General features: G+C 29.9%; 2 protein-coding genes across 3 annotated transcripts in view; both read left to right on the top strand.

Annotated features, from left to right (window-relative positions):
- The window catches only part of LOC112593601 (protein UXT homolog), a 67,980-nt gene extending 56,504 nt beyond the window's left edge, over positions 1 to 11,476 (top strand). For both annotated transcript variants that reach the window (XM_025338079.1, XM_025338078.1), the window contains one exon: positions 10,832 to 11,476. In XM_025338079.1, coding sequence (XP_025193864.1) covers positions 10,847 to 11,308 — 462 coding nt within the window. In that variant the 5' untranslated portion in view covers positions 10,832 to 10,846 and the 3' untranslated portion in view covers positions 11,309 to 11,476. The remainder of the gene's footprint in view (positions 1 to 10,831) is intronic.
- An 18,827-nt stretch (positions 11,477 to 30,303) lies between these two features.
- Positions 30,304 to 40,349, top strand: LOC112593809 (atrophin-1-like). The gene is made up of 2 exons (XM_025338365.1): positions 30,304 to 31,275; positions 38,848 to 40,349. The coding sequence occupies exons 1-2, from the start codon at positions 30,540 to 30,542 to the stop codon at positions 39,402 to 39,404; spliced, it is 1,293 nt and encodes a 430-aa protein (XP_025194150.1). The 5' UTR covers positions 30,304 to 30,539; the 3' UTR covers positions 39,405 to 40,349.
- Positions 40,350 to 72,089: the final 31,740 nt, after the last annotated feature.

Consider the following 72,089-nt stretch of genomic DNA (forward strand, 5'->3'; position numbering starts at 1 on the left):
AGGGTACGTCAATGCAATTTTCTGTATTTTGGCATACTTCACTTTGTTCTCGTTAAAAACCATTATGGCGCCAATGAATGTCGCCACCTAAATAAAATGTTGAGTTTTTGTATATATTTTTAAAGTATTAACAATGTAACTATTGTCTACAGGTGATTTGTTTTACCATTTTTTATGGCGTACTTATATAGCTTCGAGAAAAAAAAACAAACACATACCTTAAAAATAGTTATGACTTAAAAATTATAAAAGTATTCGTGTATTTAAAAGTAAAATAACTGGTTATTATACATGCAGTTTGAATATGTTATCATATAATGAATTTATAATAACAATATACTTATAAATATGAACAAAATAATTTATCTTATAAATTAGTATTATATACATTTTGAATAAATAAAAATAATAGCTTTGAGTAGGTAGTATTACACACTGTACTTTACTCATTTTGTATATATATATATGTATGTATATAAGTATTAAGAAGTAGGATAATTGATTATTCAATACTAAACACTACAAAAAAATGTTGAAATTAGATAAATATTTTTTTTTAATTTATTTTCTGTTTTTAATCATAAATATGTTTGAAAATTAATAACTCTTCTATTAAGTGATAAAATATTATCTTATTTTGATTTATGACTTATTTAATTTTTTTTTTTTTTTTTGTGAAATTGATTACATTAAATTGTTTTATAGAAAATCTTCAATTTAATGTACACATAATATACTTAAATACAAATACTCAGAATGTTTGTTAATTTAAAAACCTTTTCACTTGAATTAATCTTTAAACTTTTTGATAATATAAGCTCTATAAGTATTATTTCAAATATATGTAAATGTTAAACATATTCACAACCACGACATAGATAAAGAAATCAATTATTAATACTATTTAGTATTTAATATTAATGAATACAAATATCTTTTATCGTATTTATGTAGCGATAACGTGTTTAAACGAGGATTAAAAAAAAATAATAATAATTCCTTTACAATTTATTGAGATTTATATTTTGCTATAATAAATAAATCAAACATTTTACAAAAATTGAATATAATTTGCCCAATATAACGAAATATATAGCATAAAATATAGTAAATGTATTAAAATTTAATTTGAGATTTATCTACATCAAAAATATAAACATAACAATGTTCAAAATTGATCTTTTTTTTTTTTTTAATACATTATTAATTTTGATAACACGAGAGAATAATGTACAATAATATATACAAAAATGTCAGCAATAAAGAATAAGTTAGAAGTGCGACTTCGCATCATTTTCGCTATATAACTATAATAATTGATAATAACGCGCAATAATTAATAATTGTTAAATTTAGGAAGTATTATTTCGTCCAAAAACCATGACATGTATGTGTGTGTGTGTGTTTATATTATATACGTAATAATAATTGCATCACGCGTATTAACAAACGTGAGGACTCCTGGTCTTGGAAACATTTTAATGGGTCGCGACAGAAGTGAAGTTTTTGAAATTAGACATACGTGTGGTGGGCTCACGAAGAGAATCAAGACTTTTAGAAAACAGTGGACCTACTTCTCTTCGCCACCAGGATTGCTCACCATGGAACTACCTATTCAAAATGTTACTAAAATATTATAAATATATTTTATTAGTAGTCGTACATAACGATTTGTTTTTATTCGTTTGGCAAAAAAGGAAAACTTTGTTACGAGATCCTTTTCGATCCAGTGATAAGAGGAGACTTTTATTTGGGCCGAGTATAATACAAACCATTGAATTGACGAGTACGAATCGAGTTGTAATTAGAAAAAATATTTTTTATTGTTTGGTGCACGACATGCACTCTCTCCAACCAAATACTATGACTGTAAGTAATGTAAAATTGTTATTAACATCATTATCATCATCATGATTAGCTATATAATATGCAAAAGAATAGACTGGTTTTTTCACAATAGTTTTTCATTTTCAAGACACGAACCGCAAACCGAGTTATATTATACAATATACTATGTACATGCACGTGTGTAATAATATCATAAAATTTGTTTTGTAGATACCCCCACCCCTGAAAACTGGCAAATATTTTATAAAAGTCGAGTCCTTTGTTTTCATGCACGCACGTGGTCTCAGTTTGCAGGCACAATATATACCACACACACACCCAAATACAAATGCGATTCGTCGTATGTATAATTATTGATGATCCCCATTGTGCTTGCAATTATTATTACACGCGGGTATATTATAGTATAGGTTATTCGTTAGTGTTTAATATCAATAATACGTACGTGTTATAACTTATAACGAAAAACAGCTGTTGTCGAATAATTGTATGGGGCGTATATCCGTTGTGCGTATCATCGGTGGACCGCGTGATGGACTCGACTTACGTTTCTAACATACAGATATAATAATATTATATTATGTAGTATGTCCAATTTTTTTTTTTTTTAATATCCGATGGGAAAAAACCTCCCCTCTTGATTATAGAGTGCGTTTAGAGCGTAAAAACCGTTTGTATTTTGACGACGCTGTGTGTCGTATAATATATTTATATATTAATACCACTGTAGTGGCAATCAAATGACGCAATATAAAATGAACAGTTTTGAAAATTCGAAATTGTCTGCTAAGAAATTGAGTCGTGCGATGTGTATATAATAATGTATTACAGACGAGTTTTTTTAATTCTATTGTTTCCAAACGGATTTAAAAGCAATCGAATTTTTTTCGAACACGTATAGTATTAAAAATAATATTATTAGGTATATAGGTACTCATATTTCGGTAATAAAATTCACACTGGTCTAAATAAAGTATAAAACCTCTTAAAAGGTATCATACATTTGTTTTTACATTGAATAAACGTGATTTCCGGTTATTCCATCCATGGCATGGTGATATCCAAATCTATATACGATTTCATACGATACACGATACAGTTTTTTTTTATTATTATTTTGTAACTTAATTGATCTAGTCTAACAGTGTATTTCATCTTTTAGTTATTACACAAAATAATTTGTTATCGTCGAGAATTTAGATGATTAGATCGTTATCCTTATAAAAATATTATTACACATTGGAGACAAGCGCCGCGTTTAACGTGGTATGTGTGTAAAATATATACAGACAGTCATTTCCCGCCAATTATTTCTTTTAAGGACGGGTTATTTTATTTTATTTTCTCTAGTTGTTTACTCGTTATTGAATAATCTGATTAAATTGTTTTTTTTTTTTGTCATATTCTCCGAGTATAGATCTAAAAATAAGTCTAAGAATAAATATCATACTGTAAAAATCAATAATAGTAATATACGCGTTATTTCAACAGTTTAAGCGAACAAAACAAAAAGTCGTTCAAGATATTATGATTTATATTGCTATTTTCATTATAAATACATCTAGACATAGGTCATAGGATTAATATAAAAATAGTATAATATATAATTTTTTTTTTTTTGATTTCATGTTTTCTTTCTGTATACAGTAAAAACACATTATATTTATAATTTTATAATTAACAGAATATTGTACAATTGACAACGTGAAACATTCATATAACAACATGTTCATTATAGGTACAATTATAGCCTATAAAAGTATAGGACAATAAAATAAAATAACCGGAAAAAATATTTATATACTTAAACGATTTTTTGTACATACCGTTCTAAACACGGTGCTCGTCCTTTTAGATATGCAAGCAAGTACCGCGTTAGAAACGGCGCTCGTCTCAAACGCAATAACAAAATAAAAGTAGTTAGTCTCCAATGTGTTAACATTTAATTATAATCGTGTTAAGTTATCGAAATAAAAATACCGAACGAAACAAAATTGGGGAGTTATGATAGTGATGCAGCTCGTTTTCAAGTCTTATTTTATATATAATACATGTAATTTTCCCCTCAGCGACTAAACACCGTAATAATTTAATTATTTTTTAATTCTCAAAATATAAAATAGAATAGATTAAAATTGTAGTATATTACTATTAGTATTTACTTTATATTCTTTTACAAAATACAATGTCTTAATGGTAATAAAAAAAATCTATTAATTGGCTTGAAATATGTTGGAACCTTGGCGGAAAATTAATTATTTATTATTTGATACAAATATGACATTACACGACATAGATACAACATTATATAATAACTTATAACATTATTGGATTTTGTATTTAAAAAGAACAAAAACATAGCCTTAATTTATTTTATTCTTTTTAAAATAGCTTATAAGTTATAATGTCTAAAGTATTATTACTGAGTAATTATTTTAAAATATATATTTTTATGTCTAAATAACAATAGTTCTAATCGATGTACAGTGTATACCTATAAAAAAAAATAAAATACTTAATAATTAACTTTTTTCAAGCCTTATATTTTTAGACTTATTATTATTATTATTTTTTTTTTTTTGCTTGGACCTTTTTTGATGTCTACCATCCAGATTAGTGATTGCATTTGTAAGCTGCAAGAAACACCTTAATTAATTAATCAATTTTTCTAATAATTATATTGAGTGTGTAATATACTGCAAAATTAAAAAAATTCTACCTTTTTAATAAACTGTTATGTGTTTTATTGCAATAGCTACAAAATGTACACATGAAAGTGCTTAATCAAAGTAATTTAATATAAGTAATTGTTTTCTGACTCTTTAAATTGATTACTAATGTAAAAAAAAATTTAAAAAAAATGTTTTGAAGGATAATCTATATTTCTCAATGATTTAATAATTAAAAATAAAATTTTTATCTTTAAAAGCTTTATAAATCACGTTTAAAAAGTTATAATTATAACACTACAACGAACCTAAAAGTCGCATTTATTTTCTATTGATGATAATTAATAAATAATAATATTAAATTAGTATATTCTTATGTTACGTGATTTTTTATATCAAATAGTTAAACAAAATATGCAATATTTAACTTCCATATAATGTCATCGAATTTAAAACTAGCTAAATTTAAATATTGTAATAGTATAATAATATGTTTATGTTCATGTAAAAATAAAACCCTGAGAAGTTAGTTAACATAATCCTTCATATTCCTCTCATTGTATTGTTAATTCATTTAAAGCAACTTATTTATTTTCTTGGGTATTTGCACACGTGTTGTTTTTTGAATTTCCAACTTGATTACGATAAATTTAAAAAATCTTAATCATAAGTAATTACATATTATGTTTATGATGCATACGGCCTCCATATAGTATACATTATACTTTTGATCCGTATAGTATTGGATAGTACCTGCATATAGTTATAACTATTATGATGTATTGTTAATATGGTATTTTTTAAGTATATGTCTTCTTAATATATAAAGCAAAAAAAAAAATAGGTAATAAACAGAGATACATTATCTTTTTAGCTGGTTTTTATTTATCATTATTAAGACGTACAATTGTATTATATTGAATATAATCAATAATGCAATAGTCAACAAAATTTATATCGTACTTATGTGTTTGTTTTTAATTCAACTCAAACAATACAATTAACAAACACGAAATAATATCTTAAGTTCTTCGATAAAAATTATGATGCCATTTCTGGGGAATGACACTATGGACTTATATAGATTTAATAGCCAATAAGTAGTTAAAATTGTTTTTTATATAATCTTTCGAGAACTTCAAGTACGTTCATGAAATGTATTTCCATAGGTATAATAAAAAATTCTACCTTTAAGTTAATTGACGGCTATATTTAAAAACACTTATGAATTATAAGATAAAAATGTTTACTATTTTTGTAAATAATCTTAGTCATTTCGTCATTTATATACCTGTATTAGGTACATAATTTAATAAGAATTAACTAATATTTTATTAGTATATAATAATTAATATGTTATACTCATATATGTTGATTATATGAAATATATATAATAATATGCTACAAATATATATATATATAATTATTAATTACTCTTATGTTTATATGCCATATAATCTAAAATACGTGAAATAATGGTCTTAATACAATTTAAACACAAATCAATCTTACTAGTTACTTAACAAAATATCAAAATCGGAGTTAAATGATACGCTATAAGTAAATTAAACAAACTAAATACGGGTAATTTTTTATAGGAAAATTTATTTCTGTATTTTTTTGTAAGTGTTATTGCTAACAAATCAAATAAATCATCCATAAACAACAGTTTTTAGTTGTATTTATCTTATATAAATAGATAGATAAAAGCTTCTAACAAAATCCAATAAAATAATGTTTTTTCTATGAACAAACCAAAATGTTCGTTGAAATATATTTGAGTCTGCAAAAATTTCGTTTACTCTGTACATTTTTTATTCTTATTTATTTTTACGTTCAATTTATTAATTATCAATTCATAATGATTAATTAATATCCATATATATGTATACACGTGTAAAATTAAAGCTATGTTATTGTAATGTTTTTATTTTTTTATTTTTAATGTATCATACTTATATAAAAAAAAAACATATGTATATAGCTATATGCATTTTTATACCACGGGATTCGGGTGAGAGATCTGCCGTCGCTGAAACCGGCAATAATTGGACACGTTTTTCTCTCTGGTATACGTATTCTCTTTTTCATTTTTCCAATATTACTACCGTAGTCTTGAAACACGCACATATGCTTTATGCTTTTAGGGTACAAACGTTCTACTAAACTAACCTTATTAAGTGTGCTGCATGCGGTGTTGCGGTAGAGTATGATTGGGTGAGGTTAGTGGTACTAGGAAGTTTGTGAGACTTGCTTGAGGACAAAGTCATCGTCGTGGTTGTTTTTATCATTCAGTCTGTACTCTGTGTACAGTACACACGTCAACATGCACACGTACATATTACTTATGATGGTGAATGGTGTGATTGGCGATTGAAAAATGAAAATATCTGCACTCTATATTTTAGGGAAAAAAATTGATCTCAAGACAGTTCGCAATAAAACGATGCTGAAGTTAGTACTATTTTATAACAATACATACAATACATAGCATATTGTAAGTTCTGAAACAACGCATTTAAAAAGTTAAATATGTACGGAGGTACCTATTTCTATTCAGTATTATTTAAAATTTTATTGCAAAGGCGTTTCTGAGGATAAGTACTTAAATCTCATGCATATTGTTTAATGATATTATAAGTATTATAACTGTTGTTAAACCTATCTAACTTTCTTTCGATTTCTTTCGATATAATATACTAAGAGTCGTATAATTTATCGTTTTTCAGATTAGATTAACTTGAAAACTGTCTATAATTCTATAATTTTTCATAAAAATGTACTATTATAAAAATAAAATAAAAGCAATTTAATTCACCATCAAAAAACTTAATAATATATTGTTGGTAAATATAATATATTCTGTAAATGTCGTTGAGAAAACATATCATTAATACAATGCGCATATTTTATAAATTAATTATGATTTTAAGTGCGTATATGGCGTATATCCTAAAACAGACAATTTATTTAGTATAAATGCACATTTTTCATATCCATTTTTAAGAGCACATTACATATTAATCTATAATATTTTCAATGTAGTTTAAAAAAAATTTAAAATGCGTGTATTATGTTTAAATTTATCATACAAAAATATAATGTACTATATTTTAGTGATTTTGAAAAAAATGAAATTATCAACATTTTTTTTTTTTTTTTTTTGATAACTTTATAATAATGGTCATCTTCGAAATTATTTTTAAATAAAACCAGAAATGCTGTAAATTGCTTACAGTTATCTATTTTAAACAATGTAAATTTGTAATTATTTACAGTTGTAATCCGGTATTATAATTGCTGCTAATAATTGTTCGGGAATAACCAAAACTTTTCATTAAATTATTTCCATAACTTTAAGTATAAACTCGTTTTATACCATTTAGTGTAAATATATTATGTTGTCTAAAGTATAAAAAAAAAAAAAATGATACTTGGATATTTAAATATATTACTATAAAGTGTATATAAATCCCAATTTGCATGTTCGTGGAATTAATTGAATTGCCTTTGTCATATACTTAAGTCGACTTTTATTTACTTATTAAAAATATTGTATATTAGTACAATAGATTTTAAGTATTTGTTTTTATCTATATACCTATTTATAAAGTTTGTTAAAAATAAAAATGAGTTCTGAAAATTCGCTCAATATTTTTTAAACTCAACTATTATTCTTCATTAAATAATGTAATAGTATAATGGAATGGAATTTTTATTAATAATTATATTTGTATCTCAACGAAAATAATATTTCATTCTTTTTTAATGTAATATATTATATAGTATTTCTTTTGAAATTATTAAATGGTTTTTTTTTAACAGTTCTGGATTATTTTTCTTTTTAAGTTATTGCCATAATAATTTAAAATTATTATGTAAGTATAATGATGCATAGTGTTCATGAACCTTTATACTATAAGTATACTATTATCACGTACAGGCAATTAAAATTTTGTTATTGTATAAAACTATAAGCCATTGTTTTTTTTTTACTAATTACGGTAACGAACAATACCTGATTCAACGTCTGAATATCAGGATAAATATAAAAGTTGAATTTTCAAAGTAAAATAAAATCCTTATTTAATAATATTTAACGTATTTAAATTTTTAGCATCGCTTAATATCTTTAATACAAAGTAGGTATTAAATTACTATTATTCATTTCTGCCGTACTTAAAATTAAAATAAATGTGATAAGCAGTTGTACAGGTAAATATATCGAAATTACTAATAACATACTAATTATCAACCTAAGCCATAGAAAATGTACAATTTTCATATAAATGTCATCATATTTTACATAACGTGTACTATATTTGGAACTCATAATATAAAATATCAATACTACTTTTCATTATTCATTATGTATATGTATAATAACGAATAATGAGGTTATTAATATATATTAATATATTTATATATATTGTGACGTAGAAATAATAAAAGTAATAAGCATTAATAGTTTATAAAATAAATATATTTTTTATTTCTAAGAAAAAAGTAATGTAGATGGAAAATAATTTTTTTATATTCTTGAATTATTATTAATAACAGTTGTGTTGATTGGAAACTAAGCATTTTATTTATAAATTTGTATTAGTAATACTTAATTAATGAGTAAAAACTTGGTACATAGACACATATCGTGTTATTTAAATTAAAGCCCGAGGCTTTTTGGCTTTATAAAAAATATTTCGAAAGTTAACATTGAGATATTTTATTTTTATTATTGAATTCTTATCATGGTTTATACAATTAAATATTTAAACTTATTTTTTAAATTGTATGCTTCTTTTAAAGCTGTTTATTATTTGAATAAAAAACAAAATAATTTATATTTAAATTAAACTATATTATGATTTTTAGTTGGTTATTAACTACAAGTAGAAAGTTCCATTTAATGTTCGCTTAAATTATGAAAATGTTTATTACAAATATTAATTTGCATCAATATAGAAGAAAACATCTAAAATTAAAATATAATTTAATACATTTTTTGATTTACTGTTCATTTAACCCACATTTTTACTCATGTTTATTAAAATGATAATAATAATACTATCAGGTTGAATGTTGGATATTAATATTAAATTATGTATAATATTAATATTATAACATTAAATTTTTAATTTGAAAACATTTGAAAAAATTTAAACTATTTCATTAATAGAGCGATTTATTTGTATATTTATTTATTTATTTATTTATTGGTATTACACATATGAAGAATTTTTGGAAGGATTTATGTAAAAATATAAACACTTTTTTTTGTAATAAATTCACAGACTACATAAACATACTATAGTTGTCTATACCTACTTGTTTTTAATTTTTAATAAACAAATACATATAAACTTCTTGTTGTAACTTATTATTTTCTTTTTCACAAAAACCCGATTTAAGTAGCGAGCATAGAGAAACAAATGTTATTGAATAGTACTGTTAATGACTGATTAATTTTAATAACGCGCATAATATGCTTCCAAAAAAAATATAAAATGAAAAAAAAATGTTAAATTTATTAGTTGAACTTCAAAGGTTAGGAATTCAATGTGAATTTAAAGTTACGTGATTATAAACTATTTTTTCATAGTTCCAATAATATAATTATTGTATTAAAAACTCAACGCCCTTGAATAACTCGTGACCTCAAGTTAGTCTTATTTTTTATTATATTTTAGGAATAACACTTTAGGTAAAGAAAAAACATCGAAAACGCATTACGCAAACTTACTTTTCGCGTATACCTATAATCCATGTCCTAATCGGAATACACGTTCTCGATATAGAAATACGGGTTCAGGATGGGTATTACCGCCTAAATATATTTTCCTGATTAATTGGTTGTACTGCGTTGATTTCAAATCGTGAATATATGGGTTCAATGTATAAAAGTAAATTCATACAGGCCACAAGACAGCTGCGTGATAAAAGTTATTTTAAAGTAATTGACTGCAGACTCGATTTATTAATAGTTTATATTATATATTAGCAAACATTTTTATACTAATACTTTAAAAATTAAAAAAATCATATGTTATAAACGGCTAGCATAACCAATTACTAATATATTGGTTATCTTTGATTTGAAGAAGAAAAATTCATGAGGACTTCAATCTCCTGCATATTTATTTATTAAATAATATATTAACCTCTCTGCATTATTCTTTTTTTTCTGTAGGATGGGTTTTTTACAATCTTGAGGAATTTATAGTTGATTCCCTGGCTTTTAGTCGTTCAAAAATAAGTACAACAACATCATACATCTTTATCATATTAATTTAACTATTTAATTAAATGCGTTTTAGGTGAAAAATAAAAAGATGTCGTCGTCGTCGTCATCGTGTTCGAAAACGGAATCGGTTGAGGACAAGGTAGCCAAGTTCGAAATTTTCATCAATGATGTACTTAAAGACAGCCTAAAGCAGATTTCGACAGCTCTGGATGTGATCAATGAACAAATTTCGGAACTGGAAGAAGTGCGCAACACCGTGGAGACAATGAGCCGGCTAGAGTACGATCTCCCAGTCGGCAAGCCGTTGAAGACTCGTGTCAACGTGGGATGCGACTTCTTCATGCAAGCAAACGCAGACGTCCGGACGTTCTTGGTATGCGTGGGCCTGGGTTATTATGTTGAGTACACTAAAGACGAGACACTGGCGCATGTCCAGATTCGAACCAAGTTACTCAAGGAACGGGCGGATGAGCTCCGGGACAAAGGGGCCCGGGTCCGAGCTCAAATCACCCTTGCTCTGCATTGCATACAGAACGTGCAAGGCTTATAGTGATGCGTATGCTGGCAGCCATATCGTAAAAAACATTAGCGGTCGAATGATACATTTACATAAGCGACCACGACCATACTGAAAACGCATACGTTAACAAAACTATAATAATTGTCGCTCGTTATATTTTTAAAATGTCATTCAAATAAATTATTTAATATTAATATTGTAGGAATACTTTTTTTTAATATAGTATATTTTTTGAATACTGTTTCTTTGCATTTTTTTTATAATTACATTTTTGCCGGATATCCATATTTTTTGTGACCATGCGACAGCTGTGAAATCACCAAAAAATTAAACTCGTAACACGTAAGTTTCATATTTTATAGGGTGGCTCAAAATTATAGTTTAATAACTTTTTGATGCATTAATACTTATAAAATAACGTAATATTTGTTTTGTACAATAAATTAAATCTACGGGTGCTAATAAAATAATTTATAATAAAAAAATTACTTTTTTTTATGACATAAAAATTTAATTTTATAAAATTAAAATATATAGTTATATTTATGAATCAATTTTTAATTAAAAAATACTATAACAGGTTAAATAGATTACCATTTAGTTTATTGTACACGCACAATATATTTTAAACTGTTCCGATTATAGTATAAAATATATTATATCATTTATTATACGTATGTCCTTCATAAATAGGTACCATATCAAAAATATTATATAGTATAATCTATTCTATAATATACGTATACCGAAGGTAGATTCGTGTTAGCTTTTCGCACAATTGACGACGAATTGTACAAATACATATTAACAGAACTTTAAAAATTATACAGTATACTTACATTTTCTGAAAGGCATTTTAAAAAAATAATGAATTGGAAGTATGGAAAAAAAACTAGCTCTGTAATTTTGTTACTTTAAATTGAGTATACGAATTGGTTGCATACAAAATGTTCGCTTAATTATTTTTAGACTTTTGCTGATACAATAAAATGGTAAAACAATATCCCTTCATAGCTTACGCACAACCCTAGGATTTATATAATGAATAAAATACACTGTTTGTACATAATCCAAAATATATTTGAACTAATATGTATAATGTACATATATTAATGTAATATATAACAACATTTTCATCCGAAATAATTCTTCTATTTTCTGTATAACAATTTCATTCTTGGTCATGTGAGTAATACGATTATTTCTACGATTACACTTTTTATCCAGAAACTATACTCATATAGTTATGTATAAAGTGTAATGGATCATTAGATAGAAATAAAATATCGAAAGAAATGCGTTTCTAAAAATAATTTATCTTAAAAACTCTCGTTAGTCATACATATATATTTTTTGTGTGTTAGCCGAAATTTATTATTTATTACATCTAATGCTGTAAACTTACACTATATACATAAATTAAAATATAGAGCTCATAATTATATTATACTTATTGAATTTATATACGCAAAAAAAGATAAAATAAATTAAAATATTTATCGAAGATTTTTATGAAATTAATAAAAATAATTTCAAGAAGCTTTAAAATATAATAATGTATAATATTATATATTGTATAAATTATGTGGAGCAAATGTATTTTAATGAGATTTAGTGATAAGAACACAAGTAGAGAGTAATAATAATAATCTTCCGGAAGTTATTGAAATTCTTTTAGAGAATTTATATTATTATATGTATATAGTATAATGTGGAAAAAAATTAATGTACCTACTACGCAAGAAAGAGACCCTTATGTTTAACCAGAATTCGTGGAGCGATTTATTTTGGCTAACAGTTTAGCAATGAAAATAATAATAAAAGAAACAACCGTCAGTATTTTGTATTCGTTTTTTTAACCTTTAAACTGTATACGAAATAGGTGTGGGGTACCTATTGATGGTAAGAAGAAAGTAAATAAATGTTTGGCGGCCGATTTCCGATAGGAAAACCGGTAATCGACGATGCTAACAATCTTTTACACACTCGTTATTGTTGTATGCATAGGTATAAATGCATTAACATTTACATTTCCTAGAAAGTCTTTACAAAGGGTGTCGGACGTGTGTGCGCAGCGAATTGTTTGCCAACGGGTGCGGCAAAATGTACTTGGTAGTTGTGGGAAACTTTGTCCGGTCGTCCAAAAGAATCGCATTTGTCGTAAGTACATATACATAATGTAAATAATAATATGCACCAGTGGCGGCGGAACACACCTCTGGGATGGATTTAGGGTTCCTCGTGTGTAGAGGACACGCTTAAAATTTCGATTTGACAGTTGAATGGGGTCGGGGTGACCCAGCAAAGACGCGCCGGTCACTTAAATCAGGTTTTACCGGAATATAATATAGAGCGTACACGCTTGTGTTGTGTTGGTTAGTTGTCATGGGTATAGGAACCTAGCAAAATAAATCGCATTGAAAGATTGAACGAGATCTACTGTATACGCATATATATTATACATATATATATATATATATATATATATATAAAGAAGTAAAATACGTGAATAGACTTTATTCAGAGATTAATAATAATGATGATGAAAAAAAATATAAAGAAAAGATTTATAAATGCGTTATCTACGTATAGGTATATATAATAATATATATTGTATTGCGTATTGTATTTGTGTATATAAGTGGTATGCGCCCTATGTTGCAAATTGGAGCGTGTGTGTGTGAGTGTGTGTAGGTTTCTTCCGTTTCACAGCCGCTGGTTCGAATGTCCCCATGGGGACAGATACGTGGTGATATTATATATAATATATGTAGGTATTTTTTTTCAATAGAACGAAAAAGAGTGAAAAACCTACGCATATAATAGGTAATACAATAACCAGATAGAAGAAACAATGATTTGTAAGCTTGTTGGAGGAGAAGAAGAATCAATAAATAAGATATTATACAAATGAAGGGTCGTTGACGACACGAGGCAAACGACTGCGCGGACGTTCTATATACATAATACGATAATAATGATTCATAATATTAATGTGTCTCCGATGGCTGCCAGGAATTGTACAAAAAGACTTATCTTTTTCGGATGTTTTAACGTTAATATTCTTACAAGGCTGCATTATAAAAACTCGCAAAATCATTTTACAGATACGTTTACCCATCCGGCTGTGTCTCTGTTCGACATCTACTACGGTCGAATAATCTCTTTGGCGCGCTCGTGCACTTCCGTTGAAAGGTCTTATTAATAACCCTTCGCTGTCATACGGGACAGCATCTCGCACGTCTCAGATCTTTCATTCTTCGTCAATATCGTATAATGTATATAAGAAATGTCCTCGACAACCATGCTTATACTTATAATACAATACCGCCACACTAGAGATGCGAGATAGTAATGTTCTATCCGTCTCGGAAATCATTTGTGAGCTTATATATAGTGTCCAATTCACATGGCACGTCGCCCAGATCTCTTATAATAACGGATGTAGAACAGTCGCGGACAAGGTTGTTCGGTCGCAGCAGGTATAAGTACTACTCTATTGTACCTGTACACAAGATATGTTATTCTTTATAATATAAAGGTGGATAGGTGCGATGTATATGCATATTACATTTACAATAACGTGCGTTGGTGGCTTAAAACCGACAACCGAAAAACTTTACCAGCGTGTATACCTATTCCGCGCGACAGATGTTAGCATCGTAATTTGATCTTTTTATAATAAAATACACTGTTCCAGAGTTAATACAATACGTGTACCCAGTATGTGTGTGTATGCAAGAACCCATTTTAATGGTATTTTTGTCAAAATATAAATACATAATAAAATATATAATATATACTTTTATTATATAGAGGCTATATAGTGTATATATATTAAACCACGTCTATATAAAATAGACCTTTCCTCAGTTTCCTTTTTCTGTCTGACATTTTCAAACGTTTTCCGTGTTGTAACGGTACGAACATGCCATGAAAAAAACCAAGTACAAATAAATGCCAATCAGTAAATTAAAATACATATTATAATGTATCTACAACGGAAAACAATTATCATCGATAGTTATTAAAAATAAAATGCAAATTTGGTTCTTCTTATTGAAGTATATAAAAGTTCTCAATAAGTCGTTTAATAATTTTTAATAAAATCTCAAAAATATTAAGCGAATTTCTAATTGAAATATTGTATATTATTATGAAAAATACAGTAATTATGTCATCTTAAAATAACAGTAATTTCAAACTGGTTAATGTGTTCCTATAGTTAACCAGTTAGTATAAATATATATTGTTTTTGCAGGAATCGTATAAATATATAATCTATGCATCGTGTAATTATTTGTTTAGCGTGAACATGTTTAGGGTTAGAGAGGAAAGTGAAAAAGGGTCGATCGAGACACAACATTTTCTCATCGGTAACCAGAGTTTCATAACTTAACTAACGTGACGTTCGTCTTTTATCAGACCATTAAACTGCACAGGCTATCAACAGTTTTCGAATTCAGTTGGTTTGGCGGTTCGTTGTATATACACTATTATGTCTATACAGACATTACAGACACACGTCGCCCGACCGCCAACCACCAAAACATGTTAGTGAATATAGTAATATAAAAATATGTATAGTTTTGAACCAGTCCGCGTGACGTTTGCACTCTCCTTAAAGCAAAACCAAACACTGAATATTGAAACACGCCTCTCGGATGAATGTCATTCGCATCTATAAAAATACATTTTACAGCCGGTTGCGATATGGCCAAAATTACGTTCGGACGCTCTCACACGACTCGTGATTGTCAAGTATATAATAAATGGATATATAATATACCTATATACCTATATACCAATTTAATAATAATACGATTTATATAGTGTATATTCGTATAGCTGAGTACCGACACTAAGCACATGTTACCGTGCGGCGGACCCTAAATGCGGATCTGATACACGCCTACATGATATACAGAACGGGTTCAAAAGTGATCAGTGATTACCACTTTTATCGGAATGGTAGCGTTGTGGCGTTATATTTATCGCCCTGCGATACATATTTTATAGTTATATTCAAACACACATGGTTTTCGTTCGCTGCGCAACAGACGCTTGTCGAATTTACCACAATTAATATATTACAGGTATAAATTATTGTCTGAGTACGTGGCATAATATGATATATTAACGACGAATTAAGAGTCCTTATAAATACGCAATATATAATACATTATAAATGCGTTTCGTTAATATCTGCCGGATTATGTACCTATATAGAAAAGCGATTTACTCGACGTCACTTATTCCCGCCGATCGTTCTATATCGTATGTGTATAATTTGATTATGATAATGCACAACGCACATAATAATATATAATATCATACAATGTGCGCGCATGTGATTTAAAAAGTATTATGTGATACCTAAAGCACGTTTACTTGTACTTATATAGAAGAGTGTATACATATATCTAAAATATTTTATGATATTATAATTTATAATAGGTAGGTAGATACTGTACGTGGTTTTCAAAACGATGTACCTAAATGATTAAACAAAACGACTTGTTTGTATGCACTTCGGGCATTTTATAACAATATACATATTTTTTAGGTAGGTACTTAAAATACACCTAATATATAATGTCGTTGAAAAATATTGGTATCCCAATTGAAAAGAATGTGTTTTTTTCCCTCGTTGTGTTTTTACACCTGGCAGATGTTTAGTGCGTAAATATTAAGTAATGTCTATAATATATGTAGATATTCCATATAATATATATATATATATATATATGTGAACCTACCTTATAACAACAATAACGACAACGACAAATACACACGCTATCGTGGTATATAGAATGTATATTCTACACACTATATAGTACATTGTATGTATGTTAAAAAAAAATTAAAGCTAACGCTGGAAAACTCAAACTTTCTGAAAAAGTTCTTGATAATAATATATATTTTATTATTATATACTTGTGTGTCTTATAATAATTCGTGCCTTCTAGACACTTTGACAGCATGATTTGTTGATCGACAATGGATGATGGTTCTATATCATTCTAAAAATATATTATATTAGTATAATATGTATCACTTTATCACAATTCATAATATATAGTTATTAGTTGAAAGTTGTATAATATATGACCTAGACTATAATAAAAGCAATATTTATGATTTAATAACATTGTATAAGATAAACATTATATCATACATGTATACACACAATACATATTTAATTTTTAAGTTTAAATTAACACTAAAAAAATACATTGCATTGCTATAGGAACAAAATTAATAAACTATTTAAAAAAAATAACAATAACTGCACGGCAGTGAAAAAAAAAATGATTACCGAAAATGGCCGTTTAGATAATGGAAAAATTTTAAACGGGAATCCAGTAAAAATTATTTCAAGCGTTTAATGATGACTGATGATGTGTATTTTATAATTCTTTACAACTATATAGAATGAATAATGTTTCTCTTCGGATTAAAGATAAATAATAATATGCAAAAATACCACTTGATTTTATGAGATTTAATTTCAAATTCGAGTTAATGAAATTATGACAAATAAATAACTTGTTGTTATTCATACGTACTGTGCATCTAATATAGGTTTTATTTAGTATAAATTACCATAAGCTCTCGATAAAATATCAGTATAAATTATAATAATTGTATGATTAGATTGATAATTTTGATTTTTTTAAATTATATAAAAGGTACAATTATGTACATTTTTTAACATTCATTATATTTACATGAATACAATTCAAACACACTTTATAAGTGTATTATAAATTATAATATAATATATATATGTATCTACCTATGAATAACGAATGATTATAAAAGACGCCTACGTGTCAATGATGTATGGACATATAATGTGATTGTAAGTGAACAGATAAATTGACCTAAACGTCTTAAACTGCATATAGAAATCAAGATCACACTGTTATGATAAACGACAATTTCTATATGCCATTTGGCACATGTTTAAGGAAGAAGTTATGCTTAAATTCGTTATTTCTGTCATTTAGGATACTGCAGTGACGGCAGTGTCGCCTAGCAGCATCTAAAAAACATTTGCGTAGATCGATTATAAATAATATTGTCATAAAGGGTCACCTAGAACAAAAACGCTTGTCAGAAAAATTCAAGGACTTATGGTAACGTCATCATTGAATCATTCATCATTCTAATGGCGTCTATTTTTGTTAAAACTCTAACATATAGTTTCACAGACTTTTTATATTCTAACTAAATTAAAAAATTATTACCTACATGATGTTTACATCATCTGAAATTAAAACATCTAAAATTAAAAAATAGTATAACTGAATACAAATTCTTATGATACGTTTTAAATGCTTAAACCAATTGTTCGTTTCTAACATTTTTTAAATAAAAATAACATTTAAGTTAATCTGTGTGTGAACAAGTTTATATTGTAAAAAGTATAAAAATATTTCAAAACGATGTCTGAATTAAAAGAAAAGGAAAGTCATAATCTGAACCTGCAATTTTGTACAAAAATACACTAGTTTGTAGAAACTATAGTTGGGTATATTATAAACTTTTATACAATATAACGTGATTTTTTTACTAAGTAATTTACTTTATTAATAATTTGCGTTTACACCTGAACATACACAAAATAGAACAACGTGAACATCAGACGAAAATTATATGTATATATATAATATACATAACTATGATTTGCTCGAATTTCCCACAGAATATTATGTGAGTGTTTGTTGTTAACTATGTGAACGAAAACCACACAGATTGAGTGAAATACATTTAATATGAGTAGTTAATACACAAAAATATTACGCTTAGTAAAATGAAATAAAAAAAGCCTTTTTTCATTTAAAAAATAGAAAAAGTTAAGAACGATTACATAAATGAAATAAACTATAATACGTATTAAAAACATTTTTTTTTTACATATATTATGACAAGCATATATATATATATAACGTTCGCTGGATAAATCAAACAAATCATAGTAAATGCTATAACATGTACAATTTTCGTTTCGTTATTATTGTTTGCCACGATTTTCCACTTTTTGTATATTTAGAATTAAACGCACACTTTTTATGATACAAATCATTTGTTGTGAAGATATTATATCAAGTTTATGTTTGAAGAATTTCGAAAGGTAAATTGTTGAAGTTCGAACATTGGATGATATATTTTAATGAATTATTACACAATTTTAATTTGATACTCGTCACCGAAAGACTCAGTTGATATTAAATATAATATAGCCATGCAAATATAATGTATAGCTCGTTGGTTCGTATGTGATATTTTTAGAAATAAGATAACGAAATCTTTTAGGGCATCCGTATTATCGTATTGTAAATTATAGTACCGAATAAAACATATTTGGATCTCTTCGATTTAAATCACAAAAAAAATCCTAAAATTGTTTACTAAAATAACATTAAAATCTACTTTATTAAGTAAATCACTTATATTTATAATGTTTTAGATATGTTTTACACATTATTTCGTATTGTCAAAAGCGAAATGGTTTCCTTTAGCAAAATTGGAAAATGCATACAAAGCGAGGAACAACTATTCAATAAATTAGTACGTATAGGAGATATATAAGTATGGTATACTTAGATATGATGCTATATAACACTGTATGTAAAAAAAAAAAAACGATAAACCCGACAACATAGTATAAAATATAAAGGTGTTCTCAAAGTCAAAAACTGTTGGAGTGGTTGCAACGTCGACGTTCGCTATATACGTGATTAGTGTAAATGTATAATACTAAGTACTTATTTTCTAATGTCAGAACAGACAGATAATTTGATTAGTAAGGATTTCAACGTAGGTACATAATATAATATCGTATACGCAAACACGTGCATATCTATGTGTATATATATATACAAAAGTATTAATAGGTATGTGTATATATTAAAGTCTGTTTGCCCAGTAAACCTCTAAGAAGCCTTAATAATCCTGTATACGCAATCCGAGTACACTTAATACTAAATAATAATTGACTACGCTAGGCGGAATGTACTTTGTTGATTTCTCGAAAACATTGACATTACTTTCTACATAAATGTCGAGGATTAATTGAAGGAATTTGTTTGAACACACACTAAACTGATTAATATAATATATATATATTTAAATTATACAACCATATTATATAATAATTAATAGTATATATAAATAGAAACACCAAACACATAATAAGTCATGAAATGAAATATTAATAGAGCTTGGATTTATATGCAATAAAAAATTGTAAAATATGCATTTTCTTTATTAAAAATATGCAACTAATATTTTATACGCCAAAAATATGAAATATACACTTAAAAAAAATTATATGTTTTAAAATTAATTAAATAATATTCTTAATTATTCACGCTATTCAAATGTATTAGGTACACAAAACAATTATATGGTGTTTTAAATTTTCAAAACTGAACGGTATTCTGTTAGACCTATACATGATTTAAAATAATTACAGAAATAATCGTAATTATTATATGCTTAAAAATTTGATATCTATATTATAATAAGCATAATAAAAATATCTAAATTATTTAAAATTTGGGCTGAAACCTAATTGATTAATAAATACATTTCTAAAAAAAAAACCACTACTTTTATGACTGTTAAGCAATGTAAAAACACTAGCCACCATTACAACTATATATAAATAATTTAATTTATTATTTTTATGCAATATAAAAATCAAACATATATTTTGATTGCATAATTTCATACTTCCACACTACGTTAAGTAAAAATAAAAAATATATTATAAATGGTTAATATTTTATTAGCTATTAATAAAATTCTAATAAAATCTCTATTCAAAAAAATATACACCTATTATAAAAAATAGTTACTCAATTATGTATATTTTTTTTATGTATTATAAATTATAAATTAAAATAATATGATTTTAAAAATATATATAGCATAATTTTTATCTAAATTTATTAAATATTGTATTCAAAACATTATTATTGGACATTATAGCATGTATTTTTTCGAAAATATTCACTTTTTTACCAATAATAATAATTATAATTAAAATAATATACAAAACGTATATATTAGTGCAACCGTCTGCAAAATTACTTTTTATAAATATAAATAGTAATTGTGCCACTGTAAATAATAATACCTTACTTACAATAAATAATGAAACTTACTTAGTTCAATCTAAAATTATTACATGTTTTCTAATAAAAAACAAAAAAAAATCTTTAAATTCCGTATGGATAATAAATATATTTAAATATCAAATATTATAAGTTATAGATTATAACCTAAATTATACAATAGAAACTTGTATGTAAATGGTATTATTATAAAACTTTGTTATTTAAATATATTTAATTTAGAAAAAATATGTATTTAGGTACTTTTGTTTTCATTATATTGGAAAGATATTTTCCTTGAATGAAGCATTTCAAATTTTACAATAGGTACCACCTACGCCTTATTGTATGACTGAAACACGTGGGGAATTTGTTATTTATAAACTTGAACAATACTTTTATAAAACGTATTCAATCAAATTGTCAGTTACACGACCATAATAGTTATATAGTTTTGTTATGCAGTGCCGAGCGTACGTCTGTAGTCATATCCGGTTGATATTTTTGAGTATAGAAAAAAACATTCTGGTTGAGTGCTCGGGTGGAAACCCTATCAGAACATTATTATCATTGTACGGACCGATTGTGTCATTATTTGTATCAAATTATTATTATTTTTTTTAAAAGGGTCTGCGAAACGTAGAACAATCATTTTATATAGGGGGACTGTCCTTTTTCCCATCAACACAAAATCTATATGTGATAGAAAAAACCTATACTCATCTATAATTTAGTCTACATGCACAGTTTTTGTGTAGCTATTGCTATTGTGAATAATTTCAAGTACATTTGAACATTTTGAATTAAAAAATAAGTACGCATGGCCAAATTGAAAACAATATCAAAAATCAAAACACATAATAATATTGTATCAGTTTTAAATTATTATTATTATAACATTTAAAATATAATATTACTATCGTATTTTTTCGAACAATTGTGAATTGTTTAATTAGATTTCAAACTCACATTATTAATATTCTGAAACATTGGACTCTGTTCGTATTACCTGGTGCCGTACACCGTTTATATAGTATAATAATTGCTTATCAAATATATTGTATATAAAATATTGAAATCAAGTATTTACTAATAAAGTCTGGCGTCTACAGTAAAATAAATAAATGATAATACTATATAATTTCTTATACTGTGTATTATTATGAGTATTATAGCGCCTTATCTAAAATGTGCGCATGACACGCGTTTGCGTTTAGTCATCACTAATATTTATAATATGGACTATCGTTCCAGTGTACGACTGTCGATTATACGATTTATAAATCGGTTAAATCAGTGAAAAATCGAACGTTGCAAATTGTGGTTTTATTATTTTTATATTTTATAATATTATGACGATGTATTATATTACATTATTCCGGTAACGACGTTCGAAATCATCTTTGCGAAACGAATTCACAGACCGACGTCTGTGGTCGGTTTTTAACTCGTCCCCATTATATAGGTATATACACATGTACAATCCCGAGGTTTTAAATATCCCAAGCCACGCATCGAAGTGAAAAAAATTAACGAATAATAATAATAATAATAACGACGATTTTAGTTTTCGGGGATCGTGTTACACGGTCATTATAAATTTTTTTCTCCTTGAAATCTGTCGGCGGCGAACGAAACGAGACAAAAAAAAAAAAAGTAATGCAAGAAAAAAAGCAATAACGAGAATACAACGAATCTCAGTAATTAAAAAGTATATACATATATAAATATATATGTATATCATGTATATTAGAGAACGTGTGCAGGGACTTCAGCCGTGCGGCAACCGCGTGACGCCGTCGCGTTACCATTATTATTATTTTCTTCTTCATATACCTACCATTATTCTTTCCCGATGCATCACCGCAGGTGAATAATAATTCTCCAATGCGTCGCCGCCATCAAGTTCTGTACCATGTGATACTAATACATATATACTATTGTGTGTGTGGTTTTTTTTTTTTCTGTTACATATTATTATCGAGACCCGCAGTGCGGACGCTGACGACGCATCATGTGTCAAAGACCTAAAAATATTAAGGGGTGCGTGTATACGTAATAATCGATTTTCTCTTTTCTTTCTTACACATCATTATTATATACTTTTAACGTGACATGTTACAAAAGTTCTCAATCGTTGGAACCCACCCATACCTTTTGAAAAAAAATGAAATGAAAAAGTAAAACGGCGTTGACACGTGGTAAACAAAGTGCAGTACACGAACAGCCGAGATTTGATCTTTTTAAGTGAACGTTGTCAGCGGGGTAAGGAAAACAAAGGTTCTTATAATATTTCTCCAATATTTTTCTTTTTGTTCTTTTTATTTCACAATAAATTGGTTTACTGCTTCGAAATGCAAAGTATTTTTAAGCGCACCGACCACATTATCGGCAAACACACGCACGCTGTTGTAAAATTTAAATATTATATAACCTCTCAGCACGTCTCACTGCATCTTCTGTTTTGAGTATATGCGTTACACATGGGTGGCGACGACATCCGCTGTAAACGGATTTTAAATCCTAATTTCGTTTTCTATTTAACAATTATATCTCGCAAAGATCATAAATAACGTGCCATAATTTCCTTTTTTAAGTCGAAGATTTAACTACGCTACCACGCTCACAGCCTGGTCAATTATATCGTATTTTGCACTAGTTTTTACCGGGTCCTTTAGCCCTATAATTACAATTTAGACTAATTAGCTTCAATGCAAGTAATGACATTTATATGTAATTGAATATTTAATTATAAAAAAAAAAATGTCTTTGAAATTATATTAACATAAATAAATTATTTGTTTCATTTATTTTTGGAAAAAATTACTTGTTGGTAGACATTTATGTAAAATATATACTTTACAGCTATACCTACCCTACCTAAGTGAGAAATTGTGATTCACTACTACACTACTCAACGTGTCAACACCGATGTATATCTAGACGAAAAAAAAATAAAGTATAGTTGTCAATCAAATACAATACATATTATTTATTTATATAATATTTGCTGATGAAAAATATCGCGTTACTTGCTCACTTTAAACACCAGCAAATATGGTCGACAGACGGCAGTGTGTCAAACTATGCGATTATACAATCACATTCTAGATTGTGTTGATAAAAATATCGGTTCCAAATTTTCAACCACGTCCTTTCACGGTCAGTCATCCTGCAGGTTCGTTATTATTCCAAGTAATATAATTCTTTACGATTTTAAGCTATTTTGAATTTATTGTAGTTCATTAGCCTATATTATGCATAATATAGTCCATAATAAAAGGTCCAAATAAAACCTTAATTATAGTTATTTGACGTAGGTAAACGTATTGTTCAATTATTGTGCATCATCATCGCTTTGTAGTGCATATCATTATTATTTATATATTATATAACTATATGTAACTATAATACAGATACTGTATATTAGATCTGTAGTATTATTATTACGTTAGATATTGGTTATTGTGAATTTGTAACTAACGGTAGTATCATCAGCTAATTGAGTAGAGTACTCTATCAGCGGGTTGAAAAGCGCTCAGAGTATAGCCAGTATAGGACGTTGTAATTTGATTGAATAGGATCTAATACATATATTATACTATTTATAATTATCTAGGAAAGAATAGATTCTTGTGGATATACGATTTCCGTAGTTCTCCTGATACCCCCTTTGGGCATGGTTGCAAAATATACTATTATCAATAAAAAGATATGTTTGGTTTACAACACTCTAAAATAATTAATATATTTTAATTCATACTTTACTGCAAATTGAAAGAAAATGATTATTAGTAAATGTATCTTTGAGTTAACTTATGTAAGTTTATAACTTCGTATAACATTCAAATAATATTTAATAATTTGCACCAATCTACAAAAAAGTTTCAATTGTGTATACATTATATTGTTCAATTTTCTACTATGCGTATAATAATAATAATAATAATATGACAGTATGCAATTTATATATAGAGTGTAAAAATATTACGTTTTAGACTTTAAGTCAAAGATAATGGTATGCACTTATACCACTTAATGTAAAATTCTTAAATACTTTGATAGAGTAGTATGTATAACCCAGTTATAGGCCTCAAGTAGAGTATAACAAATTGTAATAATTTGTTGTTTCAATTTTACTACTACAAACACCAGTAGCACAATAATACTATTAAATAACTAGGAATAAGTGAATAGCCAAAAAAATAAAAAGTAGATTAATTAATATTATAAATTAACTGTTTATTGGTATAAACGGGTAGTAATTATTTGATATGACTTACTTTTTCAATTGATCCTAATGTACTTTATCTTTTTTTAAAGGATAAAATCATACCCACAACAGTAGATATCATATTATTATAATATCAAATGATCTATTCAATATCAAAAAAATATACATAGTAATTTTAAATTAATAATATGCCTATATTGTATTATTTACAAATTATAATATGCGTCATATACAACGCGTAATATATATATATATATATTTTTTTTGAGTGTACTGAAATTATTTAAGAAAAATAATGTTTGCGACCGCGTGGCATTTGTATGACACAATAAATCAATATTAATACGACTGGATTTATTTGGATTTTTAAATTATGGAACTGTCAACCATTTTATAGATGAATGTACATTTTTCAGAACAATTGAAAAACGACACATCTGTACATCAATTTAAAAAAAAAAACCTTTCATACGGTATACGAACTGTAATTATATATTATTAATGACAGCTAACGATAGTCGATAAACAATCAACCCTTAAATGACATTTAGGAATGTCCCGTGATATCGTTATTGTGGTCGACAATAGGCCGACCGGGTTCTATCCCTATGGATATTTGTGTTTTAGCAAAACTCATATTTTTATTATTATGCTTTCTATTAGATATCGACGTAGCGTAAAAATGGTAACTGATTTGATTTTTATAAACTATAATTTTTTATCGTTTAAAGTCTTATATAAAGTCTTTGGCGTGTAGATTAAAATAAATCAATATATTGAAGCATACCTAAATAACAGTAGGTACACAAATAAAATTATGTATAACTATAGTAAAAACAAATAGTTGATACATTTAATACTTTTAACAATATTATTATTTGTTGTTTTCACTTATTAAAACAAAGTATTTTCCTACTAATTTGATGGCTTAATTAAATTATCAATTATTCACATTTCAATATTGAATTTAATCGAGTTAATTAAAAATATGTCTGTTTAATCATTATAATTTAAACTACCAATGTTTGATGATCACATTTTATTTACCCTGATAACAATAATTTAAAGGATTTTGATTCTTTTGACGGTGGAACATTGTCATACAGAATAACATAATTTATATGGTACTGTTAGGTATGTTTATTCTGAATAGTATATCAAGTATATGTAACTTTACATTGCATTAATTAACAGATAATTTATTACGCGTTGTCTCTAGTCAAAATCAGTTTAAAATAATACATATTATATCATAAATTTAAATATTTATTTTTTATAATTCATTTATCAATACAGCTAGAGTAAAATGTCTAAGTTTAAATTGATCAAAATATTAAATACTACTCTATTTATAACCATTAAATAATTTAAAATTTATTTCAATTATTTTCCTAGAACAGTAGGACATGTATCCAAAAACAAATACTGTCCTTATTAAATTAGTCCACCTGTTCATCATAATTATATTATACATGATATATTATCAATTATCATTATGTTTTATATTTTCAACACTGGTTATGTTTATTGCTCTGTAGTCTGTTAACTATAGTTATGTATTAAATTCTTTAAGAATAATATTTTTCTAATTTTGCATCAATGATGTTGTATAGTAAATTAAATAGTGAAAATTATAGAAAGAAAAAGATCATAAACATAATGATGTAAAAGAAAAATGAAAAAGCTTAATAATTTTTTAATCTATCAAAAATATTACAATTAAATAAAGCAACCCTGTTGTATATCTACATCATCAGTCACAAAAAAATAATATATTTTTAAATTAATTCATTATATATTTTTGTATAGACATAAAGATTGGTAAATAAATTGGAGGGGGCTCTTAGCTCTTATTTCAGTTTTTTTTTTTTAAAAATAGAAATAAGAGCGTTTATTCTTTATTTGTCCAGGAGCGTCTTTTAGGTAAATCTGGCCCCGGTAATCCATGTTAATGCACCAGTCATAGGCTTTCTCATGCCGTATTTGTTGTGATTAATTTTTATTACAATGTAAAAACTTAGGACTAAGTGACTAGTGCCCTAAATTTTTTTTTTATAATTTAAATATAGGATAAGTACTTATGTTAATCAATTTTAAAGTACCTATTACGTTAATATATATATATAATAAATACTAATAATATGTCCCATCAGTAAGTTATGTTTCGTGTGTATAAGCCACGCAGTAAATATACGTTTCGATGCAAAATTTAATTTCAGGAAAATATTGAAAGTGGATACTCGTCATAACAAAATACGTACGATGCCTCTGAAGCAATATTACACAGATATTATAAAATAAAATTATGGCAATTTTGAAAAAACAACATCATATTTTCACCTGTAAAGATATATTTGCAAAAATCGTCGGATATATCAAATGTAGTCAATATTTTGTAGCTTACACCATTTAATTATATAGAAATAAAACGTATAATAACATAGTCATATTAATAAATACAGTCATATACACAAATTTACTTACAAAGCCGTGTATAATACATTTACATAGGGATTACGCACGAAAGTGTCATAATGTCAAACATATTACAATTTATAATATTATATATTATATTAGGTATACAATACTATACATATATGAAGGTGGTTTATCGAATACAATTATTATTAAACCATAAACGTTTTTATTAATATTATATTATTGTAAGATTTTGTTGTGTATATATAAAATAGTATTAAAATGGTCACTAGATATTGAACTTTTATATTATTATTTTATATACGTATCAATATATTAAACTATAGAGTGTTCTTTAGAACTACACAATATATTCAGTTAATTATTATATACTTATTAAGTGACGAGTAGTGTTGAACAAAAATAATTCAAAAACTTATCTGAATATAAGATTATGTCGATAATGCTTAAAATATTAAATAGATAAAAGAAAAAATGATATTAATATAAAACTCACGCTAGTAAAATAGCTTTTTTGTTAAAAATGTAATAATATGAGTTTTAGAAGTTTAAATTTGAACTAAATATTTTAAATAAAATTATTTTTATTTGGGTTTCAAGGGAATAAATAAACAATATATACTTTAAGAAAATAACTATACAGTAAATCAGTAAAACATAAGTAATAAATAAATATTAACGCACATGACAATCAAATTGAATAAATAGGCTATATCTACCCAATATAATGCTTAGAAAAATTAATACCTATGATATACAAAAAAAAAATATATTAAAAAATTATAAAGATAATTTATTTTAGGCAACCATTTTATTTAAGTATATAGATAAAAGATATTCTAAATTATTTAGATAATACACAATACAGACGATGAGAACCTATAAACTGTAATTTGTATTACAAAAATGGTTGCAGATAATAGATATTCATATTCGTCAGCGTTAAATTTACGAACAATGGCCATGTCGTTTATTAGCACTACTTGTGCACCGCATTATAATATTATGGGAACTCTGTGTAGCTATTTATAAATAAACTATATTTTATTGTTATTATAATGGTATACTGGGTCACGCAAATTGACCAAAGAAAAAATATGAAAAAAAACTCGAAGAGGAACCACGAGGCGAGAAAGTCGTAAAACAATGCATTTGCGTAATAATCAATCACCGTGAAAAAAAAATTGAAAAAAAAAAACGAAACGCTTCTACCAGAAACAATTAAAATAACGACGGTCAGAGATTATAATAATAATATAGGCGTATAGCATGGTTTTCGTTTAAAACGCGAAATACAATGTAATACGCGCGCGACGTCTAAGAAAACTGATTTCTACGGGTTGTCGATGATGCGTCACTGTGAGCGATTTGTTTTTCTTATATTATGCGTCTGATTGGTAACAGGGCGGAGAGGAGTGAAAAATAGAAGAAAAATTAAACTGCGTTTACCGATTATCACAATATTATTATGTGTATAATTTTGTGATATTCGGTACGGCGAAGAAATAAAATGAAAAGAGGTAACGTCAACGCCGCGTCCTTACGTCGAATCATCGCCAATTGATTTGGTTTCGACGGGTAAATTCTCAATGGAAAAATGAAAAAAAAATTAAAATTTATTCAGTAACTACAACGATAACATTCTAGGAAAAAAATCGTCTTGCGTCCTTTAACGACATCCCTCTCGTCTAGCCGTCGCGGATCGTTAAGCGATAGTGATAATAACGACGACAATGATAACACAACGACAATAACAACAACAACAACAATAATAATAAGAAGAAAAATAGTAACGGAAATTACTATCATTATTATACCGAAAAAATGTTTCACGCGCGGACGTCTGACGAAGAAAACGCCGCGAGACCGCGCCACCGTCGATCGCCCGGCAGGTCGCGCGCTCCCCAGCAGTGAGTGTTTCGCCGCATACGTCTGAAAGGAGCGCACCAGTCACCAGTCAGTCCGGTGTCCGACGTCAAGTTGTTTAGTATACGCACCGCCGTACGACTGTGTTCACTCGTGTTTATTAGTTGTCACTCGTGCGTGTTTTTGTTTTATATATTTTTGTCGTCGATCGTCATAGTAATACCGTCTAGCACTTGAGCCATTTGTTTTGATTATTGTGACTAGTTATTATTATTTCTTTTTTTTATATAATATTATTTGGTTTATTAAAATTTTTTTTTTTCTGTTTTGGTGATCTAAGAAAAAATATTGTTAATTATTTAAAGAATAATAAATAAAATCTGGTGATAAAGAAATTATTAAAGTCTACAGTATTCGTATTATTATTAAATCGAGTTTCGTGCGCCAGATGCTCGCAGTGACCGTCGCCAGTGTTCCTCGTCGTCGGTGTCTCCAGAAGGAGTATCGCTGTTAACCGCGTGCGCGCGTGTGTCGTCGCCGTAGGGCGAACTTCGGCGTGTGTGTTTGTCGCGCGCAGCCGTCGTCGTCACACCCGATGGCTCTGAACGCCACTACGTGTTACAACAAGGCGGTGATCGCGGGCTACGGGTCGTCGTACCCCAGCCCGCTGGCCGCCGCCGCCGGCGTACCGTCCGCGCTGATGGTGGCCGCGGCCGCAGGATCCGCGGGCGGATCGCCGTCGTCTAGGTCCGGGTCGTCCGGGTCCGGTACCGGGCCGTCCGGGTACCGCGTCAAGGACTTCAACGTGCCCCTGCACGTCGACTGCAGCGTCGAGTACGAAATGCCCAGCTCGGCCAAGCCGCCGGTGGGTGGCAAGGTCGAGCCGCTGCTCATGATACACCCGTCGTATTACCGGAAGGCCGAGAGCCGGACCCGCAGCTTGTTCGTCAACAACATGCCCGCCGCCGCTTCCGCATCGTCCGGTCGGAGCAGACCCTCGGTCGCCGCGGCCGCGGTCGGTGGCGTCTGCGGTAGGTCGGCCGCCATCGCGAACGCCGCCGACGGACCGCCCGCGAAACCGTACGCCGGACCCGCGCCCGGAGTGACCGCGTCCACCGCGGCCGGCGTTTACGGCATGGTCACCGGTGCCGCGGCCGCCGCCGCCGGCGCGTCCCAGTGGCCCCCGTTGGGCTCCAGCGCCGAGCACCAGCACCACGACGGCAAACGCACCCTGGACATGGTCCAGCGGCAGTACCAACAGCACCTGCAGGCCAGTCTGCCACCGCCGATGATGACGGCTGCCTTGCCCACCGACAAAACCCACATGACAGGTTAGTTGACGGATTCTACGCTCACCTATACACCATAATGTGATATGCATTTTAATGTTTTGTTGTGTAGGAAAATACTCTACGCCGTCGAATTATTGTTCGATGTAATATTGTAATCGATTGTTACGCGAACGGCACTGATCCGTTTGTGTTGGTTAAGGGTTCTCGAATAGAATATAAATGTTGAAAGTTTAATTTTTAATTCGGCTGACAATGTAAGATATATCAAATAGGGACTGTTTTGTTGCACTTCCCTTCGGTCACCGTTTTTCCTCGTCATTTTAGGTATTATATAGTTTACGGTAACGATGTATTCGAATACTTTTCTTTTCAAACGATCAATTCCGGTTTTTTTTTTTTTCTTACGCGCTTGTTCGTTATTTTTTCTATCGCGGTTTGAGAACTAAAAAATCTCGAATGACAACGTTTTAATCTTGTATTTGATCCGTATTTCGACGTCGTACGTGTTTGGCCACTCGAATTTTTGTCATATCACTGTACCAAATTTTTCGAAAAACAAAAACGGTAAATAGGTATGAAAAATGTTTAATATGATAACGGTGTCCGGCCGGCGCCTGCTTGTCTTATCGTAATCTGAGGCAGAAAATAATTGGTTCAGTAAATGAATGTAATCGTATACCTACGAGTTTTCTTATTTCTAATTTATTCATCGAATAAAACGCGTGTACATCGAAAACAAAAACCAATTATATCATCCCGTCGCGTTTTTGGCTCGTTCCCTCCTACCTATAACTTTTTACTAGTAAACATTCCGTTTCGCTTTGCATTTTTACAATTTGGCAGTGGAACGTGGGATGTCTGTCAGCGGAGGGTGGTGTCGCCTGTACATTTTAATATTTTAAAAGTTTATCAAAAAAAAACTACCAATTTTTTAGCGTATTGTCGGCGAATAAAAAATTAGTATTCCTCCGGTGCCAGGGGCCCATCGTTTGCACAAAGAACGCGAGCCCCGTACACGAAAGGGGGCGGGAAAGAGCAGGGTTTTTTTTATCACATTTACGTCCGTAATTAACGTTGATTTATAGGTCCAAAAAAGAGAAAAAGAAAAAAAGGTATTAGGTGAGGGTTTAAAGAAGAAACCTTTGTTAATTACACACCGAGCGAGTTTAAAAATGAAAAAACCGTATACCCTTTGAAACCCGGACTGTATTTAATATTATTATTTTTATATTTCTTGTTGGATAACTTCATTTCGGAAATCGAGAGAAATTCCTCCGTGAAAAGTTTTCCGGGAATAACACCCCTTGTCAAAGAGCTAGTACTAAGGCAGTACATTAAATCACAGCAGTGCCGACTTCACTTAACACTTTACACTAATTACATGTGCTTTATTATTATTTATATTTTTTTCAAGCGCAACTCGCGTATTTCATTTAATTCTGTTTTGTTTTCACCCGTGGTTATGTAGAGCCTTGTCCCTGGGGGCCTTGCTAATAAATTACAATAACAACACTGTCGCCGTCACCGATAAATTATTATGGCCTAAGGTTTATAAGCCTTCCAAATTCTACAAATCGTGCAAACGCTTTCGATTTTATATTCATTTTTTTTTTTTTTTATTGTACAATCCAAACGGCATTTTAAAAGAGTTCCCCCACCTCCCGCGTGAACCGCTACAGACAATATCACGAAACGATAAACTTTCTTGTCCAATTTACATTTAATATGTAGATTTGTTTCGGCGTATCAACTTTCAAACGACCTTGTGCCTGAAATTTGTTCTTAATAACAAACGAATTTGGTATCCGTACGGCGTGCATATAAAAAAAAAACACGTTGAGGCAATATATATTTTTTCGGCTAATTGAACAGCTACTAAAAATCGCCCGTCTTTGGCCACAAGAGTGTGTGCACATTTAAATACTAATTAATGTTTAGCGCACGTTCTTACTCGGTCATTATAACAGGTGTGTTGTCCCGACAGAGATATTTCGCCTGTTGGCGACAGCGATTATGACTGCGATAATAATAATCATTATCGTAAAAAAAAAAAAAAATTGAACGACTAAAAGTTCTACAAAATATTTATAATACTTTTCACGAAATCAGAACCACCGTGTGCGGTGTCCGAAGACGACGCGAAATGAAATTTCCAATTCGGCTCGATAGCGTCTTCTGAACTTTTGTATCAGCAGTTTTGTTCGTTTATCGTGACGTGTAGACCCTGCAACAGCTGCAGCAGTACCTACGTCTAATGATTATGATAATAATCGTTTTTTATTATTTTTTTTTTTTTTTTTTTTCATCATAATAATTATCATCATCAACGTGGTCGTTATTATTATATTATTCTAACACGTCTGCGAGAAAAAAAAGATAATAATAATAATAATAACAACAGTATGTGTGTTGTGTGTACCGTGTGATGTCTATTGAAATTTTGCTCATGACTCATGCATAACGTGCGAGCCGCCGCCGATACTCCGCGCACAATGGTGTCAGACCGCTGAAACGGATACGGTGTATACGCTCATTGTATTCAGATATTACGGCATACACACTCGCACACACATTTGGTCATCCTTTTCAAATATACACTCGCGAGTGAGAATGTGTGTGTGTGTGTGTGTGTGTGTGTCACTTGTTGTTGTTAATGGCTTCGCATACGTTCGCGTCCCGTAGTACGACGACAATGCGCTCGAGCCTCGTGTACGTTACACAATTGGCGGCGGGGGGCCTCGGGGGAGTCGTGTCGAAATTTATCGTCTTCGAAAAAGGCGACGGGTAAATGATAAGATATGAAAAAAGAATAATAATGGTACGAGAGCGTCGTGTGAGTAAACGCGATAGCGTGTGCGATGTGAGGAACAAATTTTTTTCTTCGTACTTTCAGCCCATTACCTACCTATTATATTATCATTATATACGTATACCTGCAACCGGCTCAGCATAAACTGCGAAGTGCGTTTTTTTTTTTTTGTCTTGTGTTTTATTTACGCAGAGAATAGATAAGAAGACCGATTTTGACCAACAGCCGTTTTTTTTTTTTATTATATATATTTTAATTTTTTATTATCTAGCCATAAAATGATTATACGCAGTAGTAAGCGGAATTTTGTTTTTTATCCCGGAAATTCGCTGCGTCCGTTTTTATCGCCGCGTAGTAGTAAAGTTTACGTTTACAATGAAATCTACTGCTGTAGTAACCGATTTTCCGGTAATGCGTTTAGAACGGCGTAAAGGCACGTCGTATAATTTGCAAATGGTTTTCCCTCCTATTCGTTCTGCCGCCATGTTCGACAATTCGTATTTCGCATTATACCATAAATAATACACGTACCTATACGTCATATTGACCATCAAAACGAAATTTTATTTTTGCTATGTGTGTATAAAAATTTAAAATATAATAATATAATAAGTAATAACGAATAAAGTTGTGCGGGAAACAAAATTGTGCCTCAGGATTTAGTTCCTAGACGGCAGACGCTCATATAATATTAATATTTAAATCACATATTCGCATTTTATCGGAACGCTCACGAGTGCGTGAATGTGCAAGATAAAGACGGTGTCAAAATCGTCTGTAGTCTGTAGAGTTTTTGTTTTTAATTTTTTCCATCTCACGTCGCGCGTGAAACGTTTTCATTTTTTTCACACAAATTACGCATACGATGACATATATTATATTTTGTCGACAAAAAAATATATTCCCGCACTCGTTCTTTCAACGAAAGAAATAATGAAAAAATAACACCGTCCCTGTGTCTATGTAGTGTACTCGACACTGGGTATATATATTATACATAATAAATCGTATTTGACCCTAATTTTTGTCGCACGCTCTCGTTTGCTTGAATTCCCCTTACTGCGCAATCCTGTCGTCTAGGTCGTTTATTAGTTTTTCATCTGCAACAGCGTTCTGTCCATCGTCATAAATTGGGTCTTATTAAAATTGATATCACACCCGTTCGTCTGTCGTGTAATTTATTACAAAATATTTTTTAAGTTTTTGCGAGAAGGGTGGTTGGGTTGATCAAAGACAATCTATTATAAGTATTCATGTTTTTATTGCATTGATACGACAATAGACTGAAAAAGATACACACTGTGATTGTATGGGATGGTACATACTATGGCTCATACTTTTAATATCACAATATTATATTGGAAACGTGCGTATATCATTATAACAGTCGGCCGACTTACGATAGCTGTCTTTAGAGTTCCTGTTCCTACATGACGACGACGACGACGGAAATCCGACACACAGTTAGTACGTCTATCGCATAATATATAAGAATGTGTGGCGGTCCGACCACATTACTGTGTGCGTATCCGTGACTTGATGACCTTCCTCGAAATGATTTCACAGAATTTTCGATTTTTTTATAATTTATCAGTATTGTCAAACATTTTTTTTTTAAATTATTTAATTCTCGTTGAACGGTCTGAGGGAAGATAAAAATATTAAGGAAAAAAATGTTTGGCAATGATATCAGTTGTACTATCAACGTACAATAATTTCACTATGTTTAAATTATATTTATATTAAAAGTAGATAATAATAAGTAAATTTATCGATTACTCTATGATTGCCGGTAACCTATTCTTGCTATTCGCCGGCCCCAATTGACCAACGTTTATCGATACGATCGATCTAAATTGTTTAAATTATGATTATTATGCGATTATGTTGCTCTGAGGACGTGCGGTTCCTTATGATTATTATTTATTATCACTGTCTCATAGCATACGATTTTTTCAGTGAATAGACGTGTTTAAATATTTTTATTTCCGAATGTTGTGCGTGGGTATATAATGAAATACGATTTATTTTACTTGGAAAGCATTCGCATTCATGATAATAATGGAATAGTAATATATACAAAAGCTGTGTTTTTATAATATTCAAATGTTTATTTTCTTTTTCGTTTTGCACCAATCCCCCGGTGGGTTTTCCGAAACTCGAACGAGTATACCATACGCACCACATACTGAGAACACGGATCCATGGTAAAAATAAGAAAGAAAGAACATCGACAAAAGAGGCGTTTGATAATGCATGCCCTTTATCAAAAATGTTGATCAATTTTTTCCTCCTTATTCATTCCTTCATCGCAAAATCCACCACCCCCATTGGTTATTTGTGCGTCGTTTCTTTTTGAATACACACTGGTCCGGTTTACTTCGAGCTACGACATCGGCCCAGCGATTTATTGCAATCATTTACAATCGTTACACATTTATAATACTCGTATACAGTCGCGCGCACACACATAGTACATTTGTACAAGAATACAATACACTCAAATATATATTATAATATTATATTTATTATTTTACTGGTAGGTATGAGAGTAAGGTCTTTTCTTTATTCGTGCGGACAGCAATATTATTTATGTGGTCCGCGGAATGTGTGTGTGTATATTATTATTATTGTTAAATATATATATATATATATATATATATATAAAGGGCAATAAACCGTCGGACCGGAAAAATGATAATTTTAAAACGGGCGACCGTCGTTTCAATGTTCATGTATGATATTGTGTATATTATGTTATATTGGATTATGCGTGCGCGTTTTTGTATATAAATTATAAAGTATAAACTGCAACCATCACACCAACAATTTCTATACTACTGAGTGAAAAACAGTTTTTCACTAGATAAACTTTTTACCTGCGTTAAAAATATATTCATGGTAAAACATTTAATTGTATACGTCGTATTTTCTTGCACCGGTTAAGTTATTTATTGACTTCTGGTGGCTGGAGAAACGTACAAAGCTTGATTCATGTTTAATTAGTTTACACCATTTAAACGTTACGAAATAAAATAATATTGTTAAAATTTATAACATAGGTAAAGTAGTAAACAAAAAACATGTACTATACACATTTTTAATTACGAATAATTATGAATGTAAAACGAACGAAAATAGGTCAACCTCGGCCGTCATCTATTAAAAAAATCGAGTATTTTTGCCAATTAAACGTCTATGAAATCATATATAAGTCATGCATCTGCAGCTCATCGTTTTCTTCCAAACGTGCCATGATGTCGGGTTATTGTTGTTGCGATATTCCCAAGATAAATTTACATTTACATTGTTTTTTTCTCGTACTTATTCCCTACCCTTGGCTATACCATCTTGGTTTTCTTATTCTTCCGTGTCGTATAGATAAACATCAGTTGATATATATATATATAGGTTTAATAGTGCCACTGAATTTTTATGCATTAAAACATCAAATTGGTTTATTTTAAAATGTTTTTTTCCGTTTATATAATATAATATTATGCATTCTTCTCTCTTGAGGCTTTCTTAGTAGTACATAATTTCTCCGTGTCTATAAAATAATACAATTTTCTAAGTACGAATTTTATGAGTATAGTAGACATCCCCTATACACATCTATACAATAGAACGGTACTATAAGTTAATAATCATGAAGATTGAATATAATAAATAGTTATATTTTTGCAGCGTTATTCTATTTTTTACGAGCATAATAATTATTATTATCATGGTTCGGTCGGACGTTAATAATGTTATATTTAAATATTTAATTTAAAAGGGCATATGAATAATTCAGTATGCCAGCTTGTTTAATGTACCTATATATAATGTATAATATTATGATTTAATTAAATCACGAAAAAAGTTTTAAAAGAATGATTTCCAGATGACATTTTTTTTTTCCTTTTTTTACGGTTAAAATATTATAGGGACACAAAACTTAAGATCTCGTATATAGTCTTGAGAAAATATTTTCTTTCTAGTTGTTTGAAAAAAACTTTTTATTCAAATCAAAAAAAAAACACTACAGTTTTGTAATTTTAATACAAGTCTATTATGCAGGTAATCGTATAATATACTGCAATTTAATAATTTTTAATGTGATGCCATATTTAAAATTAATTATTTTTGTCATTATAGTTAATTTTTAATGTACCGTCGAGTGAAATCAATTGATGTTAAAATCACGAATTGTTAGGGGTTATGTTGGAAATATAAAACCGATAGACAGTTTTTGAGAGTCGCACGCACTGCACATGTTCAACGAATACATTTGGTCACGTAATTTAATTTATTTGGTTACAGATACTTTGATATTTTTGAACATAATTATTCACATTGAACAGGATTTAAAATAAAAAAATCATTGATTTAATGTAATATCTTTTGATTTAAATACTCACACGAATTTTCCATGACTAGAAAAGCTACGTTACTTTAGATTTGTCGTAATTTTGTTCATTTTAAATTGTTAGTCTTTCTCTTTCCTCTCATGACTAAAAAGTCAACTTTTCTTGCTGTTGAATCATCTGCACGTATAAAAGAAGTTTTTTGATGACAAAAAACTTGCCTCCCTATTCGTTTTCGTTGATCACATTGTATCGCATTTATGAATATAATAAAGGGTTTTCTTTTTATTAAATTGTCGGGGTTTCTTCAGGTTCGAGTAAATAATTAAAAGTAAAGGGAAATTAAAAAAAGGATCAAATAGTTTTAATTAAAAGAAAGAACGAAACAAAAAAAAAATGTAAAGAAAAAAAAACGTGTTCTGATGGCGTTTTTTATTTTTTGTCCATGTTTAGTGCCGAAAGGGTGTTCTTGCTGCCAGGCGAAATTATTAAAGCGCAAAGCCCAACAACCGCCATCGGTGCCTCAACAACAACCACAGCAACACCATATCCACCATCACCAACAACAACAACAACAACAACAACAACTACAACAACAACACTTACCACAAACATCTCATTTACAACAACAACAACACCTCCATCACCATCAACAACAGCAGCAGCAACAGCAACACCATCAACATCTCCATCATCAGCAACAGCAGCAGCAGCAGCAGCAGCAACACCACCATCACCAGCAGCAGCAGCAGCAGCAGCAACAACAACAACACATCCATCACCATCACCATCATCAGCAACAGCAACAACAACAACAACAACAACAACAACAGCAACATCAAGAGTACCACAAGTCGAGGCAAAACGAACCGCCAACTCCACAGCTATGGGGTTTTAACGGTACTATCGCAGCGGTGTTGCGCAACGAGTACGGTAGCAAACCAACGAAAACGTTGGGACGTATCACTGACCCTATCAACAACATCCTGACGCCCACGTACATGTTTTGAGCATCGGAGTTGACATGATATTTTTATTATATTTTGTGATAGTTAGACTGTTTAACAATTTTTTTTTTTTTAAAAAACCGCGTTCGGATCGAATAGATCTACGAAAAAAATATAATATAATAATTAGGTATTGGAGTTGTACGGTAAAATAAACAATATACATACCTATATTATATGTTATCATTATTGTAATATGTCATGTACGCGCGCGTTTAGCGTGTCGTGTACACAAACATAAATATTATGCATAGTTGTAGACCGCGACGAGAATATAATATAATATAACGACGATAATAATAATAATAATAATAATATCATTAACCAAAAACAAAAAAAATATATATATATATATTTATTATATTGTAATAGCGTTCAAGTTTCACCTGTTTTTACTTGCACGTCGCAAAACAATGTTATGTGTTGTGATCATATTATATAGTTATTATCGTTCGTACTATACATTTATAACAATAATTATGATTAATTAACACACGCAAACATTTTTATATCATATTTAATATATTATGTATGTTATTATGTATGCGCGTGCAGTGAAAACAGCGTCCGGCTTACCACCTCGGTGTGGGGCGGGGGTGTCATGTGTCCGCCGCGTAAAATAGTAGTCAAACGTGAGATTTTGTTTTTAGCGGACACCCCTTCCTCATAACCACCGGACGTTTGAAAAATAGAGGTATACGTTTAATATTGTATATGTTCACTTATTTTTTTATTATTTATTTTTTCTAAATACGACGCACGGACTCGACGGTAGGAACGTGCGTCGTCGTCGTGTACAAATATTATATTATAATAATATACTATGATGATTCCATTTTTTTTTCTTCTTCTAGTTCGTGCGTGTCGCTTTTTGTTGTGTTGGCTGTGAAATATTGTGATAATAAAATTTTTAAAAAAATAAATAAAAAGAAGAAAACGCACGAAAAATTAACCACTTGCTGTTTTTCGATAAATTGAGAAAAATACCAACCACCGTTTTCTCCAAGGGTATATTTAATAATATATTGTATTATAATAGATTTCTGCGTAAAGACTGAACGAATATAATATCTTAAAAATAAATTATATGAATAAAAGACTAGCCCTTTTACAGTATATATAATACAATAATAATAATTATATAACAAAACAGTCAGGGGTATGAAAATACTGTATAAGTTCCTTATATGTATAAAAATGAAAATTATACCCTTTTTTTGTTTTCATTGGAATCAGTTTTTAACTTTAGATGTGTTCTGACCGACAATTATTTTTCGTCTGATACCAAACGTAGACGTCATTGTTAAAAAGAAAATAGAAAAAAAAAAAACAAAAAAAAAATTATTTACATTTTTTCGATTCATTGTCGTCATCTTCATCATTATCGTCATAATAATATGATATATACATAAAAGTGTACATTCCTATATAATTTTATCATTATACATATTTACGACTTATTAGGTGTGCCTGTTTAATTTGTGTAATTTTTATCTAGTCTGGTTGGATAATGGGCCAAAGAGCTAAACATACATATTATACAAATAATATATATTATATTTTTTTTCCTACGATAGGGCAAAACATTTACAGTGGGTTCAAGGGGAGGGAGAGAGTTTCGTTCGAAATAATCACTCACAGGCCTAATAATATTAATAATAATGATAATAAGTCTATACGATAGAGACTCGATAACATTCGAGGAAAAAAACGAAAATACACTCGAGTATACATTAGATAATACATTTTTATTTTCTTTACAAACAATAAAAAAATGGTCGGCCTGTGATACACCTTAATAATTAATTCTCTGACATATTTTCCCATTTTTTCGTTATCGTTTAATTTTTTTTTTTTTTTTTGTTTGAAATAACATTTTAAAACGAATGAAATATATAACTATATTGTATTTGTAATATTTATTTTTAGATACCACACGTAATGTTAGTATTCTATTTGTAAATTAGACGTTAGACATATAAATATATTATTATTTTTTTTTTAGCCTGTACAAAAGTTTTTTTTTGTAATTATCCTATTTTCAGGACGTGGTTTATTTGTTAAAAGAAAAATACCTAACATGAGAAAAACAATTTAATAAATACACGAGATTATGTAATGAAAACGCTATTTGATTCGTTATTTATTCTTTATACACTACGTACCTTTATAATATTATAATATTACACTCCTGAGTATAAAATTGTGTGCATTATACAACACACTAAATATATTATATATAATATCTAAGTACGGATTTCTACGTCTGCATTATTAAATGCAACTTTATTTTATTTTAAATAATAATATAATACGCTTGCAATATAAAGTTCTACACAGTATACATAAATAAATCTAATGTACCTATATTTATAAATTTCAAAGTTTTTTTTTTCTTTTACGAAGAAAAATCAAAATCCTCCATCCTTTCCTGTATGCGTATAATTTTGTGCGCTCAAAGGTCATGGAGGGAACTCCTCCAAAGGAGTGCATTTGACATTATAATTATTTAAAGGTCTCTTAGAAGAAATAAAATCTCGGAAATGTCAAAATGAGCAATTATAAAAAAAATTAACAGTTTTTTTTTTGCGGCGGTTCTTCTATGGTTTGATTTGGTCACGGAAACGGCAATGAACAACAGAAAATATTAAAATATGGCAGAATATTTGAAGAAGCAACTACTGGAGCCGCCTATAACCACACTCGAATGGTGTGAACTGTTGTTGTTTGTTCTAAATATATTTTTATTGTTTTCGACTTCCTAGAGGAGTATATTACGATAACTGCAGTAGGCCCGGATAGAACCAGTGAGTCACCGGATTTAACTTTGTGAACCGGACCATATTTTGATACTATATTAATAGTATTGAGCTAAATTTATTGTTCTAACCTATTTTGACGAATTTTGGGGATTAGCAAAAATTCTAAAACTCGTTGAGCCGGTACTTACCATATCCGACTAAGTAACATCTTATTATTCATATATGAATATAATATAAAATTTTGATTTCTGCAATAGTCGTATATGTGGGATTCGATTTATCTGCACGTGTATACAACACATTAGTGATGGAAGATAGGACTTGATTTTCTGATTTCAAAATTAAGAAAACTCCACCTAAATAAATACAAAATATTATGTAATATGGTCATTCTACGTATTGAATTATAGAATAATAATTTTATTCTAATATAATATAGAAACACCGAACGTACATTTAATAAGCAACGGCATCAGATACATTTCGTCTATCCTATGCTTTTAGCGTTTGTATAGTTAGCTGCAAAAATATGTTGTACTTCAAATTTAAATTCATGGGAAAAGACTACACCTGTGTACCATGTTCGTGATTGTTCTAATTTTTATGTAATAATTATGGTTACGAGCTTAGTAGTTATGTTGTAGGACATCAAATTATCATGGAATTATGATAGGTAAGTAAAGCAATCCAATGGCACACGTCATGTTAGAAACTCGACAGACTGACTGTAAAAAAAAAAATATATTCCCATACTAGTCAGTTTTTATTAATTAAACAAAAAAAAAATAAAATAAATTTAAATGTATCTATTTTCATTTATTACATAAGTAACTAGTTATAATTTGCGGATTTTGAGTGAAAATTTGTAATTATTCATTGATTTATAAATAACGCATGCCCTATCAATCATAATATTAAGGATAATTAATATATATGCAAGTCACTTATATAGGCTTACTTGGTGTCTTAATAAATTTAGAAAAAGCTAACTTAACCTATAATCACAACATAATATACATGAGTTTACGCATCTGTTCATTTTCAGCTATCGTTATGCGCAATTCATATTTTTACAAGCCTATGAACAAAACATATAAAATGATAAATATTTCAAATTTTCAAAGAGAAAATGCTTGACTATATAGCTGTGTAATGTACCTACTAATGTGTACACTGTAAATATATTATAATTTAAAGATAAAGTATATATTATTCACATATGATTTTTGGTTGGTGAAGGAATTTATGACAATAAATAATTATATAGATATAAAAGTATTTTACAATACATAATATAATGATGGCAACAATGCCGACCTTTAATAAAATGTATTGTTTTGGTTGTGCGTATATTTATGTTAGTATAGCACGCATACATTTAAGAATAACGTTTTATTCTTGTTCATTTTTTTTTTTGATTTTGAATGAATTACTTTTTAATGGATTTTAGTGACTATAAAATATAATATATACTCGTATTTAGTTATAAAATTTAAATATTCATAGTCAAAAAGCTATCTAATATTTAAAAAAAAATTTAGAGAATTGAATCAAATTTACATATATTATACGATCCATGTGATTCAACATTTGTTTTTAAATATTCACTAAAAAAAATAATTTAGTGTTGTATTAAGTATACCCTTATAGGTACTTAATTTAAAACGTTATATTATAAGAAACAAGAATCGACCAAATAAAATGTGATAGTATAGCTGAACGTGTAAATATATTAGGTCAATGAAACTAAAAAGACAATTGTATATACGTCTATATATAATATATATACATAAAATTTGCGCCACCGCAGTGGTGAAAAAACAATGCCATTTTTGTCTATACGTGGTATTGTGTAATACATTTTTTTTTTAATTTTAAATACAAACTTCGTTGCCGCCGTGATAATAACGTCGGATGACATACACGAAATATATTACGGTCACGTGGTACAACAAAGAACGCCATTTCGAATAAGAAATATAATAATGTGCTTTGTTTTTAATAGACTTTTTTTAAGTGATACAGATAAAAAAAAATGTGTAATGTGAACGTTTAAAGTTTCTAAATTGCCAAACCAATTTGTAGTTTAATAGTCTCGTACGTGTATAAATGTGTATGCGGAAAAAAATTTTAAACGTTCAACCTTAATGTCTGTTTATTGTATATTTTACGATCCAGCGGTTTTTTTTTTTTTTTAGTATCTACTTCGTTATTTCACCGAAATTATATTTAATATGTATCATTCGAAACCCTATAGTATTTATGCATGTGTATATAATATGATATTTTTTTTCTGCCCATTAATCAAGAAAGTTTCTCTGATTTTTTTTCCTCTGCATTTTGGTGTTATTATAAAATATCAAAATATAATACATACCTGAACAAGTTATGACGAGTAAAAACTATTAATATATTATATGTGCATAAAATAAAAAATAAATGTACCTAACTATTAAAAAATTTCTAAAAAAAAAATCACTGTATCATTAAAAAATTATACACAGTTATTATCTCATGTTATAATTTAAATAAGTGTGGCTGATGACCAACATAAGAGAAGCAAAATATAAATGAATATTATATTATGATTCTGTGATAGATTTATGAATTATGGATTGTTTGTATCGTAAAATCACTTTTGTCATTGATACTCGGATTTTTATCTAACATTGACGTACCCATACTAAAAAATTCGACTGATTAGGTATAAGATAATTATTATATTATGATCCATTCATTCAGCGAACGATATGATGATTACGATGTTACATAATTACGTTTAAACGAATAGGTAACCTATATTAAGAAAGTAAAGTATACATAATGTATAATATAATATTATATTATTATATATAAAAATATAAAAAAAATAATAATTGTATCGATGACGTGCCACTGTGCCAGTCACTACTACGAGCCAGCTGATCATAAGTAGACAAATGGTGTTCGCATACCGTCGGTACGTAGGATAAACTATAAAAATATAATAATTTACCTACAATTTATTACTTTAAATCAATTTAGTCATCGACTGTGTTATTCAAAATGCGTTGTGTAAGAAAAAAAGAGAGAGATAAAATCACAAATACAAGGCTGAACAGTATACTGAAAATAACAATCACGTTGTTATGTATGAAATTCGTCTTTTTTGAATTTTCATCAAAAAATGAAACTTGGCATGACGGTAGAAGCAGTAACAGCAGGAACGTGTAAGTTTCTATTGGCATTCCGGACAACGTTATATTCAGGTATTAAGGTATAAAGTACATGTACGAGTGTTGTTTGGAATAAATTTTATTTGTTTTATTTTATCGAGATGTAAATAGAATGAGCAGCCGCATTCATGTGTGTGCATAATATAATAATCGTATAATAATAATGGGCACTTTAACGAAAAGGATGTGCTTTCGGAGTTATTGCTAATGTTAGGTGATAGCAAAAAAATACACTGTCAATGCCTTTATAGTATTTAATATGTGATATAATATTATATAATGTAATCTGTATAATTTGTCCATATATAGAATACAGTATAGAAGAAGACAAACAAACATACAGTGATAACGGCAACCGATCAAAATTTCACGTGAAATTTACTCTATACATCATATTTTTATGTCACCTTGTAATTACCATCGCCTTTAAAATATATTTAGATATACCAGCTATGTTCTAAGTTTATAAATTATAAACATTATTTTTTTACAACAATATTGTTGATTTTTGTAACGAGTTACAATTTAAAATACGTAATGATTATCGTATCGTATACTGTTTTATTTTATAAGTATTGTATCGCACACAGATGCAGTTCAAAATGTTCAAATAATTGTGTTTTATATAATTCTTTTCAAAAGTAATAATAGTACAATATTAAACCAGAGCTAGAACGTTTTTTTCCCATGACGGATGACGTGGAGACGCCAGAACTGATTAGATATATGTAATTTTATTTGCAAAATAGAACTATGTCTTGTCGGTTGTTGTGTCACGAACGGAAATGATTCAATCCGGGAAAATGAATTGTGTGGTATGAAAAAAACTACTACTCATCAGCCAAACAAACAAATAATGACGAGAAGAGGTAAATCGTAGTATGCGGATATACATGCGATCGAATCCAATCGTTTCGCAAAAAATGAATAGTAAGGAAAAATAACAACAATAATAGGTAATAACTTAGACATTATTAATTTGTTTTTTTGCTAACGTTGCGCCGAATTTGCGTACGTAGAAAAACGTTTTTGGCCCGAACAGGCATAATATTATTATACAAACAAACGCACACACAGACTATAAACATTAAAAATAATACGAAAATCATTTCTAGTTTCCTACACGCAAAATGCTAACGAGGTATACCTCGAGTTGTATTTACAATGCGTTTTTAAATAGCAATTTAAGTAAAAAATGATAATAAATGTATTCAAGTTATCTAAAACAAAATATTTTCCAAAAATTAACACTTTTCGTTGAAATGGATATTTACTTCGAAAAGAATCACCGTATTATACAGAAACAAAGTGTCTCATTCTATTTTAATCGGTTATATTATACTTATGAATCGTTGTAAAATATTAAAACATGTGTATAATTTATAAAAATATAACCCACATAATAATGTTTTTATTATTATTTTTTTTTTTTTTTATGTCTGTATAAAATGTTTATACATTTATTTATTTATTGTTATTATTTTGTTTACTTCTGTGGTTGCGAAATGTGTTATTTATGTATAATATAAATATATAATAATGATAGTGATAATATGATATGTACTATAAAATAGTATATCATAATTATTAATCGTAACGTTTACCTTACACGCATTTAGTAACAATATGTGTATATATTAATAATCCGATTATTTTAACAACTTATTCGTTCCTAGTATACAGGCGTTAGACATTCCGTGATATGTGTTATATACTAATATAATAATATAATAATGTAATAATAATATATTATAGTATAATAGCATTTCATCGTTTAATATCGATCACGTGAATAATTATAAGAACATTACGGCATACCTACGCTATATCAATGTTTTAATGACGAATTAATAATGTTATTATGTTTTCGTATTGCGATTCACATTTTGATTTTAGGTTCAGCGCCGCTCGTTGTCTCCAGACGTAGTTCATGAAAATGGAGTATATTAAATATCATTGTCGCGATTTCACCAGTATTTTGTGATTTTCCTATGCCGCAAAAACGGAGTACGTTGAAGCTGTATAGTATATATCATGCTGTGTGCGTAATATATTTGCACAGTAAAATGTTGATTATTACTATTACGTTTTAAATGTTCTTTTACCAGACGAAAATAGCAATTACGAAATTTTTCTAGTATACGCCTACTATACAAACGAGTCATAAAATAAATACGGTATGCGTATTTTTATTTTTAATGAACTTTACTTTTATTTAAGTCACGAACGCGTCTATATATACTCATTACGTGTACTTCATTTTTTTTCTCGATGATTAATCGATTGCGTTTAAAAGAACACAAATTGTGTGGAAACTTATTGTTCGGTAGGAAAAATAATTTCTTCGTCAAAGAAACCGGCCGGCATAATGTTGGCGCACGTCACGTCACGATGATTATAATATGTTGTCTCTGCATCACACACACATGAATCGGTTCATAATAATTTGGGTAAATATATCCGTTGCGACCATCACCGGTGACTAATCACAACAGAACTATACTTTGAGTTATTTGAAATCATTTTAATTGCATTATAATATATTAATATTTATAAATTATGACAGCATCTTAACAAAGTCGATGCATAATTTATATATTATTATTGTAATTATTATGATTTGTAAATTATAATATTATTATACATTCGCTCAATAATAATATAATCGTTTACGAGGACGTTTTCAGAACGATAAAATATTTCACTGTGGAGGTTATCGTACATTATTATGATGCTGCCGTTTGCCTGCCGCTGCAACTACCGATTTGCGAATCCATCGAAAGGTAAATAAGTTGTTTTCTTCGGCCAGAAGAGGTACCTACAATATAATTTATAGTCACTATATCATGATACCTGTATGTATATAAGAATGGTTGCAGCAGTCTTAAACGTCTTTATTGTGTCCGGTTATTGTTGTATGTATATGGTTTTTGCACCAAAGCCTCTGGCTGGCACATAAATATTATTTAACCCGAAATATCTCGGGAGGCGTACACCGAATAAACCTATATATATATATATTATTATATGTTTATAATAATGTCGTACGGTGTACGCGATGTTTGTTTGTCTTGTTATTAATATTTTTGCTTTTATTATTTTTTTCACATTTTTTTTTAAACTTGTCCGAGGTAAAGTACGGTCGTCTTTCCGGTGAAACGCGTGATCGGCAGAGGAGAACATCATCACTACAGTGGTTATACACCGGTGACGGAGGTGACGATGGTTACTGGTTAATATCAGTTAATGGTTACATTGTATATACATTATAAATATTACCTATTTCGTGTTTATATATAGTAGTTGTTGCTGTATACGTAATTATGCCGATTGCAGCTAATCGATCGAGCGAAACGTGGTTAAACTTTCTCGATGAGCAGTCGAAAACATCAGTGACGGAGTACATAGATCAACGGGTATATATAAAATATCGTAAAATTTAATACTATATAGTATATTTATAGTAATAATAATATTGGTGATGCTTCCAACAGACGGATAAAATAAATTTAAAAAAAATGAATAAATTTTACAGTTACGGTATTCGTATTATTATTATTTAATATATTATATTTATATAATACGTGATTAGCTAGTCTATGCACTGAATAATATAATTGCAAATACTTTACATTTCTCCGAATTTGCAGGTTTTAGTAAACCCAAAATCGGAAAACGCTGAAGGCGATTCTCCAGTAATTAGTATAATAATAGTAATCATAGTATGCTTGAAAATTTCGTTAACCTACCTAGTATGTTATGTAAATGCAAATCGATTATTTTCCTAATTATTTTTTAGTAATCAATATAATACATTATGGTAATTACTTCGTTTTCGTTCGTCGATATACATTAATAAATTATGTATAATTTTATATTGCAGTGGTGCGATAAATCCAAAAATTGAGTTTGTATAATATATATTGTTATTAATATAAATACCTAGTTTAAGCGCATGTTTTTCTCAGAGCATTAGCATTCAACGTTGCATAGAATTTCGAATATGTTTCGTTCTATCCTATGCATGCGTAATATAATACTATACCTGTAAGTTATAGTAATGTGTATACTTTTTTTTCCACAGAAAACTTTCTATATTTTTTTTTTTAGTAAGTCAACATAAATTATAATATTAGATATTATTAAGTTACAATTTTGATTGACCTACCTTCTTTCAATTTTATAGATTATGTTGGGGATAGAGAGTTATTATAAACATTAAATATTACAATAGTAAAATAACTACTAACAATATATGAACATAATATAAATATAAAATAACATGGACAACTAAAAAATAAAATGAATATTTGTATACCATGCATATATTATCACCTAGAATTATTTATTTTTTTAAATTCAATTGAAATAGAATTGAAGAAAATTGGTTTTAAATAATCTATACAAAACTTACCAAAAAATGTATTGGTATATTGAGCTGAAAAATCATAATTTATAAATTATCTTTTATTACCTAAGCTCTCATAATAATGATTTTCTAATTTAAAATTCTATACTAAATATATGATAACAATATTTTTATGAAAGTACCTTATTGGTAAAACCCCGAATTCTTTGTAATTTTCATTCGTAAATCATTTAAGATTACATTTATTAAACAAATTATGGCAATATTATTTTGGTTATTAGTGCATTTAATATATTATCACGATTTACAGAGGCCACCCCGTACTAATATACCATATAGAAATTTGATTTATATAGTTCATAGTAAATTATTCTCATTGTATGTTTTGGAACCATATTTTTAGCTTTGATTTAACTTGTAAGTTAAAAAACGTAGCTTACTTAATAGGTTGTAAATATATGTAAATTCCATCTAAATAAATAAATTTTAATTTCCTTTTTGTTTTAGCCGATTCTCCGCGCGGCCGCGCGTCACATTTTGAATACAAATTCAAATTATGCCTAAAACAAATAATTCTAATTCCAAAACTCTTCGATATCATCTATTAGTTTGAACCATAGTATTCCACAAACCACTCACGTGTATTTTCTTACGCGAACCAGTTGTGCGTGTATATATAAAAATGAAAAACATTTATGAAATACTGCACGACATTTATATAATATGAATACCTATATATTAAAAAAAACATTGCATTCATATTATTAATATATTATGTTATGTCTATAAATGAACATTAGTATACGCGCAGTTTTTTAAATTTAATTTAATTCTTTTTTATTATTCTTTTGTTTTCGATTGTGGTGAAGGTTACCGATTCGCAATTTGAATGCTAATAATTGACAATAGTATTGGGAAAAAAATATCAAACGCTGCACATGAAAATCGTTGATTTAGCGTTGGTTCCGTTGCGTACTAGTCCAGCTATAATAATTTAATACACACTTCGCTTATTCATACTATATAATACGACTAATACGAGTAAAATGCGTATACAGTTTTTCCTTTGTTTAAATAGTTTTCGTGAGAACTCGTGTGTAAATATAGTGAATAACACTATAAAATAATATTTAGGTATATGTACGTGTATTATGTGTATGCCATTGGAAACGACGTGTGTTTGGCAAATCGTTTTTTTTTTTTTTTTGGCAACGTTTCTCGGTAACAATCACGTATTCATTATTTTTGATCGATTACAATATTACGATGCGTGCACGAGGGAAATTTCAGGGTAGGTACGTGCAATTTATTTATTTTTCTACCGCATGTAGTATACATATATATATCCACTATACTTATTTATATTTATATATATATATATATCACTCGTGTGTGTTATAATATATATACAATATATATGTGTGCATAAATTGTTTACACATAGCCGTACAATTCTATGCATTGAATATAATTTGGTCACGTACATGAAAAACATAATTGTATAACGGCGTAGTGTTTAACGCGAATTCGTTAGGAATATTACGAATGGCGCGTTTTACTGCAACGACTATGGAATGAAAAAAAAAAATGAAAAGTGTCAGGTAAACGAATTGTTTTCGACATATATTCTTTTTAAATCGTGTACCGTAAACACTTCAAACTACATTTACTTATTTTGTTTATTTATTTTTTTACACATTTACACTTGAAGTGTATAGCCATTTTATATTATTATTACATTTGTTTGTTTTTTATTGTTTGAAATATTTAATGTGCACCATAATAATATTGTTACCAAGACAACTTTAGGATGTTTAAATTGTGGAAATCAATTTATAACAATACTCTCCCAATTCTCTCCGAACGTGCATGTTTGTGACAGCTCAATTGTTGAAAAAATAAAAGTACCTAACCTTTATCTGTTATACAGAAAATATCATTAACGCGTATTGGATTATATTTCTTCATTATAACTATGTTAATTAGGCATATTTGATGAAACACGTGTTAGGTTAATGAGTTATTCTAAAATAATTTATTGATGAAAAATGATTTTATTTTATTTTTCATATCATTAAGTACTTCTAAGCATGTATAAAACATATCAGAATTATTTAATGTCAAACAGCTATTATTTTTAATTATTACAACTGCAGTATGCTTAGATTACAGTTTATATTATCGTGTAGATGAATTTAAGTATAGATATTAAATTTATAAATTTTAATATTTTTAATCGAAACATGGAATAATTACATCACCACATAAGTATATGCTTATAAGTTATGATATCATAATTATGTATATCCCGCAATAACGATGCGCACAAATAACCGTGACCTTTTATCAAAAGATAAAATACTATTATTGAAACAAAAATCGAGATAATTTCTGTATACATATTCGTTTTTGAATTTTGAACATTGAATAACCACCGCGTCGTCGTCGTTGATAGTCACGCATAAATAATATTAAACCATGACTAACTATACATCACATTTTTATTATAGGTGTATGTTATTAGGAACCTTATGCAACTCCCCAAAACACGATCATATTTATATGTCTTTTAATTACCTATATTATTTTTGTCGTTTATATCGGGGAAGTCTATGGGATAATAACATGATGTATATTTATATTATATTATGTATAGGAAGGTAATAATAGTACTGATGTCAACCGATAGTGATTATTATGAATGTAAAGCTCATCTCGTTTACGACAGTTCTCAATAAAACCACAGATCAGTGATAGACCGAATAGCAACGAGATGGCCTAGTTTTTTAGTATACTTATAAGGTTATGATATTTAACAATGTAATATATGTGATGGATAACGAATTTATGACTAGCAATTTAAGTTACTTATTTAAAGATCATTATATTATCTGCGACTGAATGTTATATGTTAATTATATCTATGGGGTCGACAATGACTCTCCTCAGATATTACATATTATATACTGACACCGTTAAAAGATTATATCTTATATTACTGGCATTGTGGTGTAGAGCTGCCTCGAAGATTACTATAGATACACAAGGAAAATTCGCCAACTAAATTTTAAAGAAAAATCAGGTGCGTTACGTCAAGGATAAGGATCAATCACGTAGGTATACCTGTTCCGTATATTCCGTTTAATATATTATATAAATATATAAAAGTGTATATCGTGCTTGATTTATTAAAAAAAAAAACAACAAGTTAGTCGTGATTGATAAATTATTTTAAAAACCGTATTATCTTGTACATTGTTATTTAGTTTATCATTTAGTTACAAAATACCTATATTCAATGTGTGACAGCCACAAGAATCCACCAATTCATTTTGATAGTCAATCATGTTCAACGTTATTGATTGGATGGCTGCTGTTATTCTCATTATCAGTTGCACAACGTATGTAAGCAATCTGTCGTCTGCTAAGACATTTTCCTTTCTAATGATATAGATAAAGTGTGGCACCCCGCGTTGTATAGTTACCGGTACATAGCATTTCAAAATCGAAGTATTCTTTTATGTTAACCTGTATAACACAGATATATTAAATATATGACATAAACAGATATAAATATTACCGAGGGCAGTAAGATAGTCGTATATAGTTTTGTCATCGGTTAGATTAGTGTTTAGATTAAATATTTATATATTATGCTGTAAAGCGTGGAAGAAACGATGGAAAACTTTATGAAATACGTAACTAAGTTAAATATAAAGCTGTGGTAAACGAGCCTGGAACCCTGGAAAATGAACGTATGCAAACACAGATTCACTGCGTGTATAAACAGACGATTCACTTAATATGTTCATCCCTCCTTTCATTTGTTCATGTAAATTGTTAATCAGATGACTTTTTTGAAAATGTTGATGGGTCTTAATCGAAATTCAAAGAAGTAAGTTTTTTAATTCATGTAATTAAGATTATAAGCCTATGAAAATGGATTTGGAACATTAGGTATGGCGATTAAAATATTTTACTAATTAATATTTATCCATCAACATTTTAGAATAATTAAACAATTACCCAAGTATAATAAAATACTAGAGCGTATATTACATCGGTTTCATATTTTTTGTAAACATTTTTGAGATTTTTATATGTGTTATATATACATTTCAATAATCTAGAAACCATTCGTTAGTATTTGAATAAAGAAATATCAATATTTTCAAAAAAATAAATTTATATCACTACACGCGATATTTCCTTAGAAGGTATAAAATATCAAAATAATTGAAAATATGGTCTTTAAGTATTCTACTTAAAACTTCAGAGCTCCAAAAATTATAGTTTGAATAAATGAATTACCCAATGAAAAATTGGAATTGAGCATATAGGTACACGGTTATCGCGGTACGTGTTGGTATAATAATAATGTGTTTGTCGTTTACGCGCTATATAATATATACACGGAAATATGAGCCAAACGCTCGCGCTCCGAGATTTATGTGGAACGATTAATCGTGTAAATACGTCGTATTGGTGTTACAGCTGCGTTAGCGTTTGCGGAAAATTTCGCGGCAGTGATTTATCGAGGATACGTCGTCCGATCCACGTGTGTTTCGCAGTCGCGGAAAAACGAAAGCGCCACACGCATATATTATTAAGCGTGGTAGAACGAATATTACCATGACGTATACCAAGACGTCCACGAGCGGAAAATTATCGTCCGCCTTTTTATCATCATCGTCATAATTGTTATTATCACTATTATATATTATGTGTCGGAGCGGCGATGCACAATGAATAACGATAATACCTACCGTAATACTATATAATATATAAATATAATGTATATGTATCATATAAACACTAAAAGCTCGTTTCGGATGGCCGCGATAATACACACACGCACACACCCAGATAAGGATCCCGTAATTAATGTACGCATTAGCCTCGGTATACGTTAAATCATATGTATGTATATATATATTACGTTCTACGAGTGTCCCGGCGTGTGGCTGTAGAGGAGGCCCATTATTTCCGTGCAACCGGGACGTTGTGCAGACGGCGGTGGGCTGCTGCGGCGAGAAATGCATTTCGAATTAGATACGCACACCGCATTGTACGCATACGTATATAATGTACATAATACAGCATGTGTTTATGTAATGTTGTAGACCGTAGAGCTGCTATACGGCGACTGTGCATACATGGTGCACACTGCACGGTATGGTCGTAGTTGGTATATACTATATACGTAATATTATGTGGTTATCTGGCGAGTGTACGATAATAAAACGATTATAATATTATTATATTAAAACGGCGTTTCTCGGAGGGGTGTGCGGGTGCGCGATTGTCGGGTAATGCGAAAAAAATTTAGATAGATTTTTACGCGAAACGCTGTTTTCTGTCGCATTATTAATTGTGAATCAATATTAATCGCGTAATACATCCACGCCGCGGTGTTGTGGATGCCTATAATATATCGCGTATGATAAATAGTTCGTGTAGATGCAGGGTGTCGCGAGTTCGTAACGACTTTACGATGTTTCATATATTTTTTCCGTTTTGTCTTGCACGCCTCGCTTGCATCTGACCCGCCGACTGTACGACTCTTGTAATTTTTTTTTTTTTACATATTAAAGAATTTGATACGCGTCACAAAATTCAATTAAACCTGTTATTGCAGCGGATCTACGCGTATGTACGATCGACTTACTTGTATATATAGTTAATTGTGACGGACGTGACTTTTACAACGCGCATATAGGTACTGTATGTATATTATGTGTGTTTATTAGCTACAATGGTAATAATTCGAAAGCGTTTTGTACGGTTCTTTAAATCGATTCTAAAATCTCACGGTGTTTTTTTTTAACACCTTTTTGAAATTGGCGTATGTTTTCGAGTGTGCCCACCTATAATATATATATATATACGCGAGACCGCGAGACAGTGTCGTTCGTCGCTTTATATGTGTATTTATTGTAAAATAAATACCGACCTCATTTTACGATCATCCAATCGACGAGTGACGATGCACATTATTTAAACGTCATGCAGCAGTAATTGACGCGACGGCTCGTAACAAAAAAAAAAAAAAAACAAAAGACAAAATGAACAAATTGATTCAAACCGCATCGCGATAACATAATATGAACACATTATGACAATTTTTGAGTAGTTCTGGGGTCAAGGGGACGCGTTTGTGACATTTATCTCCTCTTATCCGTTAATGTTCGTAGTCCGGTAATCGCGCTGCAGTTACGGTAATTGAAGCAGCGGAGACTTATCGTATACGCGTATAAATTTTATAGTTATATATAGTCACTCTATACACCGGTATAATAGCCGATAACACACAGTAATAGGCAAATGGCAACGATACGCATATGGTAATAATATACATAGCTGACGCATTCTCCTGGAAAACCGTCGTAGGAGGTTTTGCCGGAGAGCCAAATTTAACGCCGGGGGGTGCGGCTGTGTGTTGTGATCGAGCACGATTCTTACAGAAAACGCCAGTGCCAAAGACCTAATCCTTTATGCCGACCAACACGCATCACGACCCAACGCGTATAATATATACATATTATATTATATATCTATATAATGTCTATATGCGCTTGAATATGACGTTTGTTCGATGTTTACAATGTGTGCCGATCGGACCCATAAACCAGATGCACAGTCGTTGTTAAATACTTATGTGTGTGTGTTTGTGTCACACATGTGTCAGGACGGAACGTTTAAAGACGTCGTACCTCTATATAAATAATGATGTATGCAGTGTAAAATCTATACATTATACTCTTTCGACAATAACGTTCCGTGACCATCGTACTACAGCGTATGCACATAGCCAAGCATCATTTCGTTTTTATGTTATATACAATATACATACATAATTTAAACCGTGCACGTCGGACGTCGGTAATAATATATTTTAAAGAGAACCGGTGATTTTTGCTCTAACATTACCTCGCGAGTAATGGGAAACGTTCATAATCGAAATGGTAACAAAACGTTCGCCTGCAGACGGACGATGCATCATTAATGATAATCACTAACCTAAGAAAATAAATCTTTTTTTCCAAACGCAACAGTATAGTGCAGCGAAAACAAATGGAAAATGCACTTTTGATGTGTTTTAAAAAATATCGAAAATATATGGTTTCAATGTATTATGTTAAGTCCACGAACACCTGGCTTTATATTATAGGTAACAATAAATACCATCGAAAATATTTACATGATGTGTATATAAAGATAATTTATATAATACACGTAAAATTACTATGTTATTATAACTAAAATAATAATAATTAATAAATACCAAAGGGTTTTTCCTGTTCACCATATAGTAATAATAATAATAATAATATGATTAAAAAAAATATAGAATACTTCCAAGTTCATTAATTAAAAATATGTTTGAATTTCAATAAAATATCATGTAGGTCTATATTATGGAATATTTTTTATCTGTAGAACTTAAACGATGGATAGTCACTGATATTTTTTAATTATCTATTGAATTCAGCTTTTCATTTCCATGAATCACGTCAATTTACATACTAGTATATGCTGTAGACAACACGCACGCTACAGTTGAAAACGTGATTCTACTAACTCCGATGCATCATTTTTTTTAGTTACTTTTCTTAATATACCTACGTATTGAGTAGAAAATATGCAATCTCACTTCTTCAGAGTAACACGGAACGACGAAATAAGGTCCGACATTATTAGCCTCGTCTACACCAGTTATAATGTATGCAATTATTGACGATATTTTCTAAACATTTTCTAGTCCTAAAGTAAACATATTTTATGTGTAAAGAGTATTCCAAACATTATTGTTACTATATGTGCTTGTATACAACGAATGCGTCGTGCAGACATTATTATCATTATTATATATTATAATATATGTTTGTATACAAATAACGCATATGCGTCAATGGACAATGTCTAAAAATTTCTCGTTCCGGAAATCGGTCGTAAACTCGTAAACTAATTAAACTTTACTTGTTCCGAACGTTTATACTCACGTCGTGGATAAATAAATATTACATAGTCAAATGACTTTGTGCGGCTTGCAGCGCAGGTATTGTAAATTATAATGTACAACCGTCATCCTTTCAATGTGTTATATTCTTATATTATACAAGTTATTTCTGAAATCGATTGATGAAATAAGTAAATATTTATCGTTAAAATATCTAAGGAATATGGAATTTTAAAGTTTGTTTTACGGCTTCGACCGAATATAATATATACATAAGTATTAAGTACTATTGCTTACCTTTGACGTCGATAAAAAATGAAAAAAAAGGCTCCTGAACCGATTAAACTTAATTAAACAAATATGGCAAAAACCAATGTTTAACAAAAACTTAAATAATAAATGTAATTTTTTTTCATTTAATGATAGCGACCATATTTTTTTTAATTCGTATAATTATATAATACATACATATTATAATAACGGTTTGCTACAACCGATGGATTTAAAAGGGGTAAAATCGCGTATAACGAGATGAGGATATTTTAGCGCACGTACTTTGATAAAGCTTACGATAGTAATAATAATAAAGGTTTTAGATATAATTATTGTTACACCGAACTTGCCTCCCTTTCCCCTTCGTATTCGTGTACGTATATACACGTAATCCACGGTAGACAACGGACGGACACATAGCATGATATATTATCATATTATTATCCGCTTTTTAGAATTCCGTCCCAGTAATCAAGGGAATCTCGCGCGGGTGCGCGCGCGTGTGAGTGTATTCGTTTACGGTTTTTTTATATTCTTTTTATCGGTGTGTTCGCGTGTGTGTGTTGCAAGAGTTCGCGGCGCGTGTGTAGAAAAAAAAAGCATCGGAGGAGAACAAATAAAACGTAATCCGACCGTGTGCGAGGTGGTGACCCTTTTTCAGTTTTTTTTTTTTTTTTTTGATTTGGTCGATGGCATGCTGGCAGACGCAGGTACCGGCATTATTGTCGTCTGGAATAAATAATCGTACATAATATACATTTACACAATCAGAAACGTATTGTGTATGTGTATGTATGTGTACGTGTACAATGTGTATAAATGCGGGTCGGCACACCGTCAAAAAAAAAAAAAAACGGAAACATCAATTTTTTTTATTATTTTCAATTTTTTTACTATTCCTATTGACAGAGTAATAATTTGAAGAACAAATAAATTCAATTATTATATTTTATGACACGTCTCCGACCGTCACTATGTGTAATTCGATAATATACGTACCTATACCCGTGCATACACAGGACGTTTATATATATTTATATGTATGAATATAATTATAGTGTGTACATTGTACACATACGCATTTTATCCAATGAATTTGTTCTTTTTTTTTTTTTATTCTCAACTACCGGTGTTCACCTAGAGCAAAACCGGTATACACGACGACCGACTACAGACTAGACGAAGACGACATGATTTAACTGTATATATATCACGGACGTTTGTAGCTGACCCTCCCCACCAACTGCAAATACGGTGCAGGACATAAAACACTTCCTAATAGTGGAAAAAGACTGAGAGGTTAGTTTTAATTTTTTTGTTAATCGACGGTAAACATGATGAAATTATGTCTCTAGGTGATTATTAATGTAAAAATAAAGGAGGTGTTTCAACGGGTTTTGGAAAAAAAATAATTAATAGGTAAGAAATTAGAACATACAATACCGCGAGGAGTAATAAAATACGAATATGATCGTATAATAATAATAGTTGAAAAACAAAACCCTGAAGTTTACTCTGATACATATATTACTAAATGTGCGGGAATTCACTTTTTTCGATTTATGCATGGGGTGATACTTTGTCTCGACCTTACTTTTCGAAATCCATCATGTCAGCGTTCTACTTTATTTTGATAGATAATAGATATAAACAACGAAAAAACACACACACACACGATGAAGCATACAATATTTGTTCACGTTGTTGGATTTACTAGATGTAGGTACTATGTATAGGTCACGCCAAGAACTCACAGTTTCTTTTTTTAATGTAGACGGTGGCCAAACTGCTATTTTTTGCAATTCGTAACATAATAATATGTATGATTATACTTAATGACAATAAAGGGTAAATATTAATATTTATTTTTATATTTTAGGATTAATTGGTCAATTCATATGGTAGATACTTCGTAAATTATTATACTCGAATTAAATTGCGTGCAATTATAATTATAAACGTTTTGAATTATCAATAGTATTCCTCTAGAAGTTAAACAAATTAAACTTTCACAAATTGTTTTTCTATATAAATAAATAAAAAATCGTATGCTTATACGTATAGCTGCATTAGAAGCTTGTGGTCATCGTATTTTTATTAGGTCCTAGTTAATATTTAGAAATTAGCCGTCGCCACTGAGTACAGTCAGAAAATATTATACCATAGTAATATGCCTAATACGTAATATTAATATGTATACTGTATATGTATTAAACACGGCGACCGATTGTAGGCGCTGCAATGTGTCTGTCAAGAAGTGCTAGCGCGCGCAGGTAAAACAGTTGAAGTTTAATTGTCTGGTGTATTATAGTAGTGTTATATATTATTATAATAACGATAATACACGCCAATCGTCGGCGATTCCCTCGGGCTGTATACGCATAAACGTACCATATATTATTTCCGTCATTATGGATCCAACTCTGTGTGCATTGTGCAGATATATATCATAAATGTAAAAGTGCCTTTGTACGTGTCATTATTGTGCAGTAAAACTCTGGCGCGAAACGACCTTAAATATAATAATATACAACTGTATGTTATTAGGGTAGTTATACGTCCATATGATATATATATATATATAATGTAACGCGTAATTCCACTCGTGTTCCACAGTCGTATACTCGTATACGTGTATACGCCTCTGTAAGTACGTGGGAAATTCCTTTGCACCAGGGGTAATGGGCAATTAGAGGGAGGAAACGAGGGTCGATTAAAATGACGTCGGCACACGACCCGCGTACACCCCTTCATCCGGATATACGGCACGCATACATATATCGTACGATATTCGCCCTCTTTTTATTTTCGGTTTTTTCTACTCTTTCCCCGCTGTAATGTTCTGGAATTCGCACTCGTCCTCTGCGCTGCCGCCGAAAGGGATCGAACGGTTTTTCCTTTCCAAAACGCATTCTTCTCGTGTGCGTCGGCTCAATACATAGTCACTAAACACATACACATCGTCGTACACGAAATGTCCTTACGACATGACATATAGACCCTAATATTTTCTCGAATTTTTTTCTACCCAACACCACTTTCCGACCACCGTCCAACCCTAGACTTATCGCCGGCTTACGTGTGCGTTATTATTGTTGCGAAATCGCGTCGCTTGTTTCAATTTTATTTTAGGATTTCAAATAACCACCCTGTTTTTTTTTTTTCATTATACATTGCGTTCTTAACATTGATCATAACTCATAATATAATATATATTACGCGTTTTATGCGTCGTCGCCGTGACAATACATTGTTGTGCGCTTTACATGGGATAATATATGTATATACCTATATTGTATTGTGCGTATGTATTATATACGGACACACATCTGTAGGTATATTAAACGCGCATATATTTCAAAGGGGATGAATCGACTTTGAACGGACGCTTGCGATACGTGCTTTATGTGTGTGGATCGTCATCATTATCACGAATGCGCTTTACGAATTTAATTAAATTCATTGTCGGTTGTACACACAACGTTGCACGGTCCACGCGTACATAGAATTTACATTTTATATTTTCCTTGTTGTGCGATCACGCTGCGTTCCATGCGCGATGATATTGCATAGTCAAACAAAAAAAATGGCTTGTGCGATGTATTCAAAAGATATTATTTTCATATTACAATATAATAATGTGTAAAATATGTATAGCCCGTACATTAGCTATTAGGGTCGTCGTCATTATCTTCTGTGTGTGTGCGTGTGTCACGGGGAGGGAGTGCACTTTGGGGTTGTAGTTTTTATATAGATTAAGAGATATGGCCCGGATAAAAATCATCAATGTACAATCGATTTATTATGTTATTTTCACGTACGAGTGTATTCACAAACTACGATATTCATCTGCATTATACCAAAGAAAAATGAATGCCGATTTATAACAAACGATGGTTTTCAAATTCTGATTCACCGGTGATAGTGCGATCGTTTTTAAGAATTTGATTTATTCATCACTAAATTGCGGTGTTGGAAGAATTGGCCTGCTTAGATAAAATGTCGCATCCCTTGTTGAAAATCTGGAACGGTGCCCCAACAGCGCAAATACTTATGTTTTCGCATATATTAATGTACAGTCTGTTATTTTAATTACCGTCAACCATAATATCGATTATTATTTTCTTTCTTGATTCTCGAAAAACTTTACAACTTTTACACATTAAGGCCTGTCACATCGACAAGGTAGTAAAAATCCTAGTTATAACACGATTTTTGTCTCGATTGAGTTGTAATTAGATTTCTCAATTCGTATATGTATATGTATATAATATGTAAATCATATATAACACGTGTTTAATGCGCACATTATTCAAGTATATAATATATTTACCACGTTTTCTTACTAATAATTAATATAGTGAACGGGTGTTGATTATTTTATACAGGTCTTTATTGATTAAGTTTATTTAATTAATTATTAAATATGAGAATAATTACAGAATAGTAGTACCTATCGTAACAAATAATTCTACTCATAAAAGTATACTATCACATATATTATGTATAACCTACACACGTATGTATAGTATAAACAACACACGTGTAGTTATATAGGTTCACGTGAACCTGCGTTTAGATTAATAGATTGTCGTTATTATTATTATTAATGTATTTTTTTTTTTTTTTTTGTATTATAATAACGATCGTTGTTATTAACGATTGTTTATTAGCATTAATAATAATTGTATCAGCTGTTACGTCACGGAGTAATGTATTTATGCAAACTACGTTACAATTTTAAATAATCCCCTTTATATAGAGATAAAACGAGTTTCAAAGTTTTTACTGCCGTGCGCCAGGAACGTCGGTCGTTCGGAAGTAAATCTGCGTAGGGCTTAAAGCCTGCGCCTCCGGCTCCCTGCCTTGCCATCACTCCTCACCACCATTCCCGGTCGCGTTTTCGTCCCTTAACGTTTTAGACTTATTTGCATTTAAGTGTGTATATATGCATAACAGAGCGAGACTGAGGTTAAGCTGTTCGTTTTGCAGAGGATATTGCCGAGTTGGGGATTTTCGCATGCGAAACGGGCTGGGGTCAGTTTTGGGTTCCCGCGAGCAGAGAATACGAGATATGTTTTAAACAAACCGAAATATTGTTGTTGTTATTTTTTATTTTAGTTTTGCTCGTTACAAAATACCGGAAACAGGAAACAAAATAACATTGACGTTGCATTTTTTTTTTTTTTTGTAGCACGACAGTCATATCGACCTAAACTTCTTTCTCTCTCTCTCTCTCTTATTATTTCCCTATCTTTTACTCAAGTGGCGAGCGCCGTTGAAACATCCATAACGATTTCAACGAACGCGATGCATATCAATTTCTTCTTTGTCGTAAACAGAAGTAGTTGGTGTAAGATATCAAATCATAAAAAATGATTTTATACCTAGAAACTTGTTAGGATTGTTATTTTGATTATTTCTATAAAATGATTATAAGTATGACAGTTCAAATTTAATTCGTTTCGAAAAACTATTCAACAGATAATGATTTCAATGGTTAACATGGAAAAAAGAATAATACAAATCCTTATCGCGTTATATTCTAGAAAATTCGTTATGTGAATAAATAATGATTCGCCGTGGTTCTCAGTACTTACTTGTTTTTGTATTGTATGTGAAAACCATTATATTATTAATTGTTTTTCTTTCGATTAAAATTTTATCACCCTTGAGATTGTCTCCTGGCTGTAATGAATAAACATTAAACAGGTAGGTCAATAATAATAAATAATAATTAAAAAATGTGTATATTCGTTCAAAATTTAAGAAAAGACATGTTTTCCAGTCTCATTATGAACGTAAATGATGTATGAGTTCAAGTCGTTCGTGCAATAGATTATAAATTTAAAAAACATTCATCAATCAAATTTTCGATTTTCAGATAAATAATTATGCAGTTATAAATAAAAGTGATTACACCAGCAGGCCCGATGCCGGTGATAGGCATTCATTAACCTCGAAAAATGAAATTCCCAACCCGTTATCAATAGTTATATGTTGATGTACCTATCATGTGACTGGGCAGCACACTAATTAATAAGTAAGGTCCCGTTCATGAGAACTGGTTTTTAAATTTTTTTTTCATTGGGGCGAACCACGTCGGTTACTATGGATACATAAGAAATAATAAAAAGGTGTTGTATAAATAATTCAGTTGATAACGATTTACATGAAAAAAAAAATAATACGGCAAATCCACCGTCACATCAATTCTGCCCGATCACTGATAATAATTTTCCATAATTATACATATACAACAACCTAACAAACAACTTTTATTAAAATTGTGTACTAGGGATGAAGAAGACGATCATGTTGTTTATTACGCTCAAATAAAATTGAAGAAGTATAAAATAAATATATATTATCTTATATTATATACCGTATTATAGTTGGCCATTCTACGTACAAATTACTATACATATATTCTAATTTATTAAATATGTTCTCTGTATACATATATTACATTTCAAACGTATCGAATGTACCTATACATGCTTATAAAATTATTTACTATAAAATAATTTATATCTAGCTTTATACGTCTGATCCGAGTAGCATGAATGTCTAACATAGACATCTACTAAACGATATAAATAACTTTAATAAATTAAATTTTGAATTAAGCCCTATACGGCTATACCTACCTATATAGTAATAATTATGCGTACCACAATTTTTAATTTTTATACATATTACGCTCTAAGTTAGTAAGTAAATCGTATATTATTATTATTATTACGCGTATTACTGTTATTGCTGTACTATTCAGACTCCTGTACGCTTCTGAATATAAGTTAAAGCACACATGGATTTCATTTTTAATAATTACTTTGTAGTACTTACCTACCCATTTATTATGAGCCATATTGTGCGCGCGGCAGTTAATCGTCAATTCAAATGCATAATATACGGTAAAATAATTTATTGTTGTCTGCGTTTTGAGTTACTGAAATAAAAACCAATATCTGTAACAATTATTTATTTCATTTCGTCTGTAATCGACTATGATGAATTATTTATATGAAGATACATTTTTATTAAAAAGAAAAAAATTTAATTAGATGCTTTGCCAGATTTAATCGATGATTCTATGAAGTATAAACTGTCGATTATTGTGTACACTCGTGTACGAACAATAATAAAAAAAAAACAAAGGGAGAAAGTTTAGATTTCGCCAATCTTGTGTACAAAAATGAGTAGCAGTAATTGTTTTTTTTTTATATATATATATTGGTGGATCACTAGTTTCTGTCTTCGGGCTATGGTTTTCAATTGTATAGCCCATTATTCGATTTTTAATGGAAGTTTTCTATTATTTTATTTTTTAGGTTCAACAAAGAAATTATTTTGGTTACTACCAATCAATCTATACTCATCTTTTATTTCAAAGATTATTTTTATGTTATTATATTGTTTTCTAATGAACTAAATTTATTAGTTATTATTATAAAAAGATTTTTTGTTAATTAAAATACATACATAATAATGTAGCCATAGACTTATAAATTATAAAAATGATTCGATTAGGTAGTAATCGTGTTAAGTAATTATTATTCGTAAAATAAATTATCTAATTCGTTATCTCAAAAATTTATTGAAAAGTATGATTACATCATATATTTAATATGTTTATAAGATATAAATACGTGATTAATTATAAATGATGTTAGAATATTTATATTATTCATATTTGTTACTGAAGTAGATATATTTGTTCACTATGAATAAATAATTGTAATCATTTACACTTAAAAAAGTAACAAAAAAGTCGATTTCAATTTGTTAATAAAATTAATAAATAATTTAAAAATAAAAAGTAATTAATGAATATATGTAATTTAACATAGTTATATGATTCATTAAATAATCTTTGTTTAAAATTAATGTTTTAAAAAATAAAGATTTAAAAAATTGTTTAAGATCATTTAATTACTAGTCCACGTGTACGAATAATCTGTTTCGATTTATATAACGAACATATATTAATAATATGATAGAATAGAATTAAAATCCAAACTTATTGCCTACATAATTAAAACAGAATATCATTAAATTGAATACGTGTACTCGTAACAGGGGACTTATCGAGGCCAAATATAGTTTGTGAATATGATTAGTAATTGAACAGCCTAGAGCAATAACAATGAGTCGTGTATACAAAATACATGTGTGTAATTTCATGTCGCCCTATACCCCGAACGATCAGATTATGGTAAGTATTCAAAATTTTGTTTTTTTTCGATTGCATTTCTTTGAATAATAATTATAATAACGACACAAACCCGACCTTCATTGCTGTAGGCTTGATAATAACACAGTATAAGTACTAATTCGTGTAATATATACGTATAATATATTATAGATATATAATTATTGTTTTGCTCAACGAGACTTGTCATATTATGTATTATATTATTATAATATCACACTTAGTGTAATATGCATATTGTTTGGTAGGTTGGCGTGTATACTATATACTATACGTCTATACGACAGTTATCTGTGCGAAATGTATTTATTTTTAAATGCAAGACGACGCATCCGTACGCTGCAAGTTGCACGCAATAGATCAATTATTATTATTATTATTATTATTATGGTCGTGTGTCGGTTGGTATAATTTCCAAAAACCGAAAAAGGTTACGTGCGTGAAATCGACAGTGTATAGTTTTTGTTCCGTATAATAAACTTATTATAGCTATATAACTATACACTATAACCTACACATGATATATATATATATATATATGAAGTATACAATATACAATCATTGACGAAACCTAATATTACCTATGTACGCAATACGCATGATGTCTTCGATGAATGTATACTTTACATGGTTTAAGTAGAACAAGAAAACATATAATCCACACGATGATATCACGCGTCGAGTATTGTTATTAGCGGGAGATAAAGAGATATAAAATCAAAAAAAAAAAAAATCAAATCAAAGATAGTATAATTATTATCAACCGCCCAGCGGCGATGTTAGCGGAAGTGCGTATACATACCGCCCCAAATATATATATACATAAATAATATTATGTATATTATACGATATATAAACGAAAATATATATAATAGGTGCCCTTTGAGCGGCTGTCTTATGCCCCTCGCATTTTGCTCAAAAGGGTTTGTACTGCAGCGTTGTGGAAGTTTCGGGCAATGCAATTATTTTCCGTGCTATATAATAATATTATAATATTAATCATCGTAGTTTCATATAATATGTAGAATATATATTTTTATTATTTTTTTTTTTTTTTGTTCTCGTTTTGTTTTCTCGCCCTCCATCGTTTGTTCAGCGCACGGGGCAAGTCATTCGCAGTGACGTGTCGAGGCTAGCGGGTGGATGCGTTTCCCCCGCGCCAAAATTCCGAAAGCAAGTACCAAAGTTTTCGGATCGTTTTAGGGATGCGGTGCGGAGGGTGAAACATCGCCATCAGCAGCAGGAACAGACCTCAATACAGCCCGCAAACGACGCGACCGTACATAGAAAGTCGACGGAAGAGGGTGTATAATACGTATACGCACAATGAGCTGCGGCACGCATATTGTATACATTATATATACGTGCAGTATAATGTGTATATATGTAGGACGAGGACGAGACTTCTATAGAAGAATAGAAACGATTTCCGACTGCTTCTCGCCCTATTCAAAAGCGGCGGCAGTTCTCATTATCTAATAATATATATAGCAGACATATATAAAACATTAAGCGCGCCATAAAACGACGACGAATCCCAAATGGAAAAACACCGACCTTGGTACGTCTTTTTTCTTCTCCCATCATTCATTTCACGTAGGTATAAAATAATATAATGCATACCTACGACATTACCACCTATGTATATACACACCCGTTGGATATAATGTATTTTATACATAGAAACATATACAACAACAATGCGTGATTTTTTCCGAACAAAAGGTCTATGGGACGCGACGACTGTACACATACTATTATTATTATATATGACTCTAGAAGACGATGACGACAAACGACGACGACGACCATGACGTTAAAGTTTTATAACGTGCGACGTCCGCGACGTGAACAAGGAGTCTAGCATATATTATATATATATATATATATATATATATATCGCGGTCGTTATAATATATTTTTTGTCCGACCACTCGCATACATACATACTCACGAAACGTTGTGGTTTCGAAAAAAAAACGATTGCCCGTCATAAATTTGGTGGTTTTTTCCTCCGTTTTACAAAACGCCGAACAAAGATGTGAACGGGAACACGTACGCGCACACACACTCTTCATACACAATGGCAGAGACGTTGTATTTTAATGAAAACGCCGTGGCCGGAAAATTTTGCGTGTCCGACGGCCACGATGTGTATATTATAACGTACATGAACATGTAAGTATAGCTAGAAGAAAATATACAGGCAGGTACATCCGCCCGGCTTACCGCAGACGGATGAGTATAATAATTAAAAGTTCTTTTGAAACGGGAAATGGAAGGGGAGAGATTGGCCGACTCCACTCCGGACGCTGTTCTCGTTCTCGAGAGAACGAAATGACACGATTCGTTCGCAGAAATAAAAGATAGATATTTAAAATTTTACCTTATGCAAATGTGACATAATACAAAATCATGTGGTATAGATTAAGTATATAATCATATTGATATTATTATTACGAGTATTATAGTATAATAGTATAATAGTATATAATTATTATAGTATTATATTTAGTCCACAGTATATCAATATTATACAAAGGCCTCAACACTGCGTCTCGATCGGCGAAGACTGTTTGTGGAGGACACAACATCACAATAAAATATTGTGTCTAATATTATTATGTGTTTTGTTTGTGTACGCGGATATGTGCGCTTGGGCAGGACAAGATATATGTTATGCCACCTATAGTAAACAATAATAATATTGTGCATGTGTACTCGAAAGAAAACAAAAACTTTAGCGCTGGACCTAACGTAATATTATCATAGAAAAAAAAAAACACTCGCGTGTTATGAAAAAACACAATAACGCTCGATGATTATAATGCGCATTTCATAAATCTAGGAAAAATGTTTGTATATACAAAAAGCCATGACGAAACTCGGTTTAAAGCATAATAATAACATCAACAACAATAATATATAATAACACAACATATCAGCGATCATACAGTGTGCACAATTTTCATGTAAGTTACACAAATTCTACGATTTGATTTGATTATTCATACTACTGCTATTTGCCGAGTTCGCAGAGAATATAATATTATGATGATATAGTTCATTGTTTGTTTTAGATTCCGCGCGGAACGTATATTATTATAGCGTACATGGTATGTCGGGCTTATAATAATGACGTGTGTGGTTTTATTCACTTTTTTTTTTTTATCGAAAATCGTTCAAAAGATGGTTATACATTATCGTATCACAATGTGGATCCATTGAATGCGGAATACCGTATGGTGTTATTATGTTAAATATATAATATAATGCATATTGTACCATTCACGGGTCATGTTTCGTGTTTCTCTGTTCAGTTTCCGAGAACAGCTTGAAAAGCAGCAAAATGACCATCGATTATTACCCATTTCTAACAAAACCTCGAGTTTTGACCACTTCTATAGTTCTATAGATATATAACTACCCATCGTCTTGCCATCACGACAATGTTATAACCTCGCAAATTTGGATAATCCGCTATTGCAGTATTATATTATTGGATTATAGAAACGTACACCGTGGTTGTATTTGAGAAAAGGCCGCGACACGTAGTGCCCTGTTTATCGACCAAATCGGCAAAAACTGACGAGGTATGTTATATCGGTCGCGGGACGACACGCTTCTTGAAGTCGGATAAAGCAGTTTTTAGATTTCCAACTATATTCGTTCATCGGTGTGTATAGGTTCGTGTTTTGGCTATGGTTCAACTACGTCGGTTATATGTATCGTCTATCGATTTATCCCAGGCTATGCGGTATACGCATTTAAAGGTATTATACATACTACATTTTATATCGACAAGAGCAGAAGTTGTCTCTGTATGTATATATATATATATATGAAAACGAGCTCAATTGGAGATGCCATTTTTCCCCGTTTATTTATTTTCTGTAGTTTCCGAACGCGGCTTTTTCGATCGAACCGGTATTTGTGTGTGCGCATGTGATGTTTTCCCTACGGCGCATCGGACGACAGCTCAAAAATACGAACCGACATAATACTTATTCGGTCTTATACGCATTCATCCATGTACGTACGAATAAACCTTCGATTGGTTTTAATCAAAATACTGTAATCGTGGAACACTAACTTGGCGGCGAGAGGCGGGTATGCGAACGATGAGCATAAGAAATGACTATGATGTTGTGGAGGAGAAGAAGGAGAAGATACACCGCCTTCGCGTCCCTCTGAGCCTCAGGGGAGGGAATAAATGATAATAATAATAAAAATTACTAGCTCGGACTCAAACGTGGTAGAAACGCGATACGTTCAATAAAAATTAATTTAATGCCGCCGTGTGCACGAACCAAAATTAAATACGTCTGCATATATAGATGCAGACGGTGTATAAACACCGCGGCACAACACACACACACACACACACACATATATAATACGTCAGTACCTACGTGAAACATGAACTGTAAACGCGCACAAGTAGACATGTGCTGACCGAATATACAACCGCTGTAGCAACGTGATCCTCATCGTCGGCAGTTCGCATCTCATAGTCCTTAGTATTGTTATTATCGTACTCACTTACTCGACCGAATCTTCGACAGGCTGACAGTAGCCTGTCTTGCTCTTGCTATTTCTCTCTCTATCTTCATTCTCGCGTGATCATAGTATATAGTAATATATATATGTGCAATACCCGTGAAGAATTATAATATATATATATATATATATGATTATACTGTACCCTTTTCCAATAGCTTTATTCTGCTTTTATATCTACAAAAAGACAGTGTATGCGTACAAAGGGCACGGAGTATCTAAAATGTTTTCGTTTTACAGTACAGTAAATTTCCTTTCACCATTTAATATTTTATGGTGATCGTGGCTAACGGTATTCGCGAAAAACCGACATCGTTATTAATCCTACCGACCAAACAAGTTTTTCTTTGATATCATAATAGATTTATAAGGTGCTGTAAAAACTAAAAAATTAACAACTACAAATATATATATATATAATATATATTATGATATAATATTAATTCAAAACGTTAAGACCTATAGATCTAAGTATGAATTATTATGACGTTCATGATAATAGATACATATGCGGACTCAAAAAAGACTTAGGAAATGTCATACATAGCTTTAACTTCCGGCTGCGACAAGGGGCACGAACCATTTTTAAATGTTTGGTACGTATCACAAAAATGTACCTACATAGTCTTCATTACTTATGTAAATGAAAACATTTTGAGTATATTAATGATTATTGTCAGGTTGTATTCGTGTTTTATACATAGGAATTCATCATATTTTGTGCTCCTAAACATATTTTATACGTATCTGTAATCAATTATTTCACATAAATTGGTATTAAATCAATAATTAATTATAGTAAAAATCATATAAATATATAAATTAAATAATTGTTTCTTTAATAATGATTTCTAAAAAGAAATTTTACATTTTCAAAAGACCATAATGTTTGTCATTATATTCCTTTTGTTAAAAATACCAAGAAAAGAAGTTTAATATTTTGTCGTTATAACTCTAACACATTTATGCAGTTAAAAATCGCCGTAATATTATACATATAAAAAGAAAATAACAGTATAAAATATAATGGCATTTTTATGTGATTCGAAAAAGGTCAGGAATTTTGATACTTACATGTCACCTATACATTTGCAGATTATAAAGGCGTTATAGCCATAATATATTATATAGGTAAATCAATTTTGGCTGTGATGTTAAGTTCAATATGTTCATTTAACAGACTGACGCCCGTGTAATTCCGTACGTACAGATATCATAATCTTCTAAAGTAAAAAAAATAGATCAAACATTATAAGATTCTTTCATTCTAGAAAAGAATGAAAAGGGCCGCATGAAAGGAATGAAAGCAATTTTAAATCCTAACGATTTCATTG

The sequence above is a fragment of the Melanaphis sacchari genome, unplaced genomic scaffold (genome assembly GCF_002803265.2).
Source record: "Melanaphis sacchari strain LSU unplaced genomic scaffold, SCAv2.0 Contig20_pilon_pilon, whole genome shotgun sequence".
In the NCBI taxonomy this organism is placed as follows: Eukaryota; Metazoa; Arthropoda; class Insecta; order Hemiptera; family Aphididae; genus Melanaphis; species Melanaphis sacchari.

Bases quoted from the DNA above. Each gene is read 5' to 3' on its own strand.
- LOC112593809 (XM_025338365.1), top strand. From the start codon at position 30,540: ATGGCTCTGAACGCCACTACGTGTTACAACAAGGCGGTGATCGCGGGC. The intron at 31,276-38,847 runs GTTAGTTGACGG...GTCCATGTTTAG, and splicing joins CGACAAAACCCACATGACAG to TGCCGAAAGGGTGTTCTTGC.